General features: G+C 37.0%; 5 protein-coding genes and 1 long non-coding RNA gene across 9 annotated transcripts; 3 read left to right on the top strand and 3 right to left on the bottom strand.

Annotated features, from left to right (window-relative positions):
- Window positions 1-13,192: 13,192 nt before the first annotated feature.
- LOC122036253 lies at window positions 13,193-15,526 on the top strand. The gene is made up of 3 exons (XR_006127403.1): window positions 13,193-13,269; window positions 15,015-15,071; window positions 15,469-15,526. It is a non-coding gene; the product is annotated as an uncharacterized LOC122036253 (long non-coding RNA).
- Window positions 15,527-25,454: 9,928 nt separating this feature from the next.
- LOC122048872 (anthranilate synthase alpha subunit 1, chloroplastic-like) lies at window positions 25,455-30,763 on the top strand. 2 transcript variants are annotated; one of them, XM_042610389.1, is made up of 12 exons: window positions 25,455-25,814; window positions 25,954-26,183; window positions 26,273-26,463; window positions 26,537-26,726; window positions 27,752-27,903; window positions 28,462-28,577; window positions 28,673-28,919; window positions 29,036-29,092; window positions 29,420-29,572; window positions 29,739-29,819; window positions 30,037-30,123; window positions 30,304-30,763. In XM_042610389.1, exons 2-12 carry the CDS (start codon window positions 25,994-25,996, stop codon window positions 30,628-30,630), a joined length of 1,791 nt encoding a protein of 596 aa, XP_042466323.1. In that variant the 5' UTR covers window positions 25,455-25,814; window positions 25,954-25,993; the 3' UTR covers window positions 30,631-30,763. The 2 variants fall into 2 exon arrangements, with proteins under 2 accessions (XP_042466323.1, XP_042466329.1); XM_042610395.1 differs by having other exon boundaries at window positions 25,455-25,829.
- A 1,238-nt stretch (window positions 30,764-32,001) lies between these two features.
- Window positions 32,002-33,640, top strand: LOC122048887 (probable pectate lyase 5). Its single transcript, XM_042610406.1, has 3 exons — window positions 32,002-32,192; window positions 32,270-33,010; window positions 33,085-33,640. The coding sequence occupies exons 1-3, from the start codon at window positions 32,032-32,034 to the stop codon at window positions 33,443-33,445; spliced, it is 1,263 nt and encodes a 420-aa protein (XP_042466340.1). The 5' UTR covers window positions 32,002-32,031; the 3' UTR covers window positions 33,446-33,640.
- A 2,561-nt stretch (window positions 33,641-36,201) lies between these two features.
- LOC122024514 (zinc finger MYM-type protein 1-like) lies at window positions 36,202-37,679 on the bottom strand. Its single transcript, XM_042583199.1, has 5 exons — window positions 37,583-37,679; window positions 37,224-37,475; window positions 36,966-37,139; window positions 36,720-36,881; window positions 36,202-36,623 (listed from the first exon to the last, which is right to left on the bottom strand). Exons 1-5 carry the CDS (start codon window positions 37,677-37,679, stop codon window positions 36,202-36,204), a joined length of 1,107 nt encoding a protein of 368 aa, XP_042439133.1.
- Window positions 37,680-40,986: 3,307 nt separating this feature from the next.
- On the bottom strand, window positions 40,987-52,677 carry LOC122048851 (protein DA1-related 1-like). 3 transcript variants are annotated; one of them, XM_042610369.1, is made up of 12 exons: window positions 52,534-52,677; window positions 51,195-51,332; window positions 50,161-50,260; window positions 48,413-48,545; window positions 45,584-45,704; window positions 45,421-45,504; window positions 42,999-43,118; window positions 42,607-42,819; window positions 42,465-42,527; window positions 42,224-42,342; window positions 41,964-42,022; window positions 40,987-41,529 (listed from the first exon to the last, which is right to left on the bottom strand). In XM_042610369.1, the coding sequence occupies exons 2-12, from the start codon at window positions 51,303-51,305 to the stop codon at window positions 41,216-41,218; spliced, it is 1,437 nt and encodes a 478-aa protein (XP_042466303.1). In that variant the 5' UTR covers window positions 51,306-51,332; window positions 52,534-52,677; the 3' UTR covers window positions 40,987-41,215. The 3 variants fall into 3 exon arrangements, with proteins under 3 accessions (XP_042466303.1, XP_042466310.1, XP_042466315.1); XM_042610376.1 differs by having other exon boundaries at window positions 51,195-51,329; XM_042610381.1 differs by lacking the exon at window positions 52,534-52,677 and adding an exon at window positions 52,300-52,410.
- A 723-nt stretch (window positions 52,678-53,400) lies between these two features.
- On the bottom strand, window positions 53,401-58,382 carry LOC122048844 (alpha/beta hydrolase domain-containing protein 17C-like). The gene is made up of 5 exons (XM_042610364.1): window positions 57,951-58,382; window positions 55,854-55,890; window positions 55,527-55,763; window positions 55,384-55,431; window positions 53,401-54,054 (listed from the first exon to the last, which is right to left on the bottom strand). The coding sequence occupies exons 1-5, from the start codon at window positions 58,250-58,252 to the stop codon at window positions 53,569-53,571; spliced, it is 1,110 nt and encodes a 369-aa protein (XP_042466298.1). The 5' UTR covers window positions 58,253-58,382; the 3' UTR covers window positions 53,401-53,568.
- Between the last annotated feature and the right edge of the window lie 12,668 nt (window positions 58,383-71,050).

Below are 71,050 nucleotides of genomic sequence, written 5' to 3'. Positions count from 1 at the left end.
TACTTGGTTTGTAATCAGGGAATTGCTAATTCAAGACGTTAAAAGCTCACTATAAATCTTCTTCAGGCGGAGAAGCCTCTTACAACAGTTAAAGCACTCAATTATAAAGCTAAACTGAAAGTAGAACATTTACAAGTGTTGTGTTTAGCTACTAGGATCAGGGCTGTATTTATAACCCTGATGGGGGGGGGCTTGAAGAGTTCCAGGTGCCTGGACATGGATAAAACTTTATCCACATCGCACTGGATCGCAACAGGTGGTGTCTCGATAAGCTTTTTGGTTCGGGCGTCTGGACCCGGTCCAGGCGCTCTAACCCTCTTAAATCTAATCCATTGTCGAGGGCGCCCTTGGCACTCGAAGTGGTTCGGGCGTCCGGACTAGCTTTGGGCGCCCAGACCAAAGTCAACTACAAGTTGACTTTTCATCCAGCTTCCACTCCAGCTCTATTCACTTGAATGATTTTAGCCGTCTAGAATAGGGCTCACCCAAATCCATTTTCTAGCCTTCTCAAGTAACCTTCCGCTTAAGCTTCTCGTCCCTCGGAAACGCCACACGCTTCCTTCTCGCCCACCAGCGTACTCTTCCGTAGCGCCTCGTCCTTTGGACACACTGAGCCCGTCGACTCTCTCTAGTGTCGTCCTTCTTGCTAGCTGCATCTTTTGCTCGACTTCTTTTGCTCCTAAGTTCCTGTACACTTAGACACAAGGATCAAACCACAATAGGACTTAACTTGACTTAGTTGATCATATTAAAACTACCACGGGGTACTTACACCCCAGACGTGTAAATGTTTAATACTAGGCTTGTTATCCATCCATATCTTGAATGGGGTTTTAATTATTATCTTATTAGGTACTTTATTGAATAGGTAAACTATAGTCTTGAGTGCCTAACTCTATAAAGATTCAGGTAAAGAATTAGAAATCATCATACTTCTTGCCATATCTTTTAGGGTATGATTGCGTTGCTCAACTACATCATTTTTACTAAGTGTACTAGGCATGGTATACGGAGGCGCAATGTTGTTCACCTAATCCATCATATTGATCGTAATATTCATCTTCACGGTTGGATCTGTGACTTTCATTTTCTGACCTAGTTGATTTTTAACTTTAGCTTTGAAAATTTTAAATATGTCCAACAATTACGACTTCTCATGAATAAGGTACAAATAGCCTAATTGAGAGTAGTTGTCTACGAAGCTAATAAAATATGTTTGACCGTTCCATGATACCTCAGGAAATGGTTCACAAATATCCATATGTATTAGCTCAAATATGTCACTACATCAATTTACTTCCTTATTCCTTTTGTTAGTTATTTTTTCCTTAACACGCTCTATATAGACATCAAAGTCTGACATGTCAAAGGAATCAATAATTTCATGTGACATTAACCTTTCTAGTAGTTGTTTGGATATATGTTCTAAACTTCTATGCTACGACATGAATGATTTTTTGTCAGTCAATTTACGTTTTGTACCTATACTATGTATAATCACATTGTCAACCATAAGAGTTATGGTGTTAATTTATAAATCTTATCAACCAAGGAACTATTGACAACCAACACTAAATTTAAGAAAATACTAAAAATTCTATTTTTAAATGAATAAGAATAGCCTGATTTATCCAAACAAAAAATTAAAATTAAATTTTATCAAAAAATAATACAAATAAATATATTTTCTAAATCTAAAAAGATATTAGTTCCTAAATAAAGCCTAAAAACACTAATCAACTTTTTTTAGCCTTCTTTCCATTTTTCGTATAGATGTATCTTTCACAATTAAATGAAAGTCAGCTTTTGAGACAACTCAACATAGTGATGTTGGACCCTTGGGCGGCCGGCTAGAGGGGAGTGAATAGCCCTGCAAAGAAAAACAAACCTTCCTCGAACTTTACAGCTTAATAAGAATCAACACTTACATAAATAAAAAATAAGAGATTCATAAGAAGAGGCACGAAGGGTTTATTTAGTTACAATCGGGGAGGTTGTTAATCCAAGGAAGATGAAAGTGCACTAAATTATTCTTTAGGCGGAGAAGCCTCTTTACAGCAATTAAAGCCTCAGTTATAGAACCAAATTGAAAAGAAATGAATTACAAGTGTTCTGCTGACCTTCTGGGACCAAGGCTATATTTATAGCCTTGGTCGCGACCCCTAAAAGGGTTCCAGGCACCTGGGATGGGATAAACTTTTATCTCCGTCGTAACGGAACACACCATGTTACATTTTGGATAAAAGCTTGCTTCGGGCGCCTGGACCCAAGTTAACATCATGTTAACTATTTGGTCTAGGTTCTTCCGCTCCGGTTCCAGTTGCTTGGGTCTGGGTCTTCCGCTCTAGCTCTGGCTCCGCTTGGGTGATCTCAGCCATCCGGAATAGAACTCACTCAAACCCAACTTCCTGCTCTCGAGCAAACTTCCGCTCGAACTTCTCGTCCCTTGGAAACGCCGCGCACCTCCTTCTCTTCCACCCGCATACTCTTCCGCAGCACCTCGTACCTCGGATGCACCGAGCTCGTCGACTCTCTCCCGTGTCATCTTTCTCACTAGTTGCGTCTTTTGCTCGACTTCCTATTCTCCTAAGTTCTTGCACACTTAGACATAGAGGTTAAATTCCAATATGACCTAACATTACTTGGTTGATCACATCAAAACTACCATAAGGTACTTATAATCTCCTCCTTTTTGATGTGAGCAAATCCTAAGTTAAGTTAGGGTAAACCACAAATTTAACAGTTATAAAATAACAGTTCAAATTTTGAAGGTAAAAAAAAATTGCAAGTATAAAAATTAAAAAATTGTACTACCCTCTCCATAGACTTAATCTTTACTACTCCCCTTTTTTATCACATAAAAAACATGGTACCTTTAAAGACGTTACTTGGAACGTCTAACACAAAAGTCTAAGGGAAAAATTAAAGTTTAAGTTTGGATTTATCAATGTAAATTAAAAAAAAATAACATATATAAGTCAGATAATATAAAGTTAAAACTATCAAAAAAAATTAACATTCAGAAAAATTTAATATTTTTACAGATAAAGTTATTTTTCTCAAAAAAATTAACTTCTAAATAATTTCAAAAAAAATTAAAAAAATATTTTTCTAACAACTAATTGCTTACCAGTTAGTCAATTAAATACTTATTTTAATAATTGGCTTCCAGGCTGTGGCGAGACACTAGTCCTTCTTGGATATTGGAGCAACAACAACTTTCTAGACAAAGCCTTTTAAAGAAATTAAATATTTAATATTTTATCTAAAATCCAAAAAATAATTAATCTAAGTATGATTTTGGAATCCAAAATAGGTTCCTTGCTACAGGGTTAATCAAAAAATTTTTAGGAATGTATTTCTGGGATATTTTTCTAATTTGGCCCGTATGGTATTTGAGATACCAGTTAAGTCCTAAATAATTTCTAAAATTAAACGGAATAAAAGTTGAGCATGTATGACTTTTCAAATTTTCTATTTCCTTTTTCAATTTTTTATTTTTTATTTTTATTTTATTGAAATCTTCTAATCGACAAGATATAGCTAAGATTGATTTTATCTCTTTCTTTTCTTTTTCTAACTTATAACAATTTTTTGATAATATTTTTACGAATTGAAATAACTTGTTAGGAGGAAGAGCTCGTATCTGACTTACCTTGTCGATCCCGCAATCTGAAGCTCCCCTTGAAGTGTTGCTTTATTTCGATGTCGCTCCCCCTTCATTGACGCTCTCGATCTCATTTCAGACGAGCTTGCTTTGTCTTCATTTTCTTGGTGACTTGCTACTAACGCAAGTCCAAAGAGGGCTTCTATCTTCGATTCGGATGACATGTTCTTGACGGGTGGCTCATATTGGATGAGGTTAATGCGATGGATGTTATGAAAGAAAAATCTAATAAGATTTTTCATAATAAAATTCTATTACGATTTTATATAGCATAATTTTATTACGATTTTTCATAACAGAATTCTGTTACAATTTTTCATAATAACATTCTGTTATGATTTTATCGGGTCTGGGGTTTATGCATTATTTATAGGGATCATTGTAAACCTATTGTACAACAACAATTATAAGAATCATGTAATATGATTCTCTTGTGTAGAGAGAATTCTAATAAAGCTTCGACCGTTTTTGTGGAGTAGGCATGTCGCCGAACCACGATAATTTTTCTTCTTTCTCTTCTTCTTCTCCTTGCTCATGTTTGCTCTCCTTTTGTGCGTCTTTGTCTTGTTGCTCCGCGCGATCTCTTTTCTCTCTTCCTCTTCTTTCGCGCTTTAGAGGTTGAGAGGTGTTGTCCTCTCTTTGCGCAATAATTGGTATCAGAGCTACAGGTTTTTGGCGGATTTCTTCAACATGTCGGGGATGACTTCTGTAAAGTTTGATATGGTGAAGTTTGACGGAACTGGAAACTTTGGATTATGGCAGAGAAGAGTCAAAGACTTGTTGGTGCAACAAGACATGGTGAAGGCACTAGGAGAAAGAAAACCGGAAAGCATGGAGCGATCAGATTGGGAAGAACTGTAGGCGAAGGTAGTAGCAACAATCAGGCTTTATCTTACAGATGACGTGATGTAGCATGTCATGGACGACGAGTCATCAATGGCAGTTTGGCAAAAGCTGGAAAGTCGGTACATGTTAAAGTCATTGACAAACAAGCTGTATCTTAAGTAGAAATTATTCGGGCTGAAGATGATAGAAGGAACCGATCTGAGCTAGCACATCAACATATTCAACCAGATTGTAAGTAATCTGAAGTAGGTTGATGTGAAGATCGAAAACGAAGACAAGGCGCTGTTGTTGTTGAATTCTCTACCTTTATCTCCTACGTATGAGAATTTGGTTACTACTTTGATGTAGGGAAAGGAAACTCTCAAATTAGAGGATATTACAAGTGCGTTGCTAGGTTTTCACCAAAGGAAGAAAACAAGCGATGAAGTTTCTCAAGGAGAAGAACTTGTGGTAAATAGCAACCAAGAGCGTGGTAGGAGTAAATCTCGACATGGATCAGGTAACAACAACAAGGCTTGTTTTAAATCGAGAAGGAAGAAGGTGATCATGTGCGACAAATGTGGAGGCAAAGGTCATATCAAGAGAGATTGTCCAGAGATAAAGAAATATGTTGCAGAGAACAAAGGTAACTCGCCAAAGTCTGCAAACATAGTTGAAGAAGAAAATTTAGAGAGCGGTGATGGAAATATGCTATCAGTTATGTCAAGTTTGGAGCAGCTGACGGATGCATGGATTTTAGACTCTGCATGTTTATATCACATGACTCCAAACAAGGATTGGTTTGACACCTATAGGGCAGTGGATTCTGGTTCAGTGTTGATGGGAAACGATGCATCATGCAAAGTTATCGATATAGGGAACGTCAGAATCAAAATGTTTGATGGTGTGATCAGAACTTTGTGTGATGCCAGATATATACCAGAGCTAAGGAAGAACTTGATCTCACTAAGCACACTGGATGGTATTGGTTGCAATTACAAATCAGTGAGCGAGGTGATGAAGGTCAGCAAAGGAGCTCTGACGGTAATGAAAGGATAAAAGGTAGTAGAAAATATCTATAAGTTGATAGGGACTACAGTTATAGGTGGAGTCACCTCAGTGGAGTCTGAATCAGATAGTACAGTCTTGTGGCATATGCGACTAGGGCATATGGGTGAACGTGGGATGCTAGAACTTCACAAGAGAGATTTGTTGAAGGGTGTCAAGACATGCAAGCTTGAATTCTATAAATTTTGAGTTCTTGGGAAACAAAGCAAAGTGTAATTCAAGACGGTAACAAATAAGACGGAGGGGATTTTGGACTACATAGATACGGATCTCTAGGGATCAGCCAGTGTAGTATCACGTGGAGTGCACTTGTATTTTGTGAGTTTTACTGATAATTTCTCATGAAAGGTCTGGGTATACTTTATGCGTCACAAGTCAAAAATTTTTACAAAGTTTAAACTGTGGAAAACTGAAATGGAGAACCAGACCGGAAGAAAGATCAAATACCTTAGGTCAGATAATAAGATTGAGTACACAGATTCGGAGTTTTAGGAATTTTATGAGCAGCATAGGATAATGAGGCATTTCTCAATTCGCAAGACACCTCAACAGAACGGGGTAGCGGAAAGGTTGAACAGGACAATCATTGAGAAGGCAAGATGTCTCAGGCTGAATGCAGGGCTTGCAAAGAATTTCTGGGCAGAAGCAGTTAACATGGCATGTTATCTCATTAATAGATCACCAAGGGTAGCACTATAAGACAAAGTATCAGAGGAAGTATGGATGGAGAATCAAGTAGATTACTTTCATCTTCGAGTTTTTGGATGTCCAGCCTATATGCACATATATAGTGAGTAAAGATCAGAGCTAGATGCGAAGTCAAAGCAGTGTATTTTTATGGGGTATCAGAAAGGAGTTAAAGGCTTTAAGCTTTGGGATCCTAAGACAAACAAGGTGGTGATCAGCAAAGATGTGGTGTTTAACGAAAAAACTATGTTACAGCGTACTCAGGAAGAAGGAAAGGAAACACCAAAGAGAAATATGGAGAAAGATATTATGCAGGTGGAGCTAGAGACTCATGACTCTGATGATTCTAGCTCAAAGCACACAGAGCATCACACTATAGCTGGTGGCAGAACGAGATGAGTTGTAAAATCACCCACCAAATACGGATTTGAAGACTTAGTATCTTATGCGCTTATCACTAGTAGTGGAGATCCTACATCTTTTCAAGAGGTGATGCACAGCTCTGAGAAGGACAGGTGGATGGGTGCTATAGCAGAGGAGATGGAGTCGTTGCATAAGAACCAAACGTGGGATCTAGTGGAACTTTCTGAAGGAGAGAAAGATATAGGATGCAAGTAGATATTCAAGAAGAAAGAAGCAATGTCAGAGGGAGAAGAAGTGAAGTTCAAGGCTCGGTTGGTAGCAAAGGAGTATTCACAGAAAAAAGAGGATTGACTATGAAGAAATTTTCTCTCCGGTGGTAAGACATACATCAATTAGAGCGGTGTTGGCTTTAGTGGTACATCACGATTTGCAACTTGAGCAAATGGATGTGAAGATGACATTTCTTCATGGAAATTTGGAGGAGAAGATTTTTTTGTCACAGCCCGAGGGATTTAGTCAGCCCGGACAAGAGCAGTTGGTTTGCAAGTTGAAGAAATCACTCTATGGATTAAAACAATCTCCTAAGCAATGGGACAAATGTTTTGATTCATACATGATTCAAAATGAATATTGGAGATGTGAGTATATCTGTTGCATATATGTGAAGAGTCTTGAAGATGAATCACTAGTTTTCTTACTACTATACGTAGATGACATGCTAATTGTTATGAAGAAGACGAAAAGATGTTGACAAATTGAAGAGGCTACTGAGCAAGAAATTTGACATGAAAGATTTGGGAGAGGCCAAGAAGATTCTTGGGATGGAGATTCACAAGGATAGAGCTATAGGAAGATTATGGTTGTATCAATGTAGCTATGTGGAGAAGGTGCTGGATAGGTTTAACGTAAAGAATGCAAAGTCGGTGAGCACACCCCTAGCGCATCACTTCAAGTTATCTAGTATACAGTGTCCAAAGAAGGATGACGAGATCCAAGAGATGTCAAAGGTTCCTTATGTCAGTGCAGTTGGTTGTCTAATGTATGTCATGGTTTGCACAAGACCAGATTTGGCGCAAGCAGTTAATATAGTAAGCAAGTTTCTCTCAAATCCTGATCGACCACATTGGGATGCATTGAAATAAATTTTCAAATACTTGAGAAATACAACTGATTATGGCATCACGTTCAGTAGATAATTGGAAAATCTTTCAGTTGCTGGGTACGTAGATGCAGACTATGTAAGAGATTTAGATAACAGGAAATCTACTACAAGATACGTATTCACTGTGGCAGGAGGGCCTATTTGTTAGAAATCTATGATATAATCTATTATTACAATGTCTACTATGGAGTCTGAGTACATGGCAGCAGCTGGAGCAGCGAAAGAAGTTTTATGGCTTACAGGGTTGGTCAGAGAACTGGGTGTTTAGCAAGGTGGAGTCAAGTTGTTATGCGATAGTTAGAGTGCTATTTATTTGGCGAAGAATCAAGTCTATCATGCGAGAACCAAGCACATTGATGTGAGGTTTCACAAGATCAAAGAGTTGATTGCTTCTGAGGAAATTCAACTTGAGAAGGTTCATACTGCAAACAATGTTGCAGATATGCTGACAAAGCCAGTGACCACAGAGAAGTTCAAGCATTGCTTGAACTTAATCCATATCTCTAAATGCTACAAGAAGGAAGCCATACCTAGAGATCCAGGTGGAACTTTATTCAGATACTCATATTCTTCATAGGGGTGAATATTCGCCAAGGTGGAGATTGTTGACAGGTGGTTCATATTTGGATGAAGTCAATGCGATGGATGTAATGGAAGAAAAATTTGTTAAGATTTTTTGTAATAAAATTTTATTATGATTTTATATAACATAATTTTATTACGATTTTTCGTAACAAAATTCTATTACGATTTTTCATAACAAAATTCTGTTATGATTTTACTGGGTTTGGGATTTATGCATTATTTATAGAGATCATTGTAAACCTATTGTACAACAACAATCACAAGAATCATGTAATATGATTTTCTTGTGTAGAGAGAATTCTAATAAAGCTTCAGCGTTTTTGTAGAGTAGACACGTCGTCGAACCACAGTAACTCTTCTTCTTTCTCTTCTTCTTCTCCTTTCTCGTGTTTTCTCTCCTTTTATGCGTCTTTATCTTGTTGCTCTGCGCGATCTCTTTTCTCTCTTCCTCTTCTTCCGCGCTTTAGAGGTTGAGAGGTGGTGCCCTCTCTTTGCGCAATACGTGTCATCCCACGTCGCCTTTAGATTATACTTGGACCGAGCTGGCTTCTTGTTCTTTTCCTTGTCCTTATCTTTGCTCTTCAATTTTGGACAGTTATCTTTTATATGTCCTTCTTCATTACAGTGGTAGCATCTTACTTTCCTTTTTCTTTTGTATCCTACACTTAATTAAATTTATTATGTTTAAATAATTTTAAAATTTTCTTACCATTAACATCGTTTCGTCATCATCAAGTGATGTCTCGGAATTTGGTTCGTCCGTTTTAGCTTTTCAGGCAATATTTTGCTTTGATTCCTTCTTTAGACCTGCACACCTTAACTCATGAATTTCAAAAGTTGAAAAAAGTTCTTCTAAAGTGCTTACCTCTAAATCCTTAGAGATGAAATACACATCTACTAAGGTCGATCATTTCGGAGTCCTAGGAAATGCGTTAAGTGCGTGCCTTAGTGAATCTCTGTTGGTTACCTTCTCTCCAAGATTCGTGAGTCCGGTGGTGAGCTCCTTGATTCTTGAGTGGAGATGTGCGACAGTTTCACCTTCTTCGAACTGGAGGTTGCTGATCCGGTTTTGGAGCAGGTCCCATCTCACTAGTTTAGCCTCCGAGGTCCCTTCATATAGTTCCAGGAATTTCTCCCAAAGCTCCTTGGCTAACTCATAGGATCCGATCCGATTGACTTCTTGTGGCGGTAAGACGCTCAACAGATGGAACTCTGCTTGGTCGTTTGCCACGAAGTTAGCTTGCTCCTTTTTCGTCCATTGATATTCTTCTTTATCTTTCAGAGCAAAAAAACTATATTTTATAATTATTAATAATTCAAAATCTATTTTAAAAAATACCTCCATCTTTTTCTTCCAGCTCGCAAATTTCCCCTTGAACTTCAGTGGGTTGATGCTCAATCTGGTCATCTCGTGTGCTTCGTTCGATGGTTAGTCCTCCTGAAGTGAACCCGCTCTAATACCACTTGTTGGACCCTTGGACGGCCGGCTAGAGGGGGTGAATAGCCCTGCAAATAAAAATGAACCTTCCTCAAACTTTATAGCTTAATAAGAATCAACACTTGCATAAACAAAAAATAAGAGATTAAAAAAGAAAAGGAACAAATGGTTTACTTGGTTTCAACCGGAAAGGTTGTTAATCCAAGGAAGATGAAAGCGCACTAAATTCTCTTTCAGGCGGAGAAATCTCTTTACAACAATTAAAGCCTCAGTTACAGAACCATATAGAAAAGAAATAAATTACAAATGTTATGTTGACCTTCTGGGACCAGGGCTATATTTATAGCCCTGGTCGGGGCGCTTGGAAGGGTTCCAAGCACCTGGGAGGGATAACTTTTATCCATGTCACAACGGAATGCACCATGTCGCGTTCCGGATAAAAGCTTGCTCCGGGTGCCCGGACCCAAGTTAACATCATGTTAACTATTTGGTTCGGGTTCTTCCACTCCGACTTCGCTTACTTAGGTCTGGGTCTTTCGCTCCAGCTCTAGCTTTGCTTGGGTGATTTCGGTCATCCGGAATAGGGCTCACCCGAACCTAACTTCCAGCTTTCGAGCAAACTTCCGCTCTGGCTTCTCGTCCCTCGAAAATGCCACACGCCTCCTTCTCGTCTGCCCACGTACTCTTCCACAACACCTCATACCTCAGGCGCACCAAGCCCGTCGGCTCTCTCCCGTGTCATCCTTCTCGCTAGCTGCGTCTTTCACTCGACTTCCTATGCTCCTAAGTTCCTACACACTTAGACATAGGGGTTAAATACCAACATGACCTGACTTTACTTGGTTGATCACATCAAAACATTATGGGGTACTTACAAGTAACACTTATGTGAGTAGTAGCACCGATATCTATCCACCAAGTGTCAGTGGGTACAATAACCAAATTGACTTTTGAACTAATAAGAGTGAGAAATTTATCTTTCTTTATAAGCTAGTTAGCGTACTTGGGATAGTCTTTCTTCATATGACTTTTTTTTTTATTGTAAAAGAAACAAATGGACTCCTTATTCTGCTTCTTTTGCTCTTTATCCCAAAATCTACAATTCGCTTTCCCTTTCCTTTTTCGATCATCTTTCTCGTCTTGCCCAAACCTTGGGAACTAGTTGCTAGGTGAGCACTTTCAGGTGTCTCACGCCTCAATCTCTGCTCTGCTTGCATGCACTAAGTTAAAATCTCATTCGATGTTCACTTTTTATTTTGAGTATTATATGAAATCTTAAAAGTAGTAAATCATGTAGACAAAGACGTCAAGACGAAATGCACTAACATAGGCTCAGACATATCGAGTTTAAGTATTTTCAGACTTGTGGTGATATTGGACATCTCTATAATGTACTCCCTGATATTTTCTTTATCGTTATACCTGTTATATTCGACAATTAAATAACATATAAATAATGACGTTAATTAATAAAATGCCTTGTAAGAATTTTTGGAGATTTTAAGATGGATTAATTATCATATTCTAGGTTGGTTAGCAATTGATCAGGATTTTGATCAGTTTGTTTGATTTGAGAGAAGTTTAGCTGGTGAAATTAATGAATGTGTTAATTTAGATTTGGTTAATAATAGATATAATTTGGTTGAGTTTGATTAACAGTAATTGATATATTATCCGTTAATAATTGGGGAATAAATTAGTATGATACCATTGAACTTGGGTGAGTATTGGGGGATGATTCATGACCTAATATAAATAGGTAGTGGAATGGTTAGGGAAAATAGAGTTAACCCTAATTAGAATTAACGAATTGATATTAATTGGAGTTAATTATTAATTAGGGTTAATTGATGATTATTCAATTATAGTTTGCCCAAATTAGTTTTGGGATTTGGTTTAGCTAGTTGATGCATGATGTAATTAGTTAAAACTGTACATTATGTTGTAGGACTGATGCGAGATGATTGTACCGACATGGGGACTGTTTAGCACAAACTATATTTAAAGCGGGTACTTCTTTATATCTTTAATCTTAGTGTATGAGTTATGATCTAATTGGTAGTTTTATTACTTTGACTCTATTCATATGATATTTATTTTTCTTGATCTTAGAGATGATTTATTTTATATCTATGCAGTCTTATTATTCTTCATGCTTGATTTTGTTTTATATGTATGATATTATCATACCATAGTGTATGATATTGGATATCCTGCTACACCCCTCGTTGATGATTTGAGTTCGTGCTTATTGTTAAGATGATCATACCATAGTGTAGGATATCAAGTGTCCTACTAGACCTTTGTTTGTTACTTATGCTCATGCCTATATGCTAGTGAGGTTACACTGAGGTGTAGTTATAGAACATTATATTAGAAGAGATATTATTAAATGATTAGGATTCCCTTGGTTGAAATTGTTACTATTATACTTGTTGTGGTACTTAGATACATGTCATTAAACTTGTTACTTATTGCATGTTATGCATTTGAACTGTCCATTAGATCAAATAGTGTTATTAAGCTATCACACGTAGATCGTAGCTAGATAACTGAGTATCCTACTTGACCCCTTGTTGGTGGTTTGAGCTAGTGACTATATGCTAGGTAGACCATACACTACAACAAAAACCCTTATAGACATCAGTGGAACAACAACGGTTTTAAGTAAAAAATCGATGTCTTTGAGTATTTTACACCGGTTTTTTCAAAAACCGGTGTCTATGAGCGCAGATTTTAGCTCATAGACATCGGTTTTTTAGGCGATGTCTATGAGCGCCTTTTTTCCGTTAATAGACACCGATTTTAACTGCGGTTTTTAAAATCCGGTGTTAATGAACCAAAATAAAATATTTTAATATTCCCACAGCCAAAATTTGCAACACTGTGAAGTTCCCTCCAAACCTAAATCTATATCGCGCCCCTTCCTCACGCGACCATCTCTCTCGTCTAAACCTAAGCCTAAACCTCCGACCATCTCTCTCAACCTCATCTGCCTCTTCTCCTTCCTAGATCGACGCCCTTGCTTCTCCGTCCGCGTTGTGAAACCTCGGCCACGTTGCTCGCATCAAAAAAAGCACCGCCCGTGAGCGAGCTCCTCTCCGCGAGCCCTAGCCACCTTCCTCTCCGCGAGCTAGCTCCTCTCCGCGAGCCACCGCCCTCTCCACGAGCGAGCTCCTCTTCGCGACCAGCCACCTTCCTTGCCGCGAGCCACCGCACCTTTCTCACCGCGAGCTGGAGCTCTCCGCGAACCCTATTCCTCTCCGCGAGCCACCTTCCTCTCCGCGAGCAGTCTCCTCACCGCAAGCCCAAGCAGCAGCGGCCAGACACCTTCCTCGCCGCGAGCCACGACCCTCTCCGCGAGCCCTAGCAGAAGCGCCGCGGTCCAAATCCTGGTTGGGAAAAAATAGTACCACCATTACCATCCAGCAGCAAGCCATCCTGGTCCTGCGTTGAATCTTCATCGTCGCTCTGGTAATTTCCCCTCTTTTCTTTATTGGATTCTTGCCTAATTGTCTTCTGTTTCCTTAGGGAATCACTAATGGTTAGGTTTTGTTTGGATTCATGTGCTGGAACAAAGTTATTTGGTTGATTATTTTATTTTTATTTTTATGGCAAGAAACAAAATGGCCAAATTAATCTGGGTAGATTTCTGGTTTGGCTGCTTCTTCGTGTTTGTGCCTCATATGGAATCAAAAAAATTGTTTCTTTTTAAACCCATGGATTAATTCTCTTTCATCCGTGGATAATTCTAAAAGGCATGAACTTTCTTGCTGAATTGGTCTTGTAATCCTTCAGTTGAAGCTCGTTTAATCTATTAGCATTATGGCTTCCTATACTTAGTCACACTTCCTTTTTTTTATTTTTAATCCAAAGATTAGGGGGTTTTTATTGTTGTTTTTAGTACCTTCCTAGAAATGTGTTATGGACAACTATAAAGAAGTAATTAGTTCTAATTCATAAAGAGATAATGTTGATTTCTTGCTTGTAATCTGTATGTTACTTATTTGCCTGTGCATTCAATCTAGTTATAGCATCTTTGAAATGAAGAGTATTGAAACCTGTTTGATCCCACTTCTATCCAGTTTTTCTTGAAGGAACTCTCATTAAGTCTTCTTCGTAAGTTGTATAGTAAACCATGAAGAGTGTTTGTTACTCAGTTATGTGATTACACAAACCATGGAAGTGTTCAAGAGATTTGTTATATTAATTTAGTTTGATTTATTTGCATATTGTACAACTACTAACTCGCCATTGAAAGAAGCTAACTTTATCCAGAGGATTGGAAGTGCAAGTATATCCATGGTTAACAAAAATATATTAGTGTATGCATAGATGTTATGTGACTAATAACTGGATTGAACCTTACTGATATGAGGTTAATCTATGATGTGAACCTTACTGATACATGGTAAAAAGTCAAACTCTTTGACTACCTCCTTAATGTCTCCTATTACTGATCTTTCAAGCCCCGTTGTGTCCATTACTATTACTATGAAGAAATTGAAAGGAAAGAACTACGCTTTGCGTGCTGCAATAGTTTGAGTTTGGTTTGTGGTTCATGATGTAATCGGCGATCTCTTCCAATTAAGATAAGACATTGGGATAGTTACTCACATTGGTTGACTTTAGATTTTTGAGTTGACTGTAGTATTTTATAAATCACTTCAATTGTCAAGGTCATTTAGAATAGTTCTGACAAGGTCTTCACTATTATGTGCCTTCATATTGTTTGCTCTGAGTTAAAGCTAGTGAATGCTCAGATTTTGGGAGCCCCTTCCATTCTACTCCCGTCAGATGTGTAGATGCGGAGGATGTTGGCATTTACCATAGTGGCACAAGTTGGTGTTGTCCTAGATCAAATAATTCGGGGGAACTATTGACTAGCACCATCAAACATATTTAAATTGATTATAATTGAATTATAATATGCTTCATTTCTGTGTTACTAGTATGTTCCAATTTACCTCTAGAAGTTTGTGAACTTTGTTTGATTATTTATTGTCTGCTATCTATATATTGTATTGCCATTTCTTTTTGGAGAAGTGTGCTTCAATTTTTTTCCCCCTGATGAAATCATCATTGTATTTGTACCTCCCTATATGCATTCTTGAACAAATGGTTTAGAATTTAAGCTTGTGCTATCTGTAAATATTCAGTTTTTTGCTGCTAAATTGTGTTGAAGTTAACACTTTTATCATGTGTATTTCTATACACAGGAAAAACATAATCAGGAATTTCACTGGTAGCTAAGATCTGTTATTTTGGACAATGAGGTTAGTACTAGTAATGCGTGATATTTACCTTTTCTTTTGTCTTGGCCTTGCTAGATGTTGTCTGTTTAAACAAAATTTCAAAAAATTGTTTTCGTAAATTAGTTGACGCTATTGCAACTGGCCTGAAAATTCACAAATTCCATAGTTCAGGACCTTTTAGCTTTTATTTTATTTGTACAGAGGATGCTTGTCTATTTTAGAAGGAATTTGACTAAGTGATCATTCATAGAAAAATTGATTTTACATATGACTAGATTCAGAATTTAGAAATTCTGCATATTTTTTTTTTAAAAAAAATGGTTAGGTGTCACTTTTTTTTTCCCTGAAACTGACTTATGTATTTCTCCATGTTGGATAATATAAACCTTAAGAGTTGCATATTATGTATATCTTTTAGTAGGCCTCAAGTGAGATGGAATGAAGACAACTTGTATGAAATTGAAGCCAATAAACCAGTGAGGCAGAAAATAACTGAACCTAAAACACCTTATCATCCTATGGTTGAGGATGATGGTAAGTCCGCAAATGTTGATTTATTCAAACAACTTACACTTTGATCTAATATCTATTTAACAAGTTAAAGAGGGAATAAATAACTTTCAGATGCTTAAAACTCATTCATTGGTAATGCAGGTTGTTTATCGCCAAGAAGAGCTTCGCAGGTCCAAATCATCCTCATCTTCTACTGCTTGCTGATTTTTTCCCCCTTTGATGAAGTGTCTTCTTTCTAATTAGAAAAGCTTGGACCAGTTGAAGTTTCTGTGTAGGTACGGATGTGGGCACATTGATTTAATCCTGTGATTAGGTTCAGAATAGATAATTAACATAACATTTCTTCCACTGATACTGTCTTTATCTGATTATTTTGTGTTGCTAACAATGTGGTGCAGCCGTGGAACTATCTATGCTAGTGTTGTCTTCTAAAATAGTTCGTGTATTGCCGTTAATGTTGTTCTAAGGAAAGAATTTATCTCACAATTCATTGTTTACTTAACATTTTGTTCCTTGCATTTCGCTAAGTTAGTTTGCTAAAACAAAAGAACACTTCGTAAGAATGTTTTCCTTATTTTCTCCTCCTTGGTAATATTTTAAGAACTATTGGCAATGCACTTATTGAGATTGTTTTCATGTCTAATTTGAATATTTTAAGAATTGTTTTTTTGCTTTACGTTTCATCTCACTTATTTTAACAACTAAATTGTGTACAACTTTGTTGGACCAGCATGTACCTTCTGCGTCAGAAGTTTCATGATTTAAATCTATTCCTCATATGCTAGTCTTCCTAATCATTTGTGTTTTGGTGAACTTCTTGATGCTAATTATGAAGCCATTTCTGTTGGACTAACTACAATTTAACAACTTTCATTATGCACTTAGTATGTGTATGATATGAGTTACTTATGAAGTATACAATAGTCTTTTGTAGAGTATTTTGTTCTTCTTGAAAAACTTTAAGATACTGTAAAGTGCGATTGAATGTCTTTTCTGCATAATGCAGCAGTTTTCTATAGTAAATCCAACATATATGAAAAGCTGATTAACTTATTTTAACCTTCCCGATCAACTTGTTTCAATTAGACATAATAGGGTTTAGTCTATAATGTTTCTAAACTATTGAAAAGTTATAACTGTTTTCAAAATTTTTATGCCTTGTGACTTTCTAGGATACTCTCTAGCTACCATTCCTTTGATGTTGAATTCTGAATGCTATATTCTCAATACACTTCATTTTGGCGAAGTTGAATTTGTAGACAAGCCTAGTACCTGGACTAATTTTGTTTCTTCTGCTTAATACAATGTTAACTCTGATTGGATGATTATCTGCCCCATGAGCTTAAGCTGTCAGTAAATCACTTGATTTATGCTATTTTATGCAATATAATAAGTCATCCGCCCCCCTAATTTATATCGTTTAACTTGTGTGCCTGCAAACAATTGTGAATTTTCCTCCTTTATAGAGAATTATATATCTGCTTGCAGGAAAAGAACGATGTTAAGCTTGAGAAAGTTCTAACAACTATGGAACACGCAGCTATGGAAAACAAAACAGTAATATTAACAACTTTGAATGCTGCTTGGGCTTCTCCTGGTTCTATTATAGATTTGTTTTTTCAAAGTTTTCGGACAGGAGATGGAACACGCAGACTCCTGGACCATTTGGTAATCATTGCCTTGGACAAGAAAGCGTACATAAGGTGCATATCCGTGCATACTCACTGTTTTGCTCTTTATACTGAGGGAATGGATTTCTCAGATGAGAAGATTTACATGACTGCTGGATATTTGTCAATGATGTGGAGAAGAATAGAATTTCTGCGTGTTATTCTCGAAATGGGATACAACTTTATTTTCTCGGTAAAATTCTCCTTCCTATGATTGGCCTTTGTAATATTCTGTTTGTTAAAGTACTGATGTGTGAAAGTGACCATACCTTCTGGATCTTCTTGTTCTCTAAGTATCTATGTCTATGTAGACTATCTTCCCTTTTTTTGTTCATAGCCAAGTTTGCAGGCAATGCTCTATTGTTAAACTTTGTTCCTTGTTTCTTGTTTGTGCAACATATTTTGTTACCCCTTCTTTCATATGCTGCAAACGCATATAAGATAGAATCATATATATCTACAAATTTATGCATGGAATGCATGCCTAGGATAATAGTTTGCTCGAGTGTATGAAAGTTTATCCAATGGGATAGGCATTAAGTTGTCCATATAAGCATCAGTATGTGACAGACTCATTGTTATCCATGCTCTTACTGCCTAATATTCTTTATATAGCTTTGCATATAATTCTGTTAGCAGGAACTGCTAACATCTTGTACTACTGATACTCTGCATGCTGTATCCTTTTTAGTCTTGGTTTACTAATATATTATTTATGTGTTTTTACAGTTTACAAATCTCAAGTACTCCAGAGTTGAAATTGATGAAGTGCAGTTCGAGTGGGCTGAATGCATGCTAGATTACATTTGAAGTGTGGTTCTACCTTGATGTGTTAAAAGAATGTTCTACCTTGATTTTGATATCTATTAGCTAGCTTTTGATGTAAAAAAGAATGTTTGGGTATTTTATGGATATTGTTGTAAGAAGATTATTTATATAATTTGTGAATATTTGTGTATTTTATGGATATTATTGAATGAAGAATATTTGTATAATTTGTGAATATTTGTGTATTTTTTTTTATTGTCGGTTTTTCATTGTTTCGGAAATCAAATTTGTGCTGTTAAAAAATATACATATTACATCGGTTTTTCACCGCTGTAAAACCGGTGTTATTAACTAATATTACATCGGTCATTTACCGCTGCCAAAACTGGTGTTATTAACATACAATATTACATCGGTTTTACACCGTTGATGAAACGGTGTCATTAAGTGATACTACACCGGTTAATAACCGATTCGAAGACCGGTGTCGTTAAGTGATACTACACTGGTTTTAACCCGATGTCTAAAATGACAGACTTTTAACATCGGCTTCATAGACATCGGTCAAAAATGAAATAGACACCGGTGGAAAACCGATCTCTATGAAGGTTTTTGTTGTAGTGATATCATGGTCTAGTTAGCAGAGTCTATACTTGGAGGTGATTGCTACTGCTTACTTATAATTTTTTATTGGTACACTTATACATCATGTCTACCCATAGGATCATCATTGGTAGAGCGTTCTCCCGCAAACAATGAATGCTTACATTCCCTATCTACCCATCTTATCCACCCACGGAACCATCCGTGGTAGAGTGTTCTCCCACAGACAGTGATTATTTATATACCCTAACCTCCCATGAGACACATTCGTGATAGCATGTTACTACGCTAGTCAGAACTTGTTATATATTTGTTATATGTCGGTCATGTATTTATTCATCCAAATTTGAATGTACTATATACACTCTCAATTTGTTGGTTATACATGGTTGAGTAAGTTAGTAGAGTTTTATGTTGTTGGTTAGACTTTGGGTTAGCACATGATTATATTGGTGCTCTTACGCTTATAGTAAGTATTTTACCTGAGACTGTATACCTTTGCTCTCCTTATGTTATTATCGTGCACTATCTTCTATTACCCGCGGAGTTCATTTAGAATCACTACCTATTGTATTTTTTTCTTCCTTTAGGTAGAAGGTAGATGATATTTGTATGGAGTTGCTTAGAGGATCCTGCCTACCAATCCCACGTCATATTAAGAGTTTTATTTCTACTGTTGCTTTTACTCATATTTTGGTTTTTTGAACATGTTTATGTAATAATTAACTTGAGTGATTTTGAACATATTTATGTAATAATTAACTTGAGTAAGGATTTTTGTCCTGTGTTGGTCTTTTGTTTAGTTTGATTGTTGTTTTGTCAAGCCGGGTCGGCTTGTAGTCTATGTTGTTTTCACATTTAGAATGGATTGAGCAGATTCCTCTATTGTCCAGGTTGGACACTTTTGGTTTTTTATTTTCGCTGTGTGGTTGATCCAACCATGTGGGATGTATATATTATTCTTGTATTATCTTGTGGACATGTATTCAGGTTTTAATTGTCATTATTACAGGGGAGGTGGTGTCCGATTTTCGTCGGACAACCTTACCCTCTAGGCGTGACAATACCATATAGTTTCCAACTTGAAAACAAGTGCGGTAGTCTCGACCTTTTTGTTTACCATGAAACGGTCTGCTAATTGGCTAAGGAAACTCCTAGCATCATTTTTCTCAGTTATAGAGCCTTTAATTTGTGTTGGAACAGAAAGCTTCATGATACTTAGACACATGCAGTTTGATCGCTCCCACTTTTCAAATTCAACCCTCTGCTCTATAGTGCTAGCACTAATTAGGGGTGCAAGGCAATCATATCTCAATGCATAGTTTAAGTCTATGCAGTATAAGACTACGACAACGTACTCTTTCCATTGAGAAAAATTAGAGTAAGTTAGTGTGAGGATGTTATTAATACCAACAGTAATAGATTACATTGATTAAAGAGTGCAGATTGTATAAGTTAACGATTTAATTAAAGCTAAGAACATGTATAACATAAAATTATGCACATAAAATAAAATTTTAAAAGCATATAAATGAAATCTTTATGAGATACCAAATACAATATTATATTTTACTCCGTAGACTAAAATATACTTTTTTAGCAGTACTTTTTAATATAACTCAAATTTTAATTGACCACATAATTAGCCTTCCTTTAGGCTGACTCATTATGTGCATAATTTGATATTTTATATGAGTTATAAATTAGTACATAGCTTACAACAACTTTAATCTACCATGGAATATATTTTCCTTTGGACTGATATATTTTGTTCATGATCTGAACAAAATAAATTTTGTTCTATAGTTGTAGACTACTTTAAACATATATCCGGCATAAAAGTAATTTTTCTTTGGACTAATTACTTTTAGCATAGATATACGTCTATAGATATAAAATGTACTAAACCTACCTAATATATCCTCCTTTGTGTCGACACATTAGTTTAATTTAGTAGCACGTATATAGATAGACTCAAGAAAATCTAGAAACTTTAATTGAATAAATAAGTACCTTGATAGTTCAAGCATTATGCTTATTAATTGATTGATAACATACGATAATCAATTGGTATCACCCAATTGATCACCTCAATCAATTTAAAGCCCATTGTATGTGACTTTAGGATCATTAGTCAATTGATGATGAGAGCCAATCGATTAGTGTAAACCAATCAATTCTGCTAATCAATCAAAAACCCTTCTGTATTCAATTTTAGACTCATCAATTGATTGATCTTTGATAACAATTGATTGATGTGCACCAATCGATCTCCATAATCGATCCATAGCCATCTTCGCTCGAATTCATGCCCATCAATCGATTGTTGAATTTCCCAAATCGATTGTTGTGGTTTGGCTAATCGATTAAATCGATCTGTCATGATATCAAGTCGTTAATCGATTGAATAAAACACCCAATCGATTGATGATTGATAGACATCAATCGATTAGACTGATTGACTCCAATCAATTATATCGCGACTTTGAAGTTGTAATGGATTGATTAAACTCCCAATCAATTGGAATCACCAATCGATTAGGTTGATCGATTTCAATCATTTCTGTCGTGATTTCAAGCTTTTAATCGATTGGTGATTATCACCAATCGATTAGCGATAGTATAATCGGACCTATAATAGATTGAAATCAATCCTATATTCAATCTAGTAGTGTTAGTCAATTAGGAAACAATTCAATCGATTGGTATCAACTGATCGATTAAGTCAATCGATTCTAGATGTTTCTGTTCGCTATTTTAGGTTCGGTAATTGATTGCCTTAGACAGGTAATTGATTATACCATCATGATTTGACCTAAAATTACGTCAAACACGATGGTTCTTCTTGAAGACAGGGTGGTTCACCACTATTCTTCGTGTTCTTTGTAAAAATCAAAAAAAAAACTAGAAGACCAAACCTTTCCTAGGTTTTCTTATGCAAAGATCTTTCGATGATCAAATACTAGAAAAATTTTAATTAGCATCAAATTAACAAATCAACAAAATCCAAACTTTAAGTCATAAGATCGAAGAAACAGAGTGAGGCTCTTATACCAATTTGTTAGATTCTCATAAAACCTAAACTGCATGAATTGTAGAGACCAAATAAGAACTCGTACATAGGAAATATAAGAACATGTGAGCATAGATTTTGTTTCAACAAAAGCATGACATAACAACATGAAGCATAAATAAATAGCGACAAGGAGCTTGATTAAAGTGTTATCCTTGTGTAAGTATTCCATATTAGTTTTGATGTTATCAACCGAGTTAAGTTATATCCTGAATATTTGATGCCTTATGTCTGAGTGAGCAGAGACTTAGGAATACAAGAATTCAAGGGGAAGACACAACGAGTGAGAAGGATGACATAACAATGAAGTTGATGGACTCGATGCATCCGAGGGATGAAGAGTTATGGAAGAGTACACCGGTAGAGCGAGAAGTACGCATGTGACGCATCCGAAGGATGAGAAGTTGGTAGGAAGCATGCTCAAGGAAAAGGTCAGAGTTGAGTTCAGGTGAGCTCAACTCCGGACGACCAAAGCATCATCCAAGCGACGGAGTTCGAAAATGGTCAACTTGGAAGTTGGCCATGAATACTTAAAGACCCAAGGCACCTCGAGTGATTGAAGTGCCTCAGGTATCCAATAGATAAGCTGCCACAAAAGGGAACGAAGGCATCTCAGTTGACTGGAGGCACCTTGGATGAACAGTAGCTGAGGTGTCTCAGGTCGACTGGAGGTGCCTCAAATGTCGTGGAACCATTGTAGAGTCGTTGTGAAGAGAATGAGATTTTATCTCATTGGAGGCCCCCTAGATGTCATTGGAGGTGCCTCCAATGCTATGTCGGCAACGACCACTCATGACCAGAATGTTATAAATAGTGTTTTAGATTTAGGAGTTCAATAACACACTTAGAATCAACTTCTTTACTTTATTTATGAGCTTTTAACTGCTGTAAAAGACTTCTCTACCTATGACTGTTGTAAAAAAATGGAGTTTTCTTTTAGTCTTTCAAGGCATTAACAACCCACCTAAGTTGCAACCAAGTGAATCCTCGAGTTCCTTCTTTATTTTTATGTTATTTATTTACTTTTAATTAACTGTGTGTCCTTGCTAAATAAAAAAGAGAAGGCTCTAACTTATTTTGTAGATTGTCTATTCACCCCCTCTAGCTGGTCCACCCGATCTAACACCTTATCTTTAGCATCGTCCAAGAAATATTGAAATCCAAAAGCAAAAGGGAAAGATCTTCCAAGGGGACTAGGGTTGATGGCGTCGAATCCTCTTCATCAATAGAGAACGAAGAAACATCTCAAAGATGGATCCTAAACCTTTGGGGACCTCCCCTTATATAGGTAACAATTCTGTTATCAAATAATGGATCGGGTTAAAGGGTTCTATGCATTCAACTCACATCCAATAACCTGAAACTCAATAAACTCAAGATAAATCACTTTAATGGATTCGATTTGTACTCATACGTACGACTTACAATTAAATCTACCCATTAGAAATAATAACCAAAATAACATACATAAAAATAATAAAATAATTAAAATTTAAATATGAAATGAGATAAATATTTTAAAGATTAATCTTTTGAATGGGTATAAATTATACAAATGAAATACAGACGCTTAAATTATAAAACAAAAATTGTTATAATGTTTATAAAAAGAATAATCTAAGAAATTAAGTTTAAAATATAAAAATAAATGGAGGGCATAGATGATTTAAGATTTAGAATCAAATTGAAATATTTTATTTAGAATTTGACTATTAAAAATATAATATTTCACTGTAATAAAAGTATGGTGGGCCAATTTAAATTCCAAATATGTTGTAACTCAGAATTAAATCATAAATATTTGAGAATTAAATCATAAATATTTAAGACATGATTGAGCGTCTTTATCGTTGCATCATAACTTTGGGAACCAGGTTGATCATCCTGACTCAACGTTATCTAACTTGATTAATTTTTTTTTTTGAGATATTTGTAAGAATTTTTCCTCTAAATGGGAAGTGCAATCAATGAATACTAGGCTTCTGGGCTTCCCGTCATGAGTGTTTCCCGATTTACCCTCGTAACCGGTAGAAAATTTTCATGGGGTCGGGCCAGTCACCCCCTGAGCTAGTCGATGATGCTAACTGGGTTTATTATTTTGCCCCCAGGGCTATGGTGCAGCGGCAGAGCATTTAAATTGTCACCCAGACACCGACGATTCAATTCGATCCCCAACTATGGCAAATTTATAGAAATTTTTCCTATAAATGGGGCGTGCAACCAAAGGATGTTGGGTCGTCCATTGCAAGCGCTTTCCGATTTACCCTGGTAGCTGGTGGAAAAATTCTATGGAACCAGATCGATCACCCAGGGCTAATCAATAAGGCTAACTGGGTTAATCTTTTTTTTTTCAATTGGAATATTTATGTTTAGGAATTATAAGTAAAAATTAGGGTTAGTCATCGCAAACTCGACGTTATCAAGTCTGGTTAATCATTTCTATTAGAATGTTTATTATTTTTCCTCTATAGGCTAATATAGTTATCCGACGGGTATAGAGAAAGAAAATTTTATGTGACAAAAGGCGATTCGCTCGCCCTCAGCGCCTCCGTCAACCCATCCCTAGGCTAACACGGAGGTGGTAAATCACGGGTGACTACTAGTCATTAGTGTAAGTGGCCAAGACATGGGAGAGGACATGCTCGGACGTGTCGAGTTTTAACCCTAAAATCTCATATGACAACACTGTATACCTTAACTACTGCACTCCCATGAGGAAACATAGAAAGATAAATTCAGATACATAGATAAAAAGTGTAGGATAGAATAAATTTCAGATCATAAGTTCCTATCAGATTCTCCTGATTGGTATATCAGAAATATCGTCCGCCCTGGACAAAATTTATAGTGTTTTTATAATCGGTAATTTACCAAAAGGCATATTTAGATTTATGAATTGATCAAAAGATGTATTGTACTTTGATATTTACCAAATAGCGTATTCAACTCACTGATAGATCTAGAGATCTCAGATTGGATTCATTTCAGGTCCTGTAGATTTCTGAGACTGTAAGGAGTCCAACAGTACCATCCATTACATATTTCGACTTCTCTAAATGTGTTAAAATATTATCAAAAGAAATATATTAAACTCTAATCTCGTGGGTCTAATATAGAATCATATCAAGTCTATATTATACTTTGCATTCATGCATATCTCTTGAAACAAGAGAAAAGAGAAGATAATAGGAAAGAGAAGAAAGGATACATGCATGGTACATAATAGAGAGAAAAGAAATTATATATATTAATAAGATGAAAGAGAATAGATAAATAATTAAGGGATAAAATGGAAAGAATAAAAACTTAAGTATACTATTCCATAAATATCAAAGTACAATTTTTTTTCCAATTCATTGAAATAAATACCCCTTCTAATAAATTATCGTTTTATAATTTATCGTAACGTGTCTGGGGTTCGAATCTCGACGAAACTGAGGTAAATGTCTCCTTTATGTGCTAGTCATTATTCCAAAGACTAGTAATCGTCCGTGATTTATCTTCTCCATATTGATCTTGGGATAGATTGATGGAGACGCTGGGATGAACGTATTCATCTTTTGTCACAATAAAATACATCGTGGTACTTTCATGCAAATGATCATACAGTAGTAGATGACGTCCTTGTAATTTACCTATTCAGGGCTTTTATTATTATTATTGTTTATAATTAATCTATTTTTCTTCCCGATTGCGTAGTCTAATTTTGGAAAGACATGAAGTAACCTGTTTTATAATTTATTACCTATTATAAGCAGAAAGCGATGTGAGATGGACGGTCGAGATCATCCAGGTTCCTCTTCCCTGCCGATTCCACGGGCCTCGTCTGCTCGCTGTCTGTGCGGCGGGCGTACTTCCACGAGAGGCGGAAACTACCGTTTTGTCGCGCAAACTCATCCCCCGTAAGGATTCGGTTGCTAGAAAAGCCGCCTTTCTGGTGAATCCGTCCCATATCCGGCAGCTGGGCCTCTGTGGGACCCGGCTCGCATTCCCTTCCCCGGCTCGGTTAGACTTTCCATTTGGGGCTCGTGTTTGGGCATTATAAAGGATACCGGCCATGGGAGACCCCTTGTGTTGCCCACGCATTCTTCCCTTTCCTTCATCAGTTCATCGTCCGTAAGATGGCGTTCTAAAGAGGTTCGAACACTAAAGGTGGAATCTTTCATGTGTTTATGTCCATCGGAGCAATTCAAGTATTAGCTTTCTTCGTGTTTCTTGCCCTTGCCGTATTTCTTCTCACGTCCATAGGAGTTCCCGCTTTCTTTGTATGTTGCAGCTATTCGTTGTTTGCTGGAGGCGCAGGAAGTTAATGTGCAATGGTAGCTGTCACCTTCTCGTTCTGCTCGCAGTTGCTGGGCCTACGCGGTCGCCACCTGACCCCACCGTTCCGGTTCCCTTCCGCCGTCGCCGCGTCCTGTCACAAAGGAATCCAATTTCCCATCATCTCTTCGTTAGCTCCCTCAACCAAACGCTCGGCCGTCTCACATTCCTCCTCGGAGGAAACAGGTACCGGCGCTCCACTTGCTACTAAGGGAGTGAGAGTTCAAATTTATTTTACGCGAATAACCACTAAAGGTTTTTCTTTCTCCATCTAGTTGAAAAAGATGAGGCATTTAAGTTCGCGGAGGCTGCCAAAGTTGGCAATTTGGTGCCCCTTCGCCGTTGCATTTTCAGTGACCAGCTGACGCCGGTTGTGGCCTATCGTTGTCTTGTGAAGGAGGATGACTTTGAAGCACCAAGCTTTCTATTTGAGTCAGTGGAGCAAGGTTCCCGGGGGAATAATGTGGTCAGATTTGCTTCTTTACTGTTTTTATCGGTTGCCTTCTTCCTTCTTGTTACTAAACAATTTCTCTGATCAGGGACGTTATAGTGTTGTTGGAGCTCATCCAGCAATGGAGATTGTGGCCAGGGAGAACATGGTATCTGTTATGGATCATGAGGAAGAGCGAATGACAGAGGAGATTGTTGATGATCCCATGCGAATCCCCAAGAGTATCATGGAGGGTTGGAGCCCACAGACCATTGATGAATTTCCTGATGCTTTTTGTGGTATATTTTTCTCTCTGATCAAGTATGTGTCTGCTGAAACACGTCTGTTCCATGTTGTCAATGTCCAGAAAATCTTATTAAGAATTCCCTTGTCAATTTGAGAGTTCTGGCTCATGTAAATAGCAACAGCTGTTTGAAATTATAGTGTTTGTCCTTACTATTCTGGTGATGATGAGGGCTAAATGGCACCTTCAGGACTCACTGGACATTGATTCAGAGTTTCAGACATGAAAGCTCCCACAGCCAATGTTAAAATATTGACTCATCTGATGAGTGTAAAATTTTAGAAGTCCCAGTTCGTTGTGTTAAAATATTTGTAGAGATTCAGATAATTTTTCACAAACCTGTTTCACAACGAACACCCCCATTTGGAGGATCAAAGACCAATTAGTTGAGACAGCATGGTATGATAATCATCTCATGAGAATTAGAAACTGCCGAGATAAAATAGCAAATGAATTTATAGGAGAGATAGATGAAAGGGAAAATAGATTAAGGTGCATGTCCGAATAGGAAATGAGATGAAGGTCTACCTTTGATGTAAACTTTTGATTGTGACAAAAGCTTTAATGTTTGATTCTCCTTCACTTATAAGAAAAGAAACATTTTTTTTCTTTTTTTTATTATGCAGATGCTTTCTTCAGAAGATTCTTTCAAGGACAGAAATTCAACTTAGACCAAAGACTTGTTCATTCCTTGTATTTGGGTTCACTTTGGTATTAATATCATTTTTAGTCAAATGAAATACAACATTTGTTTGATGGATATCCAATCACCATGGATGGTATGCCACATTTTGTATTGAGTTCTTTCCTAGAACTATGTTTTAACTAATCTCTATTGTACCACTTGTCTCTAAAGTCTAGCTCTTTGTTGGACCACAATTTTTTAGCAGTCTGAAGTTTGTATTACTATTTCTGCTTTACGTCTTGCTGATTTTCACATTAGAATTATGAGAGATGAATGTTAGTGTGCTGGAAAAGCATCTTGAATGTAGTTGCATGAGTGCATGTTGCTTTTTACAGGTGGATGGGTCGGCTACTTTTCCTATGATACCATGCGATATCTAGAGAAGAAAAAGCTTCCATTCTCAGGTTCTCCCAAGGATGATAGAAACCTTCCAGATATCCATTTAGGACTGTACAATGATGTTATAGTGTTTGACCATGTGGAAAAGGTACTTTTTTCAACCCAATAGCTTCGAATGAGCTTCACAATACGTGCCTCTTGAATCCTTCACATGCATTATTATATATCAGTGTATCAGTGGATCCTTGTTATTCTTGTTATTACTGAATTAGAGGAGTTTTATTTTACATTTCCTCTTTTCCTGTTGCACTTTGCAGCTGCATTCTAGAAGCAAAAGTTATGTGTCTCCTTCATCCATGATTTCCTTTTTTTTTGGTTTAATAATTATATTCTTTGTTTTTGATTACCATAGAAAACAGTTTGATGTTGTTGATATAGAATCGAGAATCAAAACGTTAGTTCCTTAACTGCATGTCGCAAACAGATTTAGTTTGCAATTACACATACTGATTGATTTGTTAATCAATGGAAAAAGATCTTTTGGTGCAATTTTAAAGATACATGTTTGTTGAATCTCATCATACCTGAAAATTGTGAACCACATACCAAGTAGGATGTGTCTCTCTCCTCTTTTTTTGAATTAGCAGTTCCTGGTGCTTGTCCAAGCTCCAACTTTTTTCTGTTATTTGTATTAATTATGCTCCAGAAAGCACATGTGATTCATTGGGTAAGATTAGACCGATACTCCTCGATCGAAGAAGCCTATCAAGATGGGAAGAGTCATTTGGAAGCTTTTCTATCCAAGGTGCACACCGGGAAAGTGTGAGTAATTGTGTTAAATCTTTCTGGTGGATAAAATATCTTCTTTCACCTTTATGGTTTGGTTTATACTCAATTTTTGCAGTTTCACATTTTAGGCCCAGGTTATCTGCTGGATCTATTAAAGTCCATACAAATACTTTTGGCCCTTCTTTAACAAAGTCATCAATGACAAATGAAGAATACAAGAAGGCAGTTTTGCAGGCAAAGGAACACATCTTTGCTGGCGATATTTTTCAGATTGTTTTAAGCCAGCGTTTTGAGCGGCGCACATATGCATCTCCATTTGAAGTATATCGCTCACTGAGAATTGTGAATCCAAGTCCATACATGGCCTACATACAGGTGTGCTATACTCTCATATTCAAACTGAATTTTAATTGCTAAAAGTATCTGCATTTGCATGCTTTGCGAGGTATTATGCTTCCTTTTTTAAACTTTTACAAAATATGTTTTTTCAGGCAAGAGGATGCGTTCTTGTAGCATCCAGCCCTGAAATTCTTACTCGTGTAAAGAAGGTATGCACCTAAAGTTACTCAATATACAGACTTGGTAGCTCACATTTACTATGTTTGTTTATTTTTTTCTTTATTCTTTATTCTTTTTTCTTTCTCAATATTTGGTTAAGGGTATTTTTACTGTCAGATTAATATTCTTACTATTACTTTTACCTAGGAATCCATGTAATATGCACTTGGATCTTCACCATTTGAAAAATTCACTACATTAAATTTAAGCTGGGGGATCCTAGTTTTACTTCTATTTAGAATAATCTGTCTTATGCTCAGACGCTATTTCAATGATTTCGAAGAAAACCTGCACTTATTTATTTATTGATTTTGTAGAGGAAAATTATTAATCGACCTCTTGCTGGGACAATTAGAAGAGGAACAACAGAGGAGGAGGATAAATCAAATGAACAACAGCTACTAAGCGATGAAAAGCAACGTGCAGAGCATATCATGCTTGTAGATTTGGGAAGAAATGATGTTGGAAGGGTATGTTCGGTTTAATAATAAGAAGTGAAATATATGCCCCCTTCTTTGCTGAGGGTGATTTCTTATTCTTCTGATGAAGATCTATGGAAATGTGATTAACATGCTTTCTAGTTGAAGCATTTTTTAACAAACCTTTTGCCATACTGAAACATGTTTATTGTAACAGGTATCAAAACCTGGATCGGTAAAGGTGGAAAAACTAATGAATATCGAGAGATACTCCCATGTGATGCACATCAGTTCGACGGTAAGGTGGCTTCTTATCAATTCAACCTCTTAGAAGAAGTTTTTTGTCTTGTGAATAACACATCGTTTTAGATGTAGTGGAAATTGATCATGATGCTTCATTAAATTTTAGTTCATCTTCATGTAAGAAGAAAAGTCTTATGTTAAACGACACTTTTAGTTGAACTTCATTAAATTTTAGTGGAAAAACTAATGAATATCGAAAGATATTTATGCAGGTAATTGGAGAGTTATTTGATCATCTGACTTGCTGGGATGCTCTCCGAGCTGCATTGCCTGTCGGAACAGTCAGTGGAGCTCCAAAGGTTATTCTCTACGTGTTACTGTCACAGAATGTGTTCTGTATAGCTGAATAGACCATTCGATACACGGGCACCATATCAATCCAAACTAGACAGTAGATTGGAATTTTGAACAAAGCAATCAGTATCATCATTTATCTTGCTCATCCATTGTGTCTATAACATTGATTTGCTTTTACTCAGGTAAGAGCCATGGAGTTAATTGATCAATTGGAATTCACACGACGAGGACCGTACAGTGGTGGCTTTGGAGGAATCTCATTTACCGGCGACATGGACATTGCAATTGCTCTTCGGACCATATTATTCTTGACTGGGAGCCAGTACAACACTATGTACTCATACAAGGATCCCAAGAGGCGCCAAGAATGGGTGGCACACCTTCAAGCTGGAGCAGGCATTGTAGCAGACAGCAACCCTGATGATGAGCTGAAAGAATGTGAGAACAAAGCTGCAGCCCTTTCTCGCGCCATTGATCTCGCGGAGTCTACATTCGTCGAAAAATTGTAGGCTCGTAACAGAAGATTTACCAGATAACTCATTTCAGAATCATGTTCAATGCTTTGGTTTCCTCAGGGAAAGTTCAAAATCTCTCTTTGTAAGGACACTTCGACCTCAATAATTCACAACTAATTACTACTTACTGATTTTCAAGTTACAGCCAAAGAAACTTCTGAAATAAAATCCCTCAGAGCAGTTTCTCTAGTCGACTTGAAGAACAGAATCATGGTAGTTTCGCTTGTGTAACAAGACTCCATGCAATTTAAAGAAGATAGAGTCAGTGATCAAGTAACCATCACACTCTCTCAATTCAAGTACATCAGATAGAAAAGAGGTTGTCAATGGCTCGGATCTTCTTGGTCGCAAGATCAACGGCCCATACGGTAGGCGGTTACCTGGCCAAGCCATGATTGGAATAGAGGGAAGGGGAAACTCTCACATGGGAGAACATGGCATGGCAAGACTTCTCTTCTCTTCAGTCACCACCACCCTAAGGAATGCTAAAGGGTGCTCACATGGCACGACTAAAGCCCACGTAAGCAGGATCGGACCGCTCGGTACTACGACAAAACAGAGGTTTATGGCTGCTGAAACAAAATGTCCAGTGCCCCACACCATGTGCACCAAACACTCCATTACTATCATGGGCAATAATAGTTGTGAGATCAACATGCCTTGAAGCCTAAATAGGCCTCTCCACTTGTAACCTAAAAGTCCTTAAAGATAGCCACCGACAATTCGGACCAATAGTTATGGCTTTTTGGGTGATCAGGATCCTTATTCTTTGGTTAGGTTCATATATATTTGCATAAACTTGTCATATAATTCTAGACTGGTATGAACAAGTATGAAATAGATGAACTCGAAGCTAATTGAGACTGAGCAAAGTCACATGGATACAGAATCAAGAAGGCTTAAGACGTCCCCAAACTAAATCTGTGCAATTGTTTACTCCTTCTGGGTCTACCATCATGTGCTCTCCTCGTGGTGGATGCTGACTTTAAGCAAAGATAAGATACCAGTTCGAGTAACTGTGCCACAAGAACAGTAGGGTTTGTGTGTATGATGGTGCCACAAGAACAAACTGGCCTCGTCGATGGAATGGCAATACCTCATCTTGTGGTGTTCTTTAACTCTGCAGTCTGCACTGACGCTGGCCATGTGAGGATGCACTTGCACTGATAGGAGAAACGGTCGAGCTAGACTGAAAAGAAAAAGAAACAAAAACACTGCAATGCTAACTAACAATCCATGTTGGGATGATTTGATAATGCTGTGATGCTGCCATTTCACCAAGTCTAATAATACAGCCATGTCTTTCTTTGTCTCTTCCCACATCATTCATTGCTAATGCCTTTAAATTCCTCATTACTTTCTCCCGTTTCCTCAATCATAACTAACATCGAGAAAATGGCAGCATTCGTGGTGCTCTTCCTCCTCGCCTTGTTGTCCTGCAACGTTCTCTGCTCTTCTTCTCGCACTTTTCCTTCGAAATCAATTGCGGCGGCGGCGGCGGCGGCGGCGGCGGCGGCTGTCGAAGATCCTGAGTTAGTCGTACAAGAGGTGCAAAGGTGAGTTGTCCTGCTCTTATTTTAGTGTTCTTTTCGTGTATTTTGATTGATTCTGATTTGGAGTAAACTAAATTTAGGAGTTTGAACATGTCGCGGCGGGAACTGGGGTACTTGTCGTGCAAGACCGGGAACCCGATCGACGACTGCTGGCGGTGCGATCCGGGGTGGGCCAAGAACCGGCAGCGGCTGGCGGACTGCGCGATTGGGTTCGGGAAGAACGCGATCGGCGGCCGCGATGGTGACATTTACGTGGTGACTGACAGCGGCGACGACGACCCGGTGAACCCCAAGCCGGGGACGCTGCGGTACGCGGTCATCCAAGAAGAGCCGCTCTGGATCGTCTTCGACCACGACATGACCATCAAGCTCAAGGAGGAGCTGCTGATGAACTCTTACAAGACCCTCGACGGCCGCGGCGCCAACGTGCACATCGCCGGCGGGCCCTGCATCACGGTGCAGTACGTTAGCAACGTCATCATCCACGGCCTCCACATCCACGACTGCAAGCAAGGCGGGAACGCGAACGTGCGCGACTCTCCGGGGCACTACGGATGGCGCACGCTGTCGGACGGCGACGGCGTGTCCATCTTCGCCGGCGCCCACGTGTGGGTCGACCACTGCACGATCTCCAGCTGCCGCGACGGGCTGGTGGACGCCATCCACGGATCCACCGCCATCACCATCTCCAACAACTACTTCAGCCACCACGACAAGGTGATGCTGCTGGGCCACAGCGACGACCTCGCCGCCGACAAGAGCATGCAGGTCACCATCGCCTTCAACCACTTCGGCGAAGGCCTCGTGCAGAGGATGCCAAGGTCGCTTACCATTGCCGCAAAGATCATGCTCTGTTTTTCTGCTTAAGTGAGCTAATTTGGGGGGCGGATTGCAGGTGTCGCCATGGCTACTTTCACGTGGTGAACAACGACTACGTTCATTGGGAGATGTACGCGATCGGAGGGAGCGCGGCGCCGACAATAAACAGCCAAGGCAACAGGTTCCTCGCACCCAACGATCAGTTCGCCAAGGAGGTGACCAAGCGGGAGGAGGCGGCGGAGAGCGAGTGGAAGAAGTGGAATTGGAGGTCGGAAGGAGATCTGATGCTGAACGGAGCCTTCTTCACGCCATCGGGGGCCGGAGCATCGTCGAGCTACGCGAAAGCGTCGAGCTTGAGCGCGCGGTCGTCGTCGGTGGTCGACGCGTTAACGGCGGCTGCCGGCGCGCTCACGTGCAAGAAAGGCTCCCGTTGCTGATTAATTAGTGGGAAGAAATTTGGATTGAGGAATATTTTTATATTTTTTATGCTTTACTGTGGGACCCACCTCGGCCTGAGAACCGAACTGAACCGAAGCGGTTGGGTTGAAGGGAACTCATGTGGTTCAAAGGCTCAAAGTGCTGATGTGTAACTATATACTATTTGAATTGAATCGAATCTTAGGTACTGAAAATATTATGGTCCTCTCCGAAAGTCGAAGAGACTGATGTTAAGAATATGGTACTTTCATTGACCTCCGGTGGGCTTTGTTTCTGTCTATAATATAAGTAGTGTCAATGCTGAGCCAGGAAAGGGGTCCCGACGATAACCCTTCGACGCTCAAGTCAATCTCCGGCGAAGCAAGAAGCAAAGAGAACTGTAGCGCAACAGTAGAGATCGCGAGAAAAACATACTTCCGTCGATATCTGAATCTCCTTTTTATATAGGGTTCCTGTAGCGTATGTGCACGCTTCTCAAAGTAGACACGCTATCTCAAGTTTTCCCTGAAGAGACATGTTAATAAAGTGTCTCTGACGCAGTACCTTAACGGGCTGAGCATATCTCTGAAGTGACAGTGGAAGTTTCTGCCGTACGATTATCTGTCTGACCACGTCGTCCGTCGGTGGCATGAACTCCCAAAAGGATGTCGCAGGATATCCTATTGTGTTTGTTGTTTGGCCGAATGCAGTGGTCACTCGGCTGAAAATACCCTATCCAAATGTCGTCTGTTGCTAGGCCGAGCGGGATGGTCGTTCGGTCGGAAGCGCACTGTCGTGCCGAGCGGAAGAGTTGCTCAGTTGAAAGTCATTAGTTCATGTCGTCCGCCGTCGCGTCGAGCAAAAGAGCCGCTTGGCCCGGCTTCTACACGTCCCTTGAGCATCAGTTTGATTACTCCGTGTCGAAGACGATGGGTTGGTGCTTAACCCTCGGTCGGAATACTACCCTCCCGACTGATCAAGATAATCCATCCGTTGACCGTCTTAACTTTGACCTCTATTAATTTCCACCGTGATAACGGGGCAGGGCCCTTTACCATCACCTCATCATATTGAATAAACTATCCTTTTAATGATTATTTTTTTAAAAAAAATAATATATCTCTAGAGTTCTTTTGATTAAATTTAATTTTTATTTGCTTCGCTATAGCAAATAAACATTATTGTAAATTCACATTTCATTTAATTTCTTTTTCTAATTAACCAAACAGAACTTGAATCAATCATTTCATGCTTTGCTCAATTCAAGTCTATTTTTAAAAAAAAACAAACCGAACTATTGATATGATTCAATTTAGTTGGATTTGTTGGGTCTTTATTGTGATTTATTGAGAGATAAATATGAAAAAAAAAAAAAAAAGGAAAACTTAATTAGTAGGAGAAATGCATGTGAGGCAGCATGAAAATTTTGACTTTGGAGCAAGCAATGAAACAAGTTCTTGATCATCAGTGCCATCTTGTCTGGGATTTTTTATTTCTATATTATTATTTTTATTTATTTGAGATCTGCCATTTTATCTTGCCATTTTGTTTTTTCTCAAGGCCAATAATTAATGCTTCAATAACGGCATGAGGTCTCGTTCATTAAAATGATGCTGTTGTTGCCCGGATAACGGTGGAGCTGCATGATGTTATCTTAGTTTTTTTAGTTATTTAAGATATATCGAGTTTCAGTCTTCATAAATTTATATATGAATTTTTACTATTTGTTAATTGACGGTTGATCTGATGGGTATTTATTGTGAATATTTTTAAATTTATTTTGATGGCAATTGAAAAAAAATTTTAAGTTAGACCGATTATCTAGTCTCCTTAAATTGAATATCTAGTATTAAATAAAAAAAATGAGGCTGTTGTTTTCTTCTTTTTTTTTTTATTTTTTTTATTTGTCATCATATATGTAATTTATACTGATTAATTTTATAGGTAATCGATTTGATCTCATAAAAATTTCATACCACCAATGAAATAAATTAGAAAGTGTTCACAACGATCTATTAACCCAACAGTCTTAGATTAATAAATCATTATTAAAATTTTATTCGTCTAACTCTATCCTTAAAACTAACAGCATAATCTCGGGATTTCCTTCACTTTCTCATCCCCGATAGAAGAAAGCAAAAGCAGTGGCGTAGTCAAGATTTTTAATTGGGGGTGGGGGCGAATTCAATAAATAAAAATAATAATACAACACAGAAAATATATAATAAAAGTTATATATGGACTTCATATGTTTTTACAATATCACTCTTCAAGATTTCATATTTTGAAAATGCTGAATAACAGCTTCATTATCAATGGTATCAAACACATCTCGCTCAATATATGGTATCAAACAATCATTTACTATATCATCTCCCAACCGATTTCAAAGTGAGGTTTTGATTATTTTCATTGCTGAAAACACTCTCTCTACAGTACTTGTCGTTGCAACAGGTAATAACAATGCTAGCTTCAAAAGTAAATATACTAAAGGATATAGACGATGTTTTTTCAATTGAACCATCCTTTTAGCAAATTGGCTAATCCCCACAACCTCAGAGAATTGATTGCTACTCTGCATATATATATCAAAAATAAAATTATCAAGTTGGGGCTCAAGATGCATTAACTCCATCTGGGAAAAATCGAATGGATAAAACTGAGCAAATTGAAGTAATTTTCTCTTATCATAAGCAGAGAATGAATTTGATGGATCAAGACAATTCATACACAACAACAACTCCGTGTTCACCTCGTTAAAGCGATTGTTCAACTCCTAAAGTTGCAAATCTGTCACTTCATAAAACGTTTCAACAAGATAATAGTGAAGATTTGTCTTTCCTTCAATATTTCGTCGTGATCTTCCATGAAAGACAAACAAGTCTTCCATGTGCGGGGTGACTACCTCATACTTAACACAAAATAAAGAAACTTCATTCAGTAACAAATCCCAACCATCATCTCTCATACTTTGCAGTTGATATTTGCTTGATCTTACAATAATCATGATATTTACAATGTCTTGATCTTTTCTTTGTAAAGCTTGCGATAAATCATTCGTGGCTCCCAAGATATTCTTCATTAAGTGCATCTGAAATATAAATTCATATTTTCCAATCAATTCCAACAGATTATTTGTTTGCGCCCTTTGCTTGTGATCTTTTCCCTCCTCTTCAACAAATAAAAGGACATCAATAACTGAAGGATACAGGCATATCAAACTTAACAATGCATTATAATGTGAACCCCAATGTGCGCTCCCAGCTCTTTTTAATATCATCTCTTGATTCATACCTTGTCCAGTGAAAATATCACCATTGCAAATTCCTTTAATAACTTTCTCAAATTGTTTCTCACGAAGTATATCTCTTCGCTTGCATGACGCTCCAACAATATTGTTCAATTGTGCAACCACATCAAAAAAAGTAGAAATTCTTATGTGATTTTCAGCAGCAGCTACAAGTGTAAGTTGTAGTTGATGAGCAAAACAATGAACATAATAAGCAGATGTATTTTTCATCATAATTAAGCTTTTTAAACCATTGAATTCTCCTCTCATATTGCTAGCTTCATCGTATCCTTGCCCCCGCAAATTAGATATAGATAATCTATGTTGGCACAACAAAGAATCAATAGAAGTTTTAAGTGATAAGACAACAGTGTCGCTTACATGTACAATGCCTAGAAAGCGTTCAACAATATTTTTCCTTTCATCTACAAAACATTAAGCAACTACCATTTGTTCTTTAACAGATATATCACAAGCCTCATCAACCAATATAGTAAATAATTCATCACCGAGATCTCTAAGAATAGAATCAGTGGTTAAATAAGCAATAGATTTGATAATATCTTTCTGAATATCAGGCGATGTCAATTTGAGATTTGAGGGAGCATTGTCTAGTGCAACTCTATTGATATCCTCATTATGGTCAGCAAGAAATCTTAACCGTTCAAGAAAATTATCATGATTGAATGAGTTTATTGATTCATCATAACCACAAAATGCTAATCCTTGATGCACAAGAAATCTTATGCAATCAATTGATGCTGTCAAACGAATACGATAATCAATAGCTACTTGACTAGACTGATTGACCAAACAAGTTTCAATATGTTATTTTTGATTCATTAAATCATAAGCCGTCATCATACACCTATTGTGAATGTTGCTCTGATTTCCAACATGTTCATTAAATTTTTCTTTCTTTCTCCAACTTTTAAATCCCTCAGTAACAAAAGAATCACCACCATGATCCGTTTTGAATAAATAGCAATAAAGATAGAAAGCCGCATCTTTTGCAATGTTGTATTCTAGCTAATTAGGATGAAGACTAAACCATATAACTCGAAATCTTCATTTCTCTTTTGGACAAAAACACCAAGGAAATTCATGATTCTTAGGCTGAAAAGGACCTTTTTGCAAATAGAAACGTTGAACAATCTCCCTTTCATTAACATTATACTCAAGAATGTGCTTTCTTAGCTCAGGATCACTAGGATACTCATTTGAGTCAGCATCAAGAGAAGCTGGTGGAGGAGGCGAAGGAAGAGGTGGTGGTGGAGATGACTTGTTTAAAGTAGGTTCATCTCGTATTTTCTTAAATACCTCAACATTGTTATTTCTCCTAATTTATCATCAACATAATATTTTAGAAATATAATCATCTAATTAATGACTATTTGTTTTCAACAATTTATAGTCAAAAACAAATAATAAACGAAATTGATAGAAAGAAATCAAAAATATGAATATATATGCAAAATTAACACTATATATTTTTTCAATACTTAAATCTGTAATCGAAAGAAATCAAGTAAGAAAATTTTACCTCAATCAAAAGACATTTGTTGTGGAGCATCAGTAGCGTTGTCAGCAAACGATAGCGGTGAAGCGATGATGACAGCGTTGGCAGCAAACGATAACAGCGATAGCGGCGAAGCGATGATGTCAGTGACAGGCCGACAACGACGTGGATGGCAACAACAATGTGCGACGGAGGATTTTGAGGGCAAAATTAAGATTAGGGAAAAATAAAATGAGAATTAGGGGAGGAAGAAGAACATGGGATAGAGGAAAAAGGAAAGGGTAATAGTGGAGGAAGAAGAAAATAAAAGAGGAAAAAAAATAAGGTTCGACGGGAAGAAGTTTCACCGATAGGGAACAAAAATAGTGAAAAAGAAAAAAGAAAAAACTTCGGCGGAGAGAAAAAAATTAGAGAGACAGATAGAATCAAAAAAATTTGGACAAACGGGATAGAGAGAAAAATATTAAAAAACGGTGCTAGGTTTTAATTGGAGTTTTTCATAAAAGTCTAAATAATTTTAAATTTATAAATAAATATTTTTTTAAAATTTTTAATCATATTAAATTTTTTTCTCAAAATCTGAGAGGGGGCGATTGCACCCCCAAAATAATTACGCCCCTAAGCAAAAGCATTCAATTCCAATTTAGATAGAAACATATTATTCACGCGTGATAGAGTTTAAATCGGATTGAAATAATTATTTTAAAATCTATTTTGACTTATTTTCTATGTTAACAAATAAACTCTAAAACTATTTTTTTAAATAAAAAACATAGATTTTGGTGGCAGAAAAAGATCTGATTTTATCTGATTTTGGATTATTTTATATATATAATCTTTTTAATCCTTCCCTTCATGGGGGAGGTTTTTTATTAGTTGGGGCATTAATTACTCCCTATGCAAGGATCATTCATTATTTGAGATACCTTATGAAATTGTTAGAGGTAAAACAATAATTAGAAAACTAAAGGAAGCATTGGGAAGAAAAGGGTTAGGGTTGTAAATGAATCAAGCGTTCATGAATAAGTTTGGTATTTAGCTTGGTAAAAGTTTATTTATGTTCGTTCAATATACATAAAATTAATTAAACAAACAAGCTTGAATAACTCGTTAAGCTAAACAACAAACTTGAACACATATGCGTTCAGCTCGTTAACGTTCATGAATAACGTTCGTGAATAATGTTCATGAACAATATTCATAAACAATGTTCACGAACCGTATTTATTAACAAAACTCTTTTCAATATGCTAAATAAATAATAAAATAAAATAAATAAATAAATAAATTTAAATTATCAAGCTCAATAATCAATCAAATAACTAAAAGTTTCAAACAATCAAACAAGTTTGAATTGAGAGCTTGATAACATCTAAACGAACCAAACTCGAACCAAGCTCAAACTATGTTTGAATTGAGAGCTTGATAACATTTAAATGAACCAAGCTCAAGCTCATAAAAAATAAACCAAGCCAAACTTGAACACTCATTTCAAAAGTTTGGTTCATTTTAAGCTCGGCTCAGCTCGACTTAGCTACCTTATCAAATAAGCTTGAACACCCCAAAACTCGGTTCGGCTTGGTTTGTTTACAGTCCTAATCGTGGATACCTAGATAATAACCTGGATATCTTATCGCGTCGCCATGGCCCCAGGGACTGACATGATTAAACTAGTTTGTAAATGAAATAGTTTGGGTGACATCTGCATTAAAAAAAAAAAAGACTTAATAGATTAATAATTTAAATAAAAAGATTGAAAAATGGTACATACATATAAGCATACTCAACAATCTGGGGTGCATATCTAAATAATAATAATAAAACACGTCAGTAAAGGAGATCATGAAAATTAAAAACTAAAGAATTAGGCTAAACTATAGAGAAAAACATGAACCAAAATTAAGAAAATTATTCCAGAATACTAGAAGACTAAGGCATAATGAGATTATGAGAAGAGTTACAAACACTGGTAAAAAAACTTAAAAAATATAGTGTAAAATAAATATTAGTCATGAATGAGACTAAACTGTGTCTTTTTTAATTTCAATTATCTAATACTCCAAAGGGTTCAACGAAAATATAATATATCTTCTGCTCAATCAGGGATAACACTGATTTAAGATTTTTTAATATTTTGCAAATATTAATTAAGTTAATAAAAAATGATCTTCTAAAGGGTAATAGAAGTCCAACATAAAATAAAATTCTCTTTGGATAATATGTCAAAGGTTGTTCTTCTTGATCACCTACAAGATTTATTGCTTTTATCGTGAGAGAGAACGACTTCTATTGTATGCCATTGTTGTGAGTTGCTTTCTATGTCAATTCCCTATCGTATATGCAACCCAAGTGACCCTGAACAAGAAGTAACTAAGGATGACTTTGGAAACTCATGCCAAGAATGAATATTTGATAATGAACTTGTTGAACAGAATGTTAGGCTTCAGCTTGAGCATGCAAATACTTATATCATGCTCGTGCAGCTAGTAAAAGGTGATCATCCTTTCGATGTGACATGCCATTTTGTTTTTAAAAACAGTTAAATAAAACATTTTGGAACCAACTTTAAGAGCATGAGTTTTCAAATTTCCACTCTAATTCCCAGAGGTAGAAACAAACGATGGAATCAAGCATAAAGTTTTAAATAAAAAAAGTTATCAGTAATTCTTTGCGCAAACAGCAAAAATCTGTGTATTATTGTGTTTCCTAAAAACTTTACATTGAACTGCACAAAAAATGTTGCGAGAAACTGATTGTGGAAGTGGATTAAATCCAGCTTATTAGTGTAACGTATAGTAACAGTTCATAAAAAAGAATTAATCATTTGGGATTTAACTTATACAGTAGATTGATAACTTCCCTTGTTTACCAGCATAGTCTTTTCATTTTGGTTCCTCAAAAAAAAGTTGTAATCTTTCTTGGAAAGCTTCAGACCCTCGAATCCAATCGAAGGGCTAAGTGATCCACGTAATCTCGTATTCCTCACATAGGAAATGTGCCTGTTAATTTGATATGATCGAGGGTGCGACGGAGGCCGTAGTGAAGAACCGCTTGGTTACCAGCTCTGAAACCATCTCCGTAAGCCGGCGATGTGTCAGATTCAATCTGGTGCTTAAAAAAATCTCCAAGTTTCCTCTCAAACTGAGACCTTGAACCCTTCTTCGATGATGTGGAAGAGGAGGAAGAGGTAGATGCAACATTACTGCCAGAACCTCCCAGAATCTCTGAATCCAGCCACATATGCGCTAGAACCTGACAAATCCCTTCTTCAACTTCTTGACTAAGGGTGCGATAGCCTACAAGGCAATGAGAAGGGCAGATGAATTAAAAAAGAATTAAAAACAAATTCAGTTTTTAGAAGCTCACAAAATACTTTCAAGTGTTGTCAAATTTTTTTTGCAACTTAAAATGGAGAATTTTTTTCATGACTCTTTCATCACACTAGAAATGACTATTATCCAGTTGCGTGTGTATACCGGAACAATCCAAAGCCAAAACAGTATATCCAAAAAAAGTTATAAGCCCAAGTCATTTTGAGCTGGTAGCTATAGTTTAATACACAGGAAAGGCAATCAGTGAGCTAAAATCTGATCCAATTCTTTTAAGACTTGAACAAATTAATTTCACATAGATTAAAGTGTCGGGTGCAAATTTATAATAAATGAATTCATGCCTACCCAACTGAGAACATGAAGACCCATTAGATTTAAAATCAGTATTAACTACCTACCTTTGAGCCGGAGCCATGCGTGCATCATCTCATGAGCTAAAATGGATCCTGTTAGTAGTCTGTACAAACAAGAACAGAATAAGCTCAGCAAACGTATTGGACCACATATCACTTGTGAATTCAATCGATGATATTCTCTCTAAATGGCAAACTTTTCTGTAGGTTATCTAACCTTTTGGTAGCCTATTGCAAAAGGTTGGTAGGGTATTCTAAAGAGCTTAAGTCATTTTCAACGGAAAATAACGTGCATTTTGCAATACCTTGGGAGACCATACAAAATGAGAATTGCAGTTACTTCACATCTACGAGTCAATCTATATGGCTCTGTTATCATGTCCATGACTCTGTTTCCAGCTCCAATCCTTGGTCTCCTTAAAATCTATCCGCATTTGAAGTTGTATTGATGAAAAGGTCAAGGATGAAAAAACACAAAAATAATGCAACCTGAATATCACTGAACCAGGAATCAAAAAAACTAAGTCAGGTGAATAAAGTTTCTACCGTGCTAACAGTCTGTTCCTCAGATAGGCAAAGGCCTCTTGTTTCTGGGAGGCGATGATGACCCTAAACAAAAGAAAACCAAACATCGTGCTAAATTCTGAATAAATAATGACAACAATTATTTCCATGCAATTTGGCTCACATGTTTCTCTCCTTCCATGGCCTCATTTAGAGCTTGTCTCTCAACAAGAAGCAAAGGAACCTGCTGTTCAATTTTCATATTTAGGCCTTCATAAAATTCCTGTATATCAAGATATAGTGGTTGGCATTCACTTGTATCCATTATTGAGGAATCAAGGCACTCTAAGCAGAGCTTCCTCCCATCATCTAAAGTGACATACTTTGAGTCTCTGGGCTGGAATTTGCATAAAACAGAAGGGAATAAAATACCACATAATTAAAAAAACATTATGCAAATATACTGAGAAGATAAAAGGTTTTTATGTCGACAGAGAAAGCCATTATTAATAAATTGTATCCAAGTAAATAAATTTTCTAAAACTTGAAGCTTGATATTAGAAACTTAAAAAGAACCTCCATTCTTTCACAACTACAGCATCTTGGTGTACCATCCATTTCATGAGAAGGGCAATACTTCTGCAACCAGAAAGGATGTGCTCTGTACTCAATAAGGCCATTCATATTTGTCGGTATCTGAAAAAAAAATCATGATAATAGGCTATGCATTAGCCAAAACTTCTTAAAAGAAAAAGCTCATTATGGAATTCCTTAATATAGCTGCAGCAGAATTTGAGACTCAGCATCCAAAAGTCAACGTACATAGTGAGACAGGTTTAGATTTCAGAAGCATGGCCTTTCATGGTAAATTGGATTGACAAATAATCATCTGTTTATATTGTGTTAATCTTCATGAACAATAATCGGTGTATCATTGCAGAGGACAATTGACAAGAAACTAAGGCATTTTTGTTGGTAAAATAACAAGGACAGTATTTCCCATTGGGCCTAGCAACATGATATAAAAGGTTCTTATTAGTAGAGACAGCAACTTCAACATCAACTGAGAAGGAAACATAAAAGCATGGTTTAAAGTGCCGTGCCGAGACAGTCGAAACGGGCGAAACATATCGTTCCACTCGGCGACCCGCACCGGCACGACCCCGGCACCAGACCCACAACAACTGCGATGTGTTGCGCGCCCCCATGCCCGGCACCAAACCCACGACAGTTGCGACGTGTTGCGCAACCTCGTGGTCGCAGCGAAGGGATCGGTCGACCTCGCAACAACAGCAGAGGGGTCGCATAACCCTTTCCCTACCGCCACGGAGACGTTGTGCGACCCTGTGACTGCTGCAGAGGGGTCGCACGACCGCCGTGATCGCCCCGGAGGAGTCACGCAATCCCCGTGGCCATGGCTGAGGGGTCGCGCAACCCCGCGGCACAGCCGAAGTAGCGCGAGCTCGCGTCTGGTGTGGGATTTCAGATTTTTTTTAATTAAACTTAGGTTAATTATTTTAATCAACTCTTAGTTATGATGGAGATAATCTAAATAGATTTTATTAAACCCTCATAAAAATTTTATTTATTTATTATCTATTTTCATATCTTTTCCTTTTTTAAAGATTATTTTTTATGTTGTTTATTTTTTAAATATTTAAGTTAAATATTTTATTTTTTAATTAATATATGTTATATTTACAAAACACTAAAACTATATTAGCACGACACGATACGGTGTCGAAACTGTATCATTCCGGTCCAAGACTGAAACCTCGGCATGGGTCAAAATTTTAAACCTTGCATAAAAGATCCAAATTGTTGAACCTAAGCTACCTAGCCTAACTTCATTAGGTGAAGTACCATAATTAAGAAACTGCCCGAGAAGAAAAGTGAGTTGTGTTATTATTATGTGCAAAATATAATCCCAATTTTAATTACAAGGATAAATTAAAATGAAACGCTTATCAAATATAAGGATTCTCTATATAAAAATAGAATCCCAGTTTACTTTTTCTTTGTTTCCTTCTCTCAGATCACTTCATTATATATAAATATTCTGCAACCTTTTCTTCATTAATAATGGGGTACTCCTGGGTTTTCCTTCCTCTTTTACACAAAAAAAAAAAAGAAGAAAAACATTAGGGTTGCAAACTTGAACTACGATTAAATGTGACCTTGGTTAAATAATGGTAGATATGGATTGACTATTGGATGCTAAGAGAAGTATGACATTTGGTTGAATAAATAAATAAATAACCAAATTACCAGCGACCACATTCTAATTTTACCTTTGGTTATATTTATGCCTCATGCTTAAGCAAGGAAACTTTTATCTTGATTTTGAATCTAGTATCAGTGAGAGTTGTTTCCACTTTTTTCCTCAAGAGAAGCCCGTGATACAGGTCTATTAGTTTATTAGGTAGAGGTTCTTAAAAAAAAGTTTAATCAAGTGATGAAAAGCTCAAATAGTTTGACAGAAATTTGCACAGGAATATTTCTTATTGTTACCGTGAAATCTGTGGAATTTAGCAGTCAACGAAAAGTCTGAGGTCTTAGCAACATGAGGTGATCATGCTAACTAGGTTCCAGAGAATGACACAAGTCTTTCTCTTACTTAGTAATTACTATGCATGTTCCACCACAAGTCAACCTTAGATGTCTTGACAAGATGAACATACTAAGTAATAAGTAATAATTACAGATCCTGTGACATGAGACCGTAAGCTTCAAGTTATTGAATACAAGAATTTCAACATCAAAAAGACAAGGGATATTATGCAATGATGAGTTAATTGGAACAAACAAGTCCAAACAATAAATATCCTTTGCAGACAACAAAATAAAATGTCCTTTCTTTTACAGGAAAGAAGTGATGAAATGTCCTTTCTCATATTATGTTACTATTATTTAAACTTTCAACAAAATAAAGACCAATGATCTTTTTCTAATTCTCATTATATTATTCCAAGGATTTTCTAGAAAGATAAGTACTCACAAATTGCTTGCATACATCACATTTGGGATGATAAAGCTCCTTGTAGCAAGATTTATGGTATGGATAATTCCCAGACATGGAGAACTGTAACAAGGAAGAATGGTGACTTAGTGAGTATTAAATATTGTCCGTGTATACATATACCATAGCCGTTAATATTTACCTCATAATCAGATATTGGCTGTTTACAGGAATGGCAACAAAAACATTCTGGATGCCAATAAGCATCCATGCAACTAAGAAAACGGCCATGGCCAATCTCATTATTACATCCAGCGCACATCCTACAGCATCAAGGTATAAAATAATGAGAAACAAGAAGCATTGAGTTCAAATCATTTGGCACTGGACTATAGTAACGAAAGGAAACCAAGAGACACAGTGAGTGCAAGCGATGGTATTTTTTCATTGAAAATGTCATGATTGTTGATGCAATTTTCCTAGGTCAAGTTTGACTAAGCTTGAGTTGGCTCAAGCTTGAGTCTTATGTTTGAGTTTTGATGCTTGATAATATATGGAAGGTGCAATTGTCTGTTTAGGGAGATTATTGGTGTAATTCTCTTCTGGTCAAAGTTTGACCAGTTTGATGTGAATAAGAGTCAAGTAGGTTAACGTTGACCGGATACCTGACTGAGAAATCTTAACTGGAAATTAGACAAGGGCAAGACAACGGAAAGGTTGACAGAGGAAGAAAATCCAAGTGGGTCAATGTTGACCAGACACTTGATGTGAACGTCCTGGTGAGTGAAGTCAGGCAGTTGAAAAGCCCTAATGAGTGAAGCTAGGCAGATGGAAAATCCCGATGAGTGAAGATAGGTGAAAAGCCCTAATGAATGAAACTAGGCAAATGAAAAGTCCTAGTAGGTAGATGAAAAGTCCGGTGAATGAAGCTAGGTGAAAAACCCAAGTGAGTGAAGCTGGATAGTGAGGAAGTCCTAGTGAGTGAAGCCAGACAGTTGAAAATTCAGGTGGGTCAAAGGTTGACCAGACACCTAGTGATTGAAAGTCCAGGTGGGTCAAAGAATTGACCGGGCACTTGGTGAAGAAGTCCCAGCAAGTTATGTTTGACCAGATGGTAGGCAAGGAATCCCAACATGTCACGGTTGACCGGATGTTGGGCAAGGAATCCTAGGGCTCGAGTTTAGGAGCTAGGGTTGCTAAATCGCTTAGGGTAAGCGATTTAACAAGCCTTAAGCAATCAGGGTGATCGCTTAACGACCTCTCTGTGAGGAAACAGAAAGGGCCGTAATTGATTATGGTAATCGATTACGACATGCTTAATAGATAATGGTAATCAATTGAGCCAGTTTTCGCGAATGCACAGAGAGGTGTCTAATCGGGTGCCTAATCGATCAGGCTAATCAATTAGGCTAATCAATTAGGCACATCTTAAGCGATTGGGCAATCGCTTAAGAAGTTTTCTATTTAAAATAAAAGTTACGGTAAGCGATTAAGCAGGGAAGCTTAATCACTTACGGCCCTCTCGCGATTGAACAGAAGGGAGCGTAATCGATTAGGGTAATCAATTACACCCTGCTTAAGCGATTAGGGTAATTGCTTAAGGTTCGAAAATATAGTCGTTCTGAGCATGTTGCTGATGTGGTGATTGCAGTAATCGATTAAGAAGATTCTTAATCGATTAAGGTGCTTGAAGAGCCCTAGAAAAGGGTTTTGCTCGACATTGTTTCAACAACTCTCTCGTCCACATGTCTCACCAACTTCACACCAGTTCTTGGAGGCTTAGAGTGAAGCATTGCTTCACTTCCAAGTTCATTAAGAGGTGTCTACAAGCAAGAAGAAAGAAACTAGGGATTCATTTGCTATAAATCTAGTAAGATTTCTTATTGTATTAGCTTCCTCTTATTCTTCTTCTTGTATTTCTGTGTGTGAGCTTTTACGAGGCTTTTCGACCTCCAGATTGTTTCCGAGAAGGTGCTCTTTCATAGTGGATGTGTGAGAGAGCGCCGGATCCTTGGATTAGTCACCTCGCTTGAGGTAAATACCAAGTAAATTAAGGTGTTAGCATTGCTTTGAGTCCATTCCGCTGCAAATCAATATCATCGTCAAACTTGTCTATGTGATAACTTTTCTTCTAGTATTTACCAACTGGAATAATAGGAACATTTGATGATACACCATGATTTGAAATCCTAAAACTTTTTCCTTTTGCTCAAATTTGAATGATGATAAAAAAAATGCATACTTGAAAAGATAATGAAACATACCTGTACGTTGTAAACACAATTAACATATTCAGTGTATGGTGCATGAATTTTTCAGAATGGCAGAAAATATGATAAAGTTCTGGCATTCAGACAGTTCAATAAACTGTATACCTGTTATAAAAATATGTGCTTGTATTTTGACTGACAATCCAGTAACTTTTTCTATTAGTCTATAGGTCACCAGAAATGAAATTAAAGTCTCAAATTTTCTTTTCAAATTGAATTTTATTTGGTTATGTCCACCTAGAAGCAATTATCTTGTACCAAATTAGATTCCTGACATTACCAAGGAAAAGTAGTTAATTGGCCGAGTATATACAAACAAGCCATGAATTCCAAGTTTTCACCATTTGGTCAAGTGTTATTGTCTAATCCCTACTATCTGATCAATACACATTGCTGATTCCCAAGTTGACTATTATGGCAAACAAAGCAAAACAACATCATGGAGTAAACACCATGGCAATGGTACCATAATCACATCAGGCTCGCCCATAACGATCAATTTTACACTCAAAACTGACTACATGTGTTATCAAATATGGTATACAACTTTACCAAAAACTGATAAGAACGCTTTGATTATGTTATTTGACCAAAACTAAACATCAATCCTGTAGAACCCATCCGAAAAATAACTAGAGAAAGAGAAACAACAGATAATATATATTACACATATTATATAACATCTGTTCCATTCCATATCTCTGATGCTCTTGAGAATGAATCAAGTATTTAAACTAGACCAGGTTTAGAAGCAAAATCACCTGAACCCTGATGAGAACAGAAATGGCATTGGCTGAAAAGAATGGCCATTTTCTCGAGGAGGAGAATATACATTAAGACTTTCTTGCAAAGCCCTTGCAAGCTGCTCATCTTCCTCCAAGCTAGAAACATTTTCTAACAGAAAGCAACAATTGAGAAACCAAATCAAATTATAGGTAGCGTGTTGACTATTATTAACTATTAAGGCATCAAGGAATCTTCTAGGAGTATTATGGATTATCCAGAAGATTTCAATCTTTTAATAAAATTATGCATTGCAAAAGAAGAAACTCACAAACTTTAATACATCAGTAACAAGAAAAGAGGCATTCTAAAGAATAATCAAAGAGACCATTTCATCAAGAAAGATCATGCATTTTAATCCATTCTGTAACAAAGATAATTTTTTTTAAAAAAAATTAAAGATAAAAAAGAAAATCATTAAAGTTAAATAAACTGAAAGAATCTAATGGTTGTTATTTCCATTGAAAATCCAAGATGAAAGATATGCTTATTAAACTTATGGATACAATGATTCCTTGAACTAAAATATCATCCTTATTTTCAACAGAAACAACCCCTCACATATCCATCACAAGAAAATAATAATTTTAATGGGAGAATTCCCAAAGAAATGTGCCTAAAAGAGCTTTCCAAGTGCAATTTAAAATTAATTTTTTTTTCAAACTTCTCAAATTTCAGTTTCACAAACACTGAAGAACATACTAGAGTTCTAGCACATGCATTTATTAGATTTCTCATAGTTAGCATATGAATACAAGATATTTTCACCAAAAAGTATACACTCGCTATTTTTTACTTAATACATTTATGATTAGAAAAATTGAAGCAATTAAAGTTGAAGGTACAAACCAAGTGATACTACCATAATGATATAGTTAAAAGAAATGACCTGTGTTGCAAATAATATGACCTTGCATAGAGCACCAAGCACAATGGTGGAATAGATCCATATAGCCAGCCTCAAATGATTATGACTATGCAACTTATTATATTATCCAGTACATATTCTATTTTATTTATTTTAGTATCTTATGAAGCCACTATAAAATTATCAACGTAGATGCCAAATCAAAACAAGAATAATGGTTTCTTTATATCTTCATAATCAGCGTAAAGTATCTAAAGGCTACGACATATATCTTTAGTATTAAGTATTGCATTGAGTTCAATGGGAGAAGATCCCGGATCAGCACAGTTTTTGATGATGGTGCTCTCACAAATCCACTACCAATCTATATTTGACTCCAAATCACAAAATATGCATTGCTGACGAATATAGACATAAGAGATGTGTCTGAGAAAGGAAGATGCGTTGATTTTCCTATAGTTCTCAGAGCCACAAACACAGACTAGTAGTCTGATTGGGATAGACCTATCCAACTAGTCCACAAGTATAGATCAGAAAACTTAGAAATGGAAATCAGGTTCAGCATTTTAACAAAGCGCAAATCTAGCATATTTTCACCTGTGGTTAATTGGGTTTGATCTGTTTTTCAACACATCATATTTGTTTCTAGTTTGAGTTGGCCCAAGCCTAGATTTGAATCCCAGTTGAAAAAGAGTAATGCAAAAAATGGAAACACAAACAAGCATAAACAACAGCAAAAGAAAAGAGACAATCTTTTGCATTCTGGAATAGTATTATTATGTATAAAGAAAAAATTTGAATGAAAGATTGTATGGCAAGATATGCTATTGATACAACATAGGATAGCATAGAACTTACCTGTCGGTTTTACTTTTTTATGCTCTTCTTCAGATAAGGAAAGTGCAATTGCACGATCTATATCTTCATTTTCATAGTCTGATAGGGGATTCTGTGTTCCCTGCATTTGTGATATAAAAAATTTTGTGTTAAGAATTTAGTGGTGGAAAAAACTCTTAAGTACCCAAAAAAAATTGGTTTCCTCATAGCTGTGTCAAACAATGAGTGATCTGAAGAACAACCTGTTTTATTTTTTTAGATGAAAACAGCGGGTGGCTAGGGCCTTCTATGCAAACTATTTCCTAAGTTTTGTGATGATATTTGTGCATTTTAAAATAAAGAATATAAAGACTCTGTTGGTACAATCAACCTCTAAGGTTTCGATGTTTAACAATGTACCTAAGTCTAAACGACGGTCAATATTCAACCCCCCCCCCCTCCTTCGAACGCACAGATCCAACATAGTCTTTGTCATGTTGTTCATACAATTGTTCTCCCATTTCTTAGGTCAAATCCAAATTTCTAATTCTAGGGTTATCGCTCTGCCCTAACAACAAGAATTTCAAAACTATGTGCGCAAAACAGTAAGTCCTTTGGTTCATATTGGTCCTGGGGAAAAAAAATTGGTGTGATGGACATGGACATGTACATGGAGGATACACTATTCTTCTGACAATAATTGTACTAAGCATAGTCAAGATATTTGTAGAGATTTGCTACATGGACAATCACCCATGTGTGGTTGATGTAGTTAAGGTAGATAAGGAGAAATATCTGATACCATGTCATGAAAAATTGCAATAAATGTTTGAGCCCAGAATGATTACCCACACATATACACTATGAATAAGGCCAATAAGCACACCTAAATAGATCCTCAACCTCCTCAATAACATGTTTCATTGAGTTATTATCAAATTCACAAATTTTATTTTCACCATGGAAGGAAATGGAATGATGAGATCATGTGGCAAAGAAGCAATAGGCAAGCTGAAACAAATTGTTTGATAAAAGGGGGAACAAGAAAGTTTAGATCCTTGTAATTTACCACTTACCAAGGAATTAAATGGTTCATTCCAAACTCCATCATCCCCATATCTGTCTTGATATTGCCCCTCCGATACTCTATGGCTGGAGCCTTTAAAAAATTTGCTCAGCCAACCCATAATGTGTATGCTATCTTAACATTCCTGCTGTAAATTATGGTTGCATATTATTCACCCGATCAGCATAAAACAGCATAGGCAAGTCAAAAATTTAGAAGCAATAAACAATTCAGGAAACAGAGCATAATTTGATTAAATCATTGTTATAAAAAACATAATCAAAAATATGTGGTAGAGAAGCACATGTTATAATCTTTAAGTACTTCAAAAAAGTAAGAATTTAGTTGTTGATATAAAGTGAACTTGCAGGAATGGCATGTTTTCACTGGTAAAGCTATAAATTTCTAGTACAAGATAGATCATAAAAGTGAAGACAGATTAAAATGTATAATGATACAATAGAAGCATAATAATTTATCAACAAAATAGAAATATTTGTCCTGTAACTCTTGTTTATTGTTCAAAGTTTATTATCAACTTTTTCAAAATTCATGTGGGATGAAATGGCCCACTTTGTATAATGGGGTAACACTTGCATGTTTTTAAAGAAATAATACCAATGTTAAGAGTGACAAGGATATGGAGACCTGATAAGTTCTCTAATTGCAAACTAAATTAGAAAATGGCATAAGTTGCCCATTATGCCCATGGGGCTGGCGTTATGAAAAACATAGCCATGTTCTCTTCAACTGAAAGATGAAATATCTCAAACAGTTGTTGAGTGCCATATTAGAAAATGGCATGCAATTTTCACAACAAAAAGGATAAACAAGACAAAAATGGAACTTTCAACTGCCATTCTCAGAGATCTAGAATAATACAAGTCATTCGTCAACATCCAAATAGCATATTCAGATTCCTCCAAGAATTTTTGGCTTGAAACCATGTAAAGTAGTTACTTTGTTCTTTACGGGAGACCACACGATTGGAAATCGTGCCGCTGGGTACATACAAGGGATCAGGTATCATATGGGACACGCAGAAAAAAGACACTTGTGGAGCAAGGATCAGCACATCGAAGGTCATAACGCACACAAAGGATAAGCACAATCACCGTCATAGTTCTGTTCGATGCGAGCATCGCGGCCCAAGCAAATTAGCTGCAAAAGAATATCTGAATCTCGTGGTCGAGGATTAGGATTGGGATTGGGCAGAAACCCTAACGTCTCTAATCGCAAGAGGGGGGCTGATGCGGGCAGCAGCGGGAACGAATAAAGGGAGGAAATAAGGACGGAACGAGATTAGTGCTGGGCGGAGAATACAATACGAGGAGGAGAGAGGTGAGTACCTTCGCAGAGATCGCCGGCGGAGCAGAGGAGGAATGGAACGGCTTCCTCCTTCGAGTATCGGCCCAGGAAGAAGGGACGCGTACAGTTCAACGTTAGTCTCTCTCCGTAGCCGGCAGTTTTGACGTGACCGCGCGTCACGAGCGTTAAATTTGGGAGTGCTTATACGTAATTATTGCAAAATGTTAGAAAATATATAACTCGTATCAAGTAGGACGAAAATTTAATTAAACTGAAGTTAAAAGCTAATTTAGAAATTTGATTTTTTTTCTGAAAATATCAATCGGGTTTAGTTTCATTTTTTTTAATTAAAATTCTTTTAACCGATTAAATCGATATTATGAGTTGAATCAAATTAAACGGGAATCAAATCAAATCAAATAGAAATCAAACTGAACCGATATTATAAATTGAATTGAATTCAATTGAATTAAACCTAATCAAATCAAACCAAAATAAATCAGAATCAAATCAAATCAAAAAATTTGATTATTTCAATCGAAAATCAAATTAATTGTTGTTTTATCGATTTGATCCGTTCTATTTTTTAAAAAAAGTTTAATCGGTTCAATTAATTCGGCAAAAATTTAGTCAGTTCGATTTAAACCGATTACTAATCCATACATACAAATTATACTATTATTGAATGTTGTTATAATTTTGTAGCCCACCGAGGGCTTGGTGCGATAAGAAGCAGTAGTGCAAATTGACCGCTTCCAAGTGAATACAGGGTAAAAATCCCTAGACATTTTATAATTTTTTTTGTTGCTGAAATTTTGTAGCTCATATAATTTGGTTATTAAATAACGTGTTAAAATATCCAGATAATAACTGATTAACTACTTCCAGGCACATGAATGGTTTGAACATTAAGGAAGAGCTACAATCATTCATCAACAAGGTTCACCTTTCAACATACAACTAACGGTATAATAAGCATCTATCCAGCCAAATTACATCATTTGTAACACAAACAAATGTGCAGATGGTCGACACAATCAAGACCGTAAGGTTTACAAAGAGGTTATACTTTCGCTTCACCTAGCCCGTATCCTATCCAATCTGTCGACGCTCTTCCTCCCTCTGTCGATTTGATCTATGTGCTTTGTGAACATACCGAAGCAGTCTAAACTCCTCCTTGACTTCTCCATTTGGTCGAGTGAGACGTCCAATTTTGCCAACTTATCCAAATTGTAATACTTCTGGTCCTTGTTCCTTGGCTGATCTGTGTTTGGCTTTGTTTTTTCTTGGCGACTGGTGCTCCTCCTTGTTGGCTCGAAGCCATCAGTGCTCCTCCTGGATGGTTCAAAGTGATCTGAGCATTTCCTCCAAGTCCTCCAAGTGCAGTCAGTTCTCCATTTCTCGACTGTTGTTATGAACTTTCGGAGGTGTTTGATGTAATCAGGGAAAAGTTCCAAGTCACAATGTTTTCCTCCTTTAAGCCAGAGTGGCTCATGCTTCTCCTTGCACATTTCCCACAGTTGCTGTCCATGAGAGAAGTCCACAACTTCATCTGCTGTGCCCTGCAGAATGGTGCATCTAAAAATTAACAACTGCATGTAATGATTGAAACATCGAACTTTTCATTAGAAATGTCGTAAGTGCAGAGACATAGGATAGCTTTTATGAACTCTTTATTATTATAAAGACACAGGAATGTTGGAGAAAGCAGACACGGAGCTTTCGCTCGAAACAGTGGACTTATACCTCAAGCAGGACAAACTGTTAGTTATTTTTGAAACAAAATCAGCCTTGACGACCAGGAAACTATTTAATTTTGCTAGGTTACAAGGCAATGATTTCAACGATATTAATTAAGGAATCAAAACTGATTGGATAATTAGCAAATTTATCGTGGGTAAACTGTGACCAATAGATTGCATATGTGCTATAAAGAGGGGAATAAACGCTAAAAACAGAAAATGCACCGACTTTAGTTAACTTGGGGCCAATGACCAATATGGAAACAAAAAGTAGTGCGCTTCAATCTGGAAACACTTATGAATTAGCTGTGCGTTCAAAAATTTAGTGCATGAAAGCTTTAATTCTTGGCATGTGCTACAGGATTCTTGTTTCATCCTGCAATTCCAAATAGCTATTAAGGTAGAATGTTGAATTTTGTGGAGAATGCTATTAGATGTACAGTTCAGAGACTACCTAATACCGATTTGTTAGTAGAAACAAAGATGTACTAACTACATAAATAGATTATAACACACGATGATAAAAGTCAATATTCACTTATGGTGAGAACCCAAACATCATATGACATTCAAATATTCCATATTTGTGGTCGCATCATACTCTTTCAAGTCTAACAAGCAATAGTAGCTACAATCTGTTTAGTCCACACAGATAATCAGAATCACAATAACTTGTTTGTTTGGGATCGACTGTAAATAAGAAATCTTATAGTGATGGAGCAAAAGGGGATTAATTGGTGGCAAGATATACAGTGTACCATGCAAAACTGAAACTGAAAGACGTTGACAAGAGCCAAAAGTTTCAATTTAACTGCATTTTTATCTGCTCATAGCAGTATCAGATATCTATGTCAATTTGAACATTTATTGGACAACACTTCACTTACAACCAAAGAAGACAGTATACCGGACCACAAAATAATGCTGACACTTCAAAGTTAGCTAAGATATATTATTGAACAAGTATTGCACCTTGTTTCGATGAATGGGTCAAATCAGATTACCAGAATAATAGCTTCTTCAAGTATGTAAAATATCTCAGAGAAATAATGAAGAAACTACAAATTTCCCCCAAAGAATAAGAGTTATTTTAACACAAAACTGAACTTTGTGCAAGTAAATATAGAATGTGAGAGGAAATATACTTACATGAATTACTAGAACGGGACAGTTGACCAATGATATTTTGTCAATATTCTGGAGGCAAAATTAACTAGAATGTTAAGAAATTATAAAAACTTATGATGCAGAAACAATAAAAGCAAAGAAAACCAGAATAAGTGAAATTCAACCTTGTAGATGTCGAACCAGTATGTACGTTTCACAGGATACATTACTCTTAAACCTGAGAGTATAGGGCTATGCAATACTACAGCTCGTAAGCAAGGTAGGCGAGCAGCCAAATCCACAGTCGGTCCACTTCCTACAGATTGACCATATAGGATAATTTCATCCTCCTTGGCACCATAGTTTTCTTTGAGGCATTTATAAGCAGCCTCTATATCAGCATATGTGTTATGCTCACTCGGCTACATCAGTGAAAAGTTTTAGTCACTTTGACCATTATTACTAATCGTCAAGAAAATATAGAACATAGTTAAGGAAGCGAGTATATAAACCTTTCCAGTTGATTGTCCGTATCCAGAGTAGTCATACCTGCAAATATATGGGAGCTTCAGGAAAGTTGCAGAATGTCATGGAAGCATTCATTAGTTGGCAGTGGGTTGGCAGTGCTCATTAAAGAGATAGCAACTCAAATGCATTCCCTTGTTCATCTTGAGAAACCCATATACAAAAATAAATAAAGGTTTGAAATGAAGAGAATTGTTGAAAAATAGCTAATTTGTTCGATTTTAAATTCACGGCAAACAATTTAGAATGAAGCGGCAAAGAATACACTAGAACATGTGACTTCAGCCCAAAAAATATTTGCCAAGTCTGGTTTCACAAAATTCGGAAGCAGTTGGCAGTAGAAACATTGTAATTGGCAAATCAAATCTCGAAGTAGGATTACTTGTTTGCCTTGACACAAAAATAAAATGCATGTAGTTTGATACATCTTTTGTATGAAGAAATTAACAATGTCAGTTCAATTAATTTAGCTGTTACGACTTCAGAAAAACAGTCGGTAGCCATCAGAAAGAATGGATGAACTCCCTGAACAAGAGACTTATTAAATGCATCTAGGAAATTATCATCTTTCATCCCTTTGAGTCTAGGATTCCATTTTAAAAAAGTCTTGTTTTACAGCTCGGTAAAAGCTATTTATGTGACTGTCTATAGAAAATATATCACATTATACTGGCATATCCTCTTTGTTGTTCTTCCTCTTGCAACATGATGAAGCATGAATACCAACTTATATCAGATTATCTTACAACAGCAATCAGCAAACAAATAGGTCTTCAACCAAATTTGGTTCATTATAGGATCATAATTAAAATTTTCTTCCACTATTGTTAAACATAGTAAAAGATCATCTTTTTTCTTTCCCATTGTTTTCCTCTCCCCCTTCCTTTCCCTCTCCATCCGACGAAGTAAATACAGTATCTCCATGGAGACCACTTAAAAGTTGTATCAGAAGAGTGGCAAGAAGAGTAAAAAATTACAAGCAAAAAGGTTAAATATGTATCTTTTGCATCCTTTTTATAACAGACATGAATGTTAGATTCTTTAGATGCCAACGACTAGGATATGATCTGAAAAAAAAGGAACAATAAATCACAAGGTTTATCACTGAATCAAGCTGTAAAGAAATTCATTCTCATCCTGCAATTTCCAAACATTCATGAAAATGAAGGTATCTAAACTCAGTGGCCAGGTCCTGAGCTATGCGCTGAGGGTTTTTTCTCCACTAAACGTTTCCCATCAATCAAAATCGATATATAAAATGCAGATTAGACAGTAAAAAACAATAAGAGATGAAAGTATTGATCCTGAAAGACCGGATTTTTGACATCCTTTACTTGCAAAACATGTCATGCGAAACAATATCAAGTGACTCGCATTTGAACCTAAAAAATGTCAGCTTCACTGAGCTAATTTCAATCATAAAACATACAATATGGACCTAAAACAAGAATATTATTATTTTTTTCCCTCCATATCTATATCCAAATCTGATTGACTCCAGAAGTTAAGAAAAAACGTTGTCGAATTATCCGATCATTAATTTCCATATATACCAGGCCTTAATGTTTACCCACAATCTTGAGCTTTGAATGCCGAGTCCCCACCACACATAGAAATCGACTACACACTTCGACCTAAACAAACGAGTACTTGCTTAATGCGCTCCTATATCATGAATTACTAATTCAAAGTCCCCAGGGTGTAGCACAGTTGGGGGCGCATAGTTTCGTGGCCGAGAGGTCCAAGATTCGATCCTCGGGATGTCATTGCCTGAGGTTACCGTCACGATCATGCGCTTTCAACTGTGTACCTACATTTACTTCCCTCCATATCCGTGGGACCGGCTTTAGGGGGAGCCACTAATGTGGCGGTTCCATATTTTCATGAATTACTAATTCAAAGATTAAAAAAGCACCACATCGAACTTCAAAACGAGTCAAATTGCTATAATTGACAAAAGAACTATTTTTCCGCAAAAAAAAAAAGGAAGTCAAAGATTTTTTCTCAGCCATCGAAATTCGATGTTCTCGGCAACAAAACCCACTAGAACAGCACACCAAGAGAAGGCGAAAGGATCTACCTACCCCAAGAGGTTGACGCGAAGATGGATGCTGAGTTCGACGAAGAGCTCGTACATCTGGCCAAGATCGGCGGCGTTACCGTGAGAGTAGAGGACGGTGGACACGGCGAGGGGGTTGCGAACGTAGAGAGCCACGACCTCCGTGCCGCGCCGGGTGGGGAGGCGGAGCACTTCCACGTTCTCCCGATGAGGGTAGTTGCTGAGCCGGACCACCCCAGACTCCGGCTCCGTAACCACCTCGTACGACGGCGGCGAAGGTGGGAAGAACGCCAACTTCGCCGACACCGAGGACGTCACGCCTCCCATACCCTTCGCTCTCTCTCTCCCTCTCTCCCTCTCTCTGTCGCCGTGTGGGAGATCGGTACGACGGTGACCCCTGTCTCCGTCTCTGTGTCTCTCTCTCTCGCCCAGTGACAGCGTGAGGAGAGATTTATTGATAGCAAAATTGAAGAATTAATTATCACCTAAAACAGGGAACAAGCACTATTAATTATATTATTTCCAGGTTTTGGGGGATATTTCGATAGATTAAAGTTAATTTAAACGTAGCTTTACATCAATAGTTTAATCAATATTTTTTTTATTTTTCGTCCTTTTAGTAAAATGTTTGATAGAATGACAATATTCTTGAAAGATAATTTATTAAAATAGTTAAATCAACTCAACATTTATCAGTAATTTCGCCTTAAAGAAGGATTTTAAGTAAATATCGAGCCTTGCACTTGCGCCTCGACACCTTCACCTTCCTGCGAGAATCGTGGGGTTTTTTTGTCGTTTATATGGGTTTTGTAAATATTCTACGTTGCGGGATGTTGTCAGGTTTATGGATAATTTTCTTTGTATTTTGTTTGGAGAGAGTATCAGAGTTGAGAGATTCAATCGAGGTGCAGTTCTTGTGGTTTCCAACAAAATACTATATTCAAATTCTTTGTTTTAGTCCTCACGATTCGAGGGCGAAGCAAGTTGTTTGACAAATTGACAATGTGATTTTGGATAAATCATAATAATTTATTATATAGAGTCGTGTTACTCGTGGTTAATTTATTATATAGAGACTTTAACCTTATGTTTTATTATTCGCATCGTAATCAAAGGATGTTGGGTTTCTGGACTGGTCGTCATGTGTGCTTTTCGATTTATCCTGGTAGCCAATGAAAAATTTTCATGGGACCGGGCCGGTCACCTCAGGCTCAACGTTACCCAACCTGGTTAATCATTTTTTTTTTATCCCCGAGGTCATGGTATCGTGATAGGACATCCAGGTTGTCTCCCAAGCACCCGCGGTTCGAATCTCAGCTACGGCGTATTTGTAGAAATTTTTTCTCCAAATGAGGGGGCGCGTAATGAAAGGATGATGGACTTCTGGATTGGTCGTTACGTGCGCTTCTCGATTTACCCTGGTGCCCGGTGGGAAACTTTTGTGGGACCGGGTCGGTCACCCCAGGCTCGACGTTACCCAGCCTGATTAATCATTTTTTTATTTTTAGAATAGAATGGGAATAATAAAAGTGAAAAAGTTGGGACGCGGAGTGCCTTGATCATTTTTCATGTGAGGGTTGCCCATCATGATCACCCAGAGTCGATATATCGGGTAAATCTTCTCTCTCTCTCTATATATATATATATAATTAATATTTTTAAAAAATTTAAATCCTAAATATATATAATATACCTTGTGAACATCTAAATTTTTTTATCTTAAACACTATAATCCAAGAAGAAAGTCCGAAACCTAAAGAAAAAATCTTATTAACTTAAACTCAATATAATCCAATCCCTAAATCCTAAATACATACCCTAAATACTATATACTATACACCATGAGTATCTAAATTCTTTTCATTTCAATTTTTTAACTTGAACACTATAACTCAACCCCTAAACTCTAAAGATATATATATATATATATATATTATTTGAAAAGATTGTAATAACCTGTGTATATATTTTTTCAGGTCTTTCTTGGGCTTTTTCTGGCTGATCTATTTCCATAGGTGATTTGCCCCCTGTTTTTAGTAGGGTACTGATAAAGAAATTGGGCTCAATGACTGTTCTGGCAGAATCAAAAGCATCTTCTAGTGAGTAGAAACTCCGAAATGAGAGAGTTGCGCATCCTTGAATAGCAATTGTAACTTCTTCCCAGTCATAATATACTCCTGCTTGGGAACCTGAGTAAACTACATAACAAAAGAACTTTTTTCCAATTGGTTTTTGTATTGTTGTTTGGAAGTAATTATCCATAGCATTGATTATGGCTATCTTGTATTTTCTTCCACCAGGGATTGTGGGAATGTTCCATATGTTGTCCAGAAGACATGTTTGTATGTGGTCTAATTTTTCTCTGGCTGGAAAATGAAATTATTCTTCATAACGGATGAATTGTTGAAGTTCTTGATTCCCGAATCTCATAGTTTTCATTGTAAAAGTGTTGACTTTCTTTTATGTATCCATGTCTGTAAGACTAATGTCAAAGTTTAGTGTAATAATCGAGATAATGTATCTGCCAAAGAATTGTTACTCCCCTTAATGTGTTCCCATTGGATGGTTTATCCCTTGTTAATAATAGTGTTTGTAAATTTTAACCATCTTTTTTTACTAAGGCCTTTTCGAAGGTCTTTGGTTTGTTGGCTATATTTTACAATAGCTTCGCAATCTGTTCTGACTGTGATTTCGCTTTTGCTGCAAATAAAAAGTTTGAAAGCATCAAGACAATAAATTACAGCTAAAATTTCATAGTATAAAGAAGTCGGTCGGCCTTTTTCTTTGTATTGGCCTGAAGCATACCTGCATAGTGCTTCTGTATTTTTAGGATCATATTTGTTGGATTTTCTGTAAAGAGCGCCTCCCCATCCTGTTTCACAACCATCTATTTCTATAATCAGATAGTCTGTATCAAGAGGTAGTGTTAATTCAGGCAAGTTTTTTATCATATTTTTTATATGTCTAACCAGGTCTTGTTGGTTAAAATATTTTTGTCCTCTTTGTGATGTTTTATTGTACAAAGGTCCACAGATTTTTCCAATATCTTTTAGATATTGTCTGACATAGTTTAAAAGACCTAAAAAAGATCTAAGTGTTTTTGTATCTTCCATTTTATCGAGAAAATTTTGGATTTTAGTAGTAATATGTGGCTGCAATGTTATTTTCCCTTGTCCAATTTCGGCTCCTAGGAATTCAATGTGGTTTACAGCTAGTTTCATTTTACTTCTAGAAATAATTAATCCATAGGTTTCAAATAAGTTAAAAAGAAGATGTAAATGTGCATAATGTTCTTCTTTTGTTTTAGAAAAAACTAATACATCGTCTATATATACACATGTACAATTGGATAGGTTTCTAAATATATTATCCATTTTTCTTTGGAATATTTGTGGTGCTACTTTTAAACCAAAAGACAGTACTAGTCATTCAAAATGTCCTTCTGGACAGGAGAAAGTTGTCCATTCTACTGAGTCTGGATGCATTTTTACTTGCCAAAACTCAGATTTCATGTCAAACTTAGAATACCACTTTGAGTCTTGTATTTTATTTAGTAGTTGATCTTTGTCTGGGATTTTATATCCATCTTCTTGACAGTTATCATTAAACCTTTTATAATTGAAAACCATTCGGGATTGCCCTCTTTTTTGTTCAGATCCTTTGTTTACTCTGAAGGCAGGGCTTCTATGTCTAGAAGTAGAACGTTGGATAGCCCCAAGTTTTAATAATTGTTGAATGTGATTTTTATATTCTTCGGCTTCCCAGTTTGTATATTGCAATTCTTGTGCTTTTATAGTTAAGTCTGTGTTTATTATTGATAAGTGGAAATATATTTTATCTCTATCCCAATATTTAGTGGGGTTGTCTCCTATGATTTCTAGCTTTTCTAATCTAGAAATTATATCGTCTAGATTTTCTTGTTTTTAAATAAACTGGATTAATATTTTTGGTGCTAAAAAGTCTTTTGGTATTTCTAGAGAATTAAAAAGATCCTCATCTAATAAGTTATCAGAAATGTTATCCTCTTGAAATTCTTGGAAAGTTAAGTTATAAATGGGTTATTGGTGTATTAGGCAGGAGGCTTTACACGTATTTTGGTTTTTGCAATTACAAATTGTTTGACTAAGTGTTTTGGGAGGTACTACTTTAGGTGGAGGCAGTGCTGATGAGGCAGGGATATTTTGAAGAGTACCTCAATATTTTTGTAATGATGTTGAATAGTCAGAGACAATAGGGGATACAATAGGGATATAGAGAAAAAGAACATAATCCTTAGTTAACAGGAGAGCACGGTCGGGTTGGACAAGAAAATTGAGTCCTAGTATTAAATGAATATCTGAGTGTAGTAATGGTTTTATCCAAAGTTTAGATAGTGATAGGGGTGGACTAAAAGTGTCACAGTTATTATAAAAGCGGAGGTGTATATTTGTAACAAACTTCGTACTGGTTAGGGTTTGACCATCAAACTAAGTACTTATCATTGGATGAGTAGCAGTCTTGATGAAGGAAGAGGGCAGAACTGCTAGAAGGGTTTTTTCATCAATTGTGGAGTTAGTAGCTCCACTATCTAAAAAGGCATGAAGTGTAAATTCATGACCATGAATATTGGCCAAACAGCGGGCACGAATGTCCATTGTACGGCCGGTATTACAAACACTGGGTGTTTTAATAAATACCATGTCTAAGTTTTGTTGAGATTCAGTGACTATTATTTCTTTACTTTTATCTACTTGATGTATCTTATGTGACTCATTTTTTGGCCTGATTAAATTTATTTCATCTTCTAGGTTGTTAAGTCTAGTTTCTAAGAATGCAATTCTTGTCTCAAGAAGTAGATTTCTCGGGGGTCCTGAACTTATAGATGTTGGTATAGAAATACCAAAATTTTGCTCTAGGCAAATTGTACAACATTGTTGTTTGCACAAAGTACACCTTCCTCTTTTGTCTATAGAAGGATAATAACTACAGAGAAAACAAGGTACATTAATGGTTCCTGATTTTAAAGTCCATTGATGTGGACAGTCGGGATATGTATCCAAAGCAGGTGATAATACCTATCTGAGCATCATATCAAATGGTTGATATATCTCATCCCATTGTTCTTCTAAGTCATTTAAATCTTCTTGTAATGTATCTGTAGTGAAATTATATCTTGGTGGTTGTAAGAAAGAATTTATTAAGGTATAGTCTGAGGATGATGGGATTTCTTCTATGTCGTCAATTGAGACTATTGAGTATATTGAAGATGTGTCTGAAACATCTGGTTAGATTTCTACTAAATTCATGTTTGTACTATTTATTAACTGTGTCTCTCTTGTGTAAAGGTTTTTCTTTGTAGGACATGCTGAAGAAAGATGTCCTGGTTCGTGACAAGGGAAACATGTGATGGTGTTTGCATACGTTTTCTTAGGTTTATATTTTCTTACATGTTTGTCTTTATTTAGGTAGGGTTTTCGTTCATTACTTTTTCGGACAAAATATGTTTTCTTTGGTTTTCCCTTATGTCGTGTTTGTATATTAGGTTTATGAGGTTGTTTTCCTTTTCTTTTATTTTGTTTATGCAGATTAGCTTCATATTGTTGTGGAGTATAAATTTGACTACAAAAACCGTAATGTTGGTTTTTAAGTTGTTTTTGTATTTATATGTAGGTACATTTTTCTTTCAGTACTGCTATAATGTGTTGTATTCTTATTCCTATGTTATCATATTGTGGAGGTACTTTCATATCTGCCCATGCTTTATGGATTTCTTTTCCTAAATCTCCTGGTAATTTACTAAACAATCTTTCTCTTAATTCAAGATTACAATAATTTCCTGAGATTGCTATTAGGGCCAAAAAATCATTACAAAATGGTTTGATCCAGTTCCAACTTAGAAGCTGTAATTGCTCTAAGTCTCTCATTGCTTCTCTTTGTCTTAGGTCTACGCCTGTATTAGCATCTTTAGCTGTTAATAGGTGATGTATAGTATAACAAAAATTTAGTATATTATTTCCTTGGGCTGCTATTCTAGCAATGTCTTCTGGAAATTTTGTTTATATGCTTCCCATGTAGCTCTTGCTACATCTCCTAAGTAATTTTCTCCTATTAGCATCATAGCTTCACCTGATTCAATGTCAAGTTCATGTTTTGCTTGATTGTCCCTTCGACTGAAACAATCCATTGTTCTAGATTTGTGTCATACATTAGTTGAAGTTTATGCTAATAAACTAAATAATAGTTGATTCTATCTAAAATAGATGAAATCTAGATCACTAGTGAGTAGAGTCGTCAATTTGGGTTGGGCCTATCGAGTTGGCCTGCCCTGCCAAACTAATTAAGCGGGTTGGGTTGAACTTTTATCAACCCAAGCCCGTCGCAGGCTGACCTGCCTATGCCCGCGACCCGTGTGGGTCAGCGCGGGACAGGCTTGGGTTGGGACGCGGGTCGAGAAACACATGTTCGTGAACATGAAGAATAGCACGATATGGTTTAAGATACGAAAATTTTTCTAGCTGGCTATTAGCTTTATTGATCATGAGATTGAGGTCATAGGTGGCTAAATCTTTTTCAACTTAAAGCATTGAAATTTGCTTCTGCTGGTCAACAACTATCAACTCTTGCATAACCCATAATCTATCTATCTCACCCTTTGCTACTTTGATCTTCCTAATTGTCTCTCGCAAATCATCAATCTCTTCTTCAAGTAACATTTTCTGTGAATTTATCTCAAGCTGTAATTTTTCATTCTCCTTTTAAAGGTTGCATATCAAGCAGCAGAAGCTTGCCAAAGATATGAAAGTTTTTTTTTATTTTTTTAAAAAATTGTATGGGCCCGCAGGTTGGCCCGCCAAACCCGCAACCCGCCTTCGATTGGGTTGGGTTGAAGATTTCTTAACCTGCCAAGTTGACAGGTTGGCCCACCCCGCCAAATGGTTGCCCCGCCGCGAGCCGACTCACCCCGCCATAGGTCGGCCCGTTTGACAGCTCTACTGGTGAGCTGTCATTAATATTGACCAAGTCGTCATGACCAGGAGAAAAATAGGAAGAGGGAGTTGAAAGTAGAAGAAAGTCTCTAGTCAATAGTGTCTACAAAGCTGCTAGAAGAAAGGAGATGGGAAACAGAGCGTTAGATGGACGACCAAGGGTGCCCCGGCTCGTCCATTCCAACACTCAAGTCAGTCTCCGGCCAGCAAGATGAAGAAGATAAACAATAGTATATTAATGGAAATAGATGTGTGCATCTATGTACGTGTACCTTGGTCCGCAAGGGTAGGCCCCTTTTATAACATGAAGGAATGGGATGTCACATCTGCGACTATCAATAGAGATAGTGCGCTTCTAACATAATATCATGTCCTAGTAAGGAGGTTATCCCATCACCGTATTAGGAAGTCACATCACCCATATTTGATATTGTAAAAGATCTCATGAGATCACGCTACGTCAACCATGCCATTCCATGTGTCATGTCAGTCAACATGCTAGAGCATCTGGATACTGTTGGAGCAATCTAGTGACCTTAGGTTTTGATGTTTGGGCAAAGGTTTAAGTTAGGTTTATTGTTGTATTTGATATGCAGTGTGAGTGTGCAGGATACAGGTACAACAAGGAAGTCCAAGTGTGATCTTGGCAAAGGAGGAAAGTCCAAGGATGAGTCTTGGCGGTGTAAGTCCAAGCATGTAGTCTTGGCAACGTAAGTCCAAGTGTAACTTGGCAATGGATGAAGTCTCGGAGGCGCGACCTCTTGGCAAAGGAAGACCCGACAACAATGACAAGGCCGATGGAAGCTCCAGAAGGCAAGACGTGAAGGATGGGGAGGCATCCGAGGGACGCAAGGCTGATGGAGGAGGCTAGAAGGCTAGGTCTAGGTTGGTCGGGCAGGGACGAGTGCTGAGAGATTGTACTCGGAGTAAAATATAAGAATTAGGGTTTACTGTAGCAGTATTGTAGCAGTCGATTGCATGTTTTAGCAGTCGACTGGCAGCGAACAGAATGTGTGAAATCGAGCCGTTGAGGTGTAACGGTCGAATTTCCACAGAGGGCAGTCGACTGCATGTTTTAGCAGTCGACTGGTAGGCGGGGTTTTCAACCCGCGGGCTATAAAATCAAAGCTTAGGAGCTTGGTTTGAGTTGACAAAATTAGACTTGGTTAAGGTCTAATTAGTAGTCTACAAGTGCTCAAGAGTTTTCCTTGTGTCCAAGAGGTCTTGGTGAGTTTGTGGTGAGGTTTCTCCACCCACAAGGAGTTTGAGCTAGCCGGAGGTCTTCCGGGGAGTAATCCACCGACGGATAGGGATCGTCCACCTTACGGACACGCCGTGGAGTAGGAGCTTTATCTCCGAACCACGTAAATGATCGTGTAGCTTGGTTTGCATTCTTTCTTGTCTTGTATTTTGTTTAGCTTGTTTATTTTTGTATTATTCCGCTGCGCAAGCTAACAACGTAGGAAGCGAACGATTTGGGTGAGCCGCTATTCACCCCCCTCTAGCGGACGTCAAGGTCCCAACAATTGGTATCAGAGCGAGGTCGCTCTTCTACGGACTAACCGCCAAGAGAGCAAGAAGCTAGAGGAAGAAGAAGATGGAGTCCGAAGGACCGCTCGGATGGGATATCCGAATTCCACCTCCGTACGACAAAGAAGACTTCAATTATTGGAGGAAGCGGTTGGAGACATGGTTCCAAATGGATTGGAACCAATGGGTTGTCTTGAGTGACCCATTTGAAGCTCCTACGGACAAGAAGGGTAAACGCCTCCGACCTCGGCATTGGACCGAAGAGCAACGAGAGCAATCGGAGGCAGACAAGGAGGTAACGAGAATTTTGAATAATTTACTACCTTCTAATATTTTGTTGAGTGTAGGTGAAACCACAAATGCAAGTGATCTTTGGAAAAAGATCATTGCCTATCATGAAGACCCTATAAAAATCCAAGAAGTGGAAGAGCCCAAGGAAAATGGCTCATTGGTCCAAGAAGAGAAGGACCAATCCGATGTTGACAAGAGGTCAACATTCGAGGAGGAAAAGGAAGAGGAGGAAGAGAAAGAGAAGGAAGAGGTGGAAGAGGAGAGATCTTCCACATCCTCAAGAGATGAAGAAGTGGAAGAGTCCACATCTTCAAGTGAAGAGGAAGAAGAGAAATCCGAGGAAGAGGAGATCTTGGAAGCTCAACCCTCTACCTCAACTACCAAGAAGAGCACAAAGGACCACATCAAATGTTTTGAGTGTGGTAAGATGGGGCACTACAAGAGTAGGTGTCCTTCGCTCAAGAAGGTAAACCCTAAACTCACTAAAGTTAATTTAGAAACTAATGTGAGTTGTAGGAAGAAGAAGAAGGAGAAGAAGCACATTAGGTGCTTTACATGTGGTGAGTGGGGTCACTACCACACAAAGTGCCCAAGGAGAGGAGAGCTCAAGAAATTGGCGCACTTGAAGAAGTGGGAGAAGAAGGGAGCTTCCAAGGTAAAAACCAAGGTATCATTTAATGAATCCATTCCGTTGACACATGATAAAAAGCATGCTAGAAATAACTCTTATCATCTTAATGCTATTTATCATGAGAATAGGAGGCATGATAACCTTAAGGATAAATATATTCCTCCTTATGCTAGATTTACCACACCTAAGGTTAGGAAGGTAAATAACAACTTAGGCAATAACACCAAGGATTTTAGATATATGCCTAAAAATAGAAATGCTCAAGGATTCAATGAAAAACCAAAATCTAGAGATTTATGGGGTGAAAATCAAGTCTTGAGGACAAGACTTGATAATTTAGAAAGGACCTTAACAAGAATGGAAAATATTCTTAGGGGTCAAAATGAGCATAACCTAAGAAAAGCTAGACAAGAGCCATCCAATGGCTATAGAGGTTTGGGATACAAACCTAAAGTCAAGAAGGATGTGACTTCCTTTCATAGGGTTCCATATAGTTATGGGATCAACCCTAGGTTTAGAGGTCAAGTTAAAGATACTAGGGAAGGAATCCCTAAGAGTATTTTTGGCAAGACCAATGTGACTAAGGCTCCAAAAAGGCCTAATAAAGTCACAAATAAGGTTACAAAGGGAGTTAACCCTAGAAGTGACCTAGTGGAAGTGACCAAGGCTTCTAAGAAGCCAAGAAAGGTCGTTAGGAAGGTATCTAGGGAAGTCATCCCTAGTGAGTACCTAGAGCATCCAAGGAGCACCAATAGGTATTGGGTTCCTAGGAACATATTCTCTACACCCTAGATGGGTTTAGAGAGTGTCAACTCCAATTGGAAAGGTAGTTAACCCAACCTTGGGAAAGTTGACACTTGAGAGCATTTTCAAAGTGATTGTTAACCTTTGAAAATGAAAAGGATGATAAGTGTTACTCTTTGAAAGAGTAAAATGTGTCAAAATTTGAGGAGTTAAATCTAATTTAAATTGACACACTAGAGAGAAGCAAAAGTGATGCCAAATTTAGAATTCGACATTTTCTTATGGAATTAAGGGAAATGTAAACCTTAATCCAAATTGTCACTCTTGGAAAAGAGTAACATGTGGCAAATCTTAAGGAATTATGTTTGAATTAAATTGGCGCAATGTGGAAAAACATAAGAAATATCAAATTGGGATTTTGGTATTTTCTTAGAGTAATTAAAGAAAAATCTAGGTCATAATATAAGATGTTCACTCTTTGGAAGAGTGAAATGTGTCAAACTTTGAGGTTTTGAACTTAATTTAAATTGACACATTTAGAAAAGGATAAGAAATGCCAAGTTGGAGTTTTGATATTTTCTTAAAAGGTAAAAGGCAAATCTAAGTTTTAATTTGATTTCATTTACTCTTGGAAAGAGTAAAATGTACCATACTTTGAGAAATTTGTTTAAGTTAAAATGGCACAAATTTAGAAAGGAAAATAAATGTCAAAATTGGGTTTTGGCATTTTCATGGAAAATCATGGGCAATTTAGGGTTAAATTTTGAGTTAGCTAGGGTTAAGAATACTTAGATAGGTAATCTAGGTATATTTTGTCTATGCTAAAATGTCATGATTGTTTGTCCATCATATGTCATGACATCATATTTATTTTTGCATTCATGATTATTATGAAAAAAACAAAAATACCATGTCATGTCATACATACATCATGTAGCTATAGCAGGTTTTTTTCTTTTGAAAATTGTTTATTTTAATGTATGTCATTGATCATCATGCATTATGTTAATTTCCTTGTAATTAAGGACAAATGGCATCTATTGTGGGATTATATCAAGTGGCATCCTAGATGGATGATCATGATTTTACAATGCCTAGATAGATATGCATGATCCCTTAGTTTAGGGCAAAACCAAATATACATCTTACAAAGAATCATAAGGTGACTTGTATGTGTTTTTGTACACATTAGATACAAGTGAGATATTATGATGGTAAACAAAACTCAAGATGTTGATTAAGTGCATCTTGTTGAGTTTTAGGTTCATCAAAACACATAGTTATGTGTCTTCCAATCATTGGGAAAGCTAATGTACAAGTCATGTGCATTGAGCCCAAAGAACGTGGTTGGATATTGATTTTAAAAATGATTTCAAAATACTTTTGAAAAACCTTGGTGAAGACTATCTTTTGATAGTAATCATCATTGGAAAGTTAGACACAAACTAGGAGAAAACATTGAAATTTTCAAGAGTTTTCAAATTTGTGTCAATCTTTGAAAATAGGAAGTATTTTCATAGAAAACTATTTTTCCTTGATAAAGTATAATCTAAATAATGTCTACATGAGTTTTCATGATGAAAACAAGTATGGTTTGGTTAAGAAAACCAAAGTGAAGTTTCGGTTGAGGTTAGTTTCATTATTGAATTTTTAACCTCAAAACTTCAAGTTTTGGCTTTCCTAATTATTTAGGAACCCCAAGTCATTGTTGGTGCAATGATAGAAGTTTAACCATGTTTTTAGGGGGAGTTACTCCTTTAAAACATAAAAATCTTTTCCAAGACCAAAAGGACGTCAAATGTTAAGGTAGCACATGACATTGGTATGGCAGGCGTGCCAAGGACAAGGGAGAGTCATCCAAGGCCAATAAGAAGGAATATGCTAGGGTAGCATATAATTATAGCAAGGATGAGGTGTCCAAGATTAAGGACAAGAAGTAATTAATCAAAGACAATGTGTCTAAGGTTAAGAAGGTGAGTTTAGTAGGCCAAGTGTCACCCGAGGTGCATCGAAGTGACCTAGCTATAGTGGATGAGTCACCAAGGGAGGTGACTAAGGTTAAGAATCCTAAGGTTAGGAAGAGCCTTTGGGACCCATGGTAGATGGGTTATCAAATGTGCCAAGTGGTTAGGAGACGGACTTAAGTCTCTAACATAGTGGGTTGGCACAAATGAGTTGAGTTTCATGCATAGAAATATGACATTGGGTTCATATTGCATGAAAATTAGTTTTGATATATAGATGCCATATAAACTAATGCTAGTGATGCATTATGGTTTAGTATGGGCAAATACATCAAGACGAAGCCAAAACTAGGACTTTAGGTCAAGGTTCAATTGAACTTTTTAGCTAGTTTTGTGTTTTGTGTCAATCTTGGGATTGGTGATAGATATATTTTTATATATATTTTTCCCAAGTAGATATTGATATAATAGACCTCTCCACAAAATTTGGGGATTTTTGGAGGTCTGTGGAATTTCTGGCGCATTTCTGAAGTTGGACAGAAAAGGCACAGAATGTCTCTGTAAGCTCGTTTTCATGGGGGCAGTCGACTGGTACTTCTTGCAGTCGACTGATACGGTCTAAAATTGTTTTTCAGCACTAGAAAATGACTAAAAGAGAGGTGAACATGTATGTAATCTTATGGGGGATTAATACATGATATTTATGGTCATTAGAGGTCAAAGAGTCTAATAATTGGGATATTGTTGGAGCTCTTTTTGATGTATGACAAAGGGGGAGAAGTTTAGGTTTAAGTGGGAAACTTACATACCTTTGCAAGAAATCCTAGCTCAAGGGGGAGCTTAGGTGAAAGGGGAGCGATTGCTCATTTATTAGCAAAAGGGGAGAAGTTTACCTTTGTAAGAAATCCTAACTCAAGGGGGAGCTTAGGTGAAGGGGGAGCCTAGGATTAGGTTCCATGATTTATGCATGTGTAGATTGCATGTTTATTTGCATTATTAT

The sequence above is a fragment of the Zingiber officinale genome, chromosome 1B (genome assembly GCF_018446385.1).
Source record: "Zingiber officinale cultivar Zhangliang chromosome 1B, Zo_v1.1, whole genome shotgun sequence".
Lineage (NCBI taxonomy): Eukaryota > Viridiplantae > Streptophyta > Magnoliopsida > Zingiberales > Zingiberaceae > Zingiber > Zingiber officinale.
This window is presented reverse-complemented; position numbering and strand designations above follow the sequence as displayed.

Bases quoted from the DNA above. Each gene is read 5' to 3' on its own strand.
- LOC122048872 (XM_042610389.1), top strand. From the start codon at position 25,994: ATGGTAGCTGTCACCTTCTCGTTCTGCTCGCAGTTGCTGGGCCTACGC. The intron at 27,904-28,461 runs GTACTTTTTTCA...ATTATGCTCCAG, and splicing joins TGTTTGACCATGTGGAAAAG to AAAGCACATGTGATTCATTG. The intron at 29,573-29,738 runs GTATGTTCGGTT...TTATTGTAACAG, and splicing joins GAAGAAATGATGTTGGAAGG to GTATCAAAACCTGGATCGGT.
- LOC122048887 (XM_042610406.1), top strand. From the start codon at position 32,032: ATGGCAGCATTCGTGGTGCTCTTCCTCCTCGCCTTGTTGTCCTGCAAC. The intron at 32,193-32,269 runs GTGAGTTGTCCT...AACTAAATTTAG, and splicing joins GTCGTACAAGAGGTGCAAAG to GAGTTTGAACATGTCGCGGC. The intron at 33,011-33,084 runs GTCGCTTACCAT...GGCGGATTGCAG, and splicing joins CTCGTGCAGAGGATGCCAAG to GTGTCGCCATGGCTACTTTC.
- LOC122024514 (XM_042583199.1), bottom strand. From the start codon at position 37,679: ATGGTGGTGATTCTTTTGTTACTGAGGGATTTAAAAGTTGGAGAAAGA. The intron at 37,140-37,223 runs GTGATGAATTAT...AATGTTTTGTAG, and splicing joins TTCTATTCTTAGAGATCTCG to ATGAAAGGAAAAATATTGTT. The intron at 36,624-36,719 runs GTATGAATCAAG...TGTATCCTTCAG, and splicing joins TGATATTTTCACTGGACAAG to TTATTGATGTCCTTTTATTT.
- LOC122048851 (XM_042610369.1), bottom strand. From the start codon at position 51,305: ATGGGTTGGCTGAGCAAATTTTTTAAAGGCTCCAGCCATAGAGTATCG. The intron at 48,546-50,160 runs GTAAGTTCTATG...GCTTTCTGTTAG, and splicing joins TAAAAAAGTAAAACCGACAG to AAAATGTTTCTAGCTTGGAG. The intron at 41,530-41,963 runs GTAGGTAGTTAA...ATTGCCTTGTAG, and splicing joins CGCATGGCTCCGGCTCAAAG to GCTATCGCACCCTTAGTCAA.
- LOC122048844 (XM_042610364.1), bottom strand. From the start codon at position 58,252: ATGGGAGGCGTGACGTCCTCGGTGTCGGCGAAGTTGGCGTTCTTCCCA. The intron at 55,764-55,853 runs GTTTATATACTC...TCACTGATGTAG, and splicing joins ACGGACAATCAACTGGAAAG to CCGAGTGAGCATAACACATA. The intron at 55,432-55,526 runs GTTGAATTTCAC...TTTTGCCTCCAG, and splicing joins ACTGGTTCGACATCTACAAG to AATATTGACAAAATATCATT.